The 68118-nt window shown below is 36.8% G+C and overlaps 4 protein-coding genes across 5 annotated transcripts in view; 2 read left to right on the forward strand and 2 right to left on the reverse strand.

Moving 5' to 3' along the window:
* Positions 1–801: 801 nt before the first annotated feature.
* LOC131974182 (ADP-ribosylation factor-binding protein GGA1-like) lies at positions 802–17888 on the reverse strand. 2 transcript variants are annotated; one of them, XM_059336383.1, is made up of 17 exons: positions 17830–17888; positions 16038–16122; positions 15621–15696; positions 15363–15461; positions 14382–14505; positions 12053–12153; positions 11781–11861; positions 10347–10484; positions 9262–9343; positions 8422–8536; positions 7129–7253; positions 6755–6807; positions 6423–6613; positions 4936–5180; positions 4656–4825; positions 3280–3390; positions 802–1338 (listed from the first exon to the last, which is right to left on the reverse strand). In XM_059336383.1, the coding sequence occupies exons 1-17, from the start codon at positions 17873–17875 to the stop codon at positions 1228–1230; spliced, it is 1953 nt and encodes a 650-aa protein (XP_059192366.1). In that variant the 5' UTR covers positions 17876–17888; the 3' UTR covers positions 802–1227. The 2 variants fall into 2 exon arrangements, with proteins under 2 accessions (XP_059192366.1, XP_059192375.1); XM_059336392.1 differs by lacking the exons at positions 6755–6807; positions 7129–7253; positions 8422–8536 and having other exon boundaries at positions 9197–9343.
* Positions 17889–19022: 1134 nt separating this feature from the next.
* On the forward strand, positions 19023–50656 carry micall1a (MICAL-like 1a). Its single transcript, XM_059355871.1, has 16 exons — positions 19023–20098; positions 26056–26104; positions 32891–33032; positions 34826–34926; positions 36104–36252; positions 38109–38689; positions 39463–39523; positions 39708–40138; positions 41794–42185; positions 43625–43759; positions 43852–43978; positions 45168–45258; positions 45634–45707; positions 46536–46650; positions 46733–46779; positions 48807–50656. The coding sequence occupies exons 1-16, from the start codon at positions 19953–19955 to the stop codon at positions 48935–48937; spliced, it is 2772 nt and encodes a 923-aa protein (XP_059211854.1). The 5' UTR covers positions 19023–19952; the 3' UTR covers positions 48938–50656.
* Positions 50657–50762: 106 nt separating this feature from the next.
* c1h22orf23 (chromosome 1 C22orf23 homolog) lies at positions 50763–56941 on the reverse strand. Its single transcript, XM_059328755.1, has 7 exons — positions 56709–56941; positions 54601–54701; positions 53892–53954; positions 53439–53612; positions 52390–52527; positions 52059–52159; positions 50763–50855 (listed from the first exon to the last, which is right to left on the reverse strand). Exons 1-7 carry the CDS (start codon positions 56717–56719, stop codon positions 50763–50765), a joined length of 681 nt encoding a protein of 226 aa, XP_059184738.1. The 5' UTR covers positions 56720–56941.
* Positions 56942–64447: 7506 nt separating this feature from the next.
* The window catches only part of klf1 (Kruppel like factor 1 (erythroid)), a 6171-nt gene continuing 2500 nt past the window's right edge, over positions 64448–68118 (forward strand). Inside the window, exons 1-2 of the mRNA XM_059355774.1 lie at positions 64448–64726; positions 68017–68118. The exon at positions 68017–68118 is cut by the window's right edge and continues 760 nt beyond it. Coding sequence (XP_059211757.1) covers positions 64652–64726; positions 68017–68118 — 177 coding nt within the window. The 5' untranslated portion in view covers positions 64448–64651. The remainder of the gene's footprint in view (positions 64727–68016) is intronic.

The raw sequence follows: 68118 nt of genomic DNA on the forward strand, positions 1-68118 counted from the left end.
TGCTAAAAAAAAAAATATCAAGGGAACGCTTTCATCTCATGTCAGATCTTGTATATACATTTTTCCCAACAGAAAATGTAGATTTTGACACCAAGATTGACCTTCTAAGTGGCTTGGAAGATATATTGGTTCTCATAGATTTTATATGGCTGCCATCTCCGATCCGCAATCTTGATGAAGTGGCCCCTACCAAAAATTGAAACCTATGGTGATAGAGAGCATGTGGAAAAAATGTGGTGCTTTTGTCCGGCGTGTCCCCTTTCTTCTTAAATCTGCATAAAAACTCCTCCAACCGTGGACTCTTACAGATAAAGGGAGTAACACGTCAATGATTTCAAAGTGTCACCACTTAGTTTCATCATGTCCTTTTGTAACTCAACTGGTTTGTGAAATAAGTTGGTTTAATCTAACTGAAATCCATTGCTGTTTTTCTAACTTGGACACTGATGTAGTGCTAAGAAAATTAGCAAATTCATCAGTTAATACAGAATTAATTTAAATTCTGATGATCAAGCTATCAGGTTAAAATACCAACTATTCCATGTAATAGGTTGAATACATTGTGTGTTTAGGCTGTTGGTCAGACTGTTAACATCACTGACTTCAAGTTAAACTAGAAAACATTTTGATGGACTGGAAGAAAATAATGTTTTGTTGCAAACGTTTTCTGAACACTGACAATAATCTGAACTCAGGCCATTTTTGCTGCCGTTGTCCAGACACTTTCTTTAAGGTGGAGCACTGGGTTTTGTAAAAAAAACAAAACAAAAAAACAACTGAAATAATGCGAGACACCAGCTGTTCCATGTAATTCACATGACCTCTTGGAGGATTATTAAACAGTATGTAAATGAGACAAATGCACACATTCGGTTTTTAAAAGGCTCAACTCGTTTTCCCCCAAAAGTCACTGCATTGAATCAAAGTTTCTGACAGTTTGCTTTATAGTTTTGCGCTGGAATGATTGTTGGAAGAAGAAAAAAAAGAAATAAAAGTAGCTATGAAACACAGGAACATGGAGATGATGGAATAAGGACATGAAGGCTGCGAAGGAAGGCACAAGGTCGAAGCTGGTTCCCACAGCCGCTCTCCTGTCGGTTTGATCACCAAACCAGAGTTTGAAAGTGTAAAGAGGCCGTGTGGCCTCGAGCCAGCGATGAGGGACAACTTCAACCTAAATCTAAAGGAAGCAGCAGAACAGATGACAGAAGGTCGGCGTCGCTCCCACTAAAGGTTCCCCCAGGTGTTGGGAGGCGGAAACTGGTCCACGTCGCCGGATTCATCGTGAGATTTGTCCCCCAGGTTGAACGTCAGCTTGTACCTCAAACGTACTTTTTCCTGAAACACAAGAAAAAAAAAAGTCAGTACAATGTCACCAGGACTGAGCGGGTTTGGATCCACAGTTTATACGATCAACTAGAAAGTTTATAAAGAAATTTTGAGTGTGCTCGACTCTGGCCCGTGACTCTCACCCATATATTATTAGATTACAATTTGAACTGTTTTCAAAATGGAAAAGAGGAGGATGTAATGTAATGTCATGTAAGAATATAAACCAGGTGTTGGTGTGTGTGTTTGTCTGTCTGAAAGTAGAGTGAAACTCGTCAGTTTGTGTCTACTACCTGTCAGTTAATGTGTAAAACTGATCAGTTTTACACACTGACAGTTTTCAGTTAGTGTGTGTGTGTGTGTGTGTTGGGGTGGGGTGGGGTGGGGGGGCAGGCTTTGGTAGCTAAGCAACCAGGGCCAGGTGGCAGCCACCAATCAGAGCAGGGCAATCAACTGAAATCAACTGCTCCTGTGAAGCCACTGACAGAGATTGAAAAACAGCAAGAACTTCTCCTCGAACAGAAAGCGTTTTTGGCAAGTTTTTTGGTGGTCCCTATTAGTGAACCGACTTCACTTTGAGCATCCTGAGTTCTTCCTGAACATCTACATATGTGTGTTTTGTGAAGAAAAATGAAGAAATTGTTTCTTTATCAGAAGAAACTGGTACCTCTGCTTTCCTCCACAAATGTTCCCGCCTTTTAACCATGGCGGTCTATGTGTCCTACGCCAAAACTATAACTGACAGCTTTACCAGACCAATGTGAGTGAGAAGACAAATTTCTGTAGGATGGTATCTGTTTGTGTCTACTACTCTTCAGTTAGTGTGTAAAACAGATCAATTTTACACACTGACAGTTTTCAGTTAGTGTGTTTGTGTGTGTTGGGAGGGGGGATGGGGGGCAGGCTTTGGTAGCTAAGCAACCAGGGCCAGGTGGCAGCCACCAATCAGAGCAGGGCAGTCAACTGAAATCCAGCCACTGACAGAGATCGAAAAACTTCAAAAAGATCTCCTCGAACAGAAAGCATTTTTGGCCAAGCCGTAGCATTGAAACGACTTCACTTTGAGAATCCTGAGTAGTTTTTTTTTTTTTTTTAGAGCGATCAGAAGAAACTGGTACCTCTGCTCCTCCAGAAATCTTCCCTCCTTTTTACCATGAACAAGCATTTTACCGTAGCATTGAAACGACTTCACTTTGAGAATCCCGAGTATTTTTTTTTTTTTTTAGAGTGATCATAAGAAACTGGTACCTCTGCTTTCCTCCAGAAATCTTCCCTCCTTTTTACCATGGCGGTCTATGAGGCTGAGGGTGGTGTTGGTGGATCATCTGTGCGTCCTACGCCCAAACTATAACTCTGACAGAAGAATAATTTTCCTACGTTTCTATGTATAATTTATTTCTGTAGAGTGGCATTTGCGGCCTTGAGCCCAGTTTCCAATTTATTTTTTGACAAATTTTTCTCTCCCTCTGCACTCTAACGATGATGTCATCAACTCTAGGATAACATAGGGTAACAATGGGGGGATTTTTTGGCATGTTTTCGCTGAATAATTTGAAAACTGTTTGCCGAAACCCTTAGAAAAGTCTTAGCACACTTGTCATGGCCGAACCGGTCGATTTGATACCTTTTTAGTGTATGTACGACCAAAGGTCTGGGAGGAGTAGTCTGGGAAGAAACGGAAGACTAAAATCTAGGATTAAGCCTGGTGAATAACATATAGTGTGCTTTCTCAAGCACACTCAAGTATGGATCTAGATTAGGGTCAAAAGTTTTGTACCTGAAAGCATAAAATGTGAAACTGAAATTTTGAATAAAAAAAAATAAAAAAAGATCTGAAAAGACAAAACATGCAACTAACTTTCTAAGAAAAACTACCAGTAGAAGCTGATATGTCAAACAATCATCCTGAAAGGAGGCGGTGGAGGGCTGGGGGTGGAGGGGTGGGGGTACCTTGTGAGGGTTTGCCAACAGCAGGATTTGTGTGACGGCAGCTGGAGGCAGGATGGGATTGAAAGCTGGGAGCTCAGTGCTAGAGGGAGGCTGCAGCTTCACTTTCATCACCTAGACAACAGAGTAGACACATCCACACAAAAACTCAGATTATATTTCAGTCAAAAGATATAAAAATCAAATCAAAAGATACTATATTTATCCCCGAGGGGAAATTCAGTTAGTCTGGTAACTGTTAGAGTTAGACAGCCTGATGGCTGTTGGAGCTAAGGATCTTTTGTGATCTTTTTGTGGAGAGGAGCCGTCCACTGCTGTTTTTTTGCTCCAAAAGGTTTTGTGTAGCGGATGATCCAGGTATTTCAAGATGGCCTCCAACATGTTAACAGGTCATCTCTCCACCACCTCCTCCAGTGTGTCCAACCTGGCTCCAACCACAGAACCAGCTCTTTAGACCACTCTGTCCACCTGGTAGTTGTCATGGATCGAGTACAGATCAGATTCCCGCCACAAACAAACTGCTCCAGAGTTTGTTTGGGAACTGGACTGAGACCACCTTCTCAAAGGGTCTCAGCGAGGTTGTTCTGAGTGCAACTACTGTGTTGACACCTGCTTAAATGATCAGCACCAAAGGGGAAAATGAACCAGAGTGTGATTTAACTGGCAGCAATCTCCGTGTCTGAGCATGGAGGCCAACCAGGAAGTGTCTTTAGCCTGCAATCCACCGAAAATTCCAGTAGGGGGTGCTAAGTTTGGCTGCAAAAAAAATCTGCCCATTCATTTCAGTGCAAAATTTGAAAACTTCTGATTTGATTTATTACCTCCAAAAATTTTTTCAGGACAACACTATGGTCTCAATCGCTAGTAAAACATCGTTATATAGATATAAAAAAGGACGTTTAGCGGTTTGGTCTCGTAACTTTGACCCTTTCACTGTATTTTCACTTAATGACAGTTTATTTTAACGTTTTGTTCAGTAAAAATGTCTTGTTCAGCATTTTGGACTAACAGACACTCCAAGGAGTCGCTGCTCAGTTTTCTGAGGTAAGAAAGATACATTTTGTTTTAGTTTTTTTGCTAGCCAAAACTAACATCCCAGTTAATGCTCCATGTAATGCTAACATGAATTAGCAGCAGCTTCTCTCAGTCAGGTTGAGGTGTAGAGAGGCTGTAGTCGGTGTCGTCAGATCCCTCTCCTCCGCCACAGTCCAAATATGGTCTGCTCCGCGTATCGGAAACAAGATGGCGACACAAGATGGCGACGAGTGTAACGCTGAACTCGAGGCTTCCAACGGGCCACAAACCAATGGATGACGTCACGGTGACTACGTCCATTATTTATGTACATTCTATGGTTGAAGTGAGGAGGGAGAACCTACCTTGGGGACGGCTGCCTGAAAGCGGATGTTGGTGACAGGAATGGGGGCGGAGGACAGCATGGAGATGATCACCACCAGCACATCAGGCCGTGATGGAGGACAGTCGCGGGCAAAGGTGAACAAAACCCGGAGACTGTGTTTGTCGAATACAGTCACTGGTAATAAGCTACCTGAAATAGATTTGCAGACACATAAAACAAAACGCACCGTGTGATGCAGAGGAACAAAAATGACCACAACTAGCATCAGTGTTTGGTTTGGTGTTTCCGTTCATGCTTACTGGGTTTGATTGCTTCCAGAGGCACAGAAACATCAGCAAGAGAGATGCTGTCGTAGGGGTCAGCAGCAGCTAACGAGCCTTTCTCAGCAGATGTGACACTGAGATTGGAGAGGAGGAGAGTGTCCGGCTGCTCTGGATGGAGGGACAGGCTGGACGTGGTTGCATTAGGAGTGGGTCTAGAGTTGGCGTTGGACTTGGTCTGCATATCTCGTAGGGTGACTCTGGATTGAGGTTGGAGTTTATCCCTGCAGGTAAAAGAACAGAAAACACAAAGTATGTGAAAAAATTATAAACACATAACTCCCCATAGAAAATGAATCACCCATCTTGACAGGAACATTAATAAAACTAGAAAATTTCTAAAGAAATTTCGAGTGTGCTTGACTCTGGCCCGTGACTCTCACCCATACATTATTAGATTACGACGTGAACTGTTTTCAAAATGACAAAGAGGAGGAAGTCATGTAAAATAATAAAGCAGGTGTGTGTGTGTGTCTATGTGTCTGTCTGACACTGTCAAAATAATGAGAAAAAAGTCAAAGTCACGAAAAAAATGCCGAAGTCACCAGAAAAAAGTCAATACGAGAAAAAAAGGCAAAATGACGAGAAAAAACTTGTCAGTTAGTGTAAACTGACAGTTTTCAGTTAGTCTGTGTGTGTTTTTTGGGCAAGCAACCAGGGCCAGGTGGCAGCCACCAATCAGAGCAGAGCAATCAACTGAAATCAATTGTTCCTGTGAAGCCACTGACAGAAATCGAGAAACAGCAAAAAGTGTTCCTCGAACAGAAAGCATTTCTGGCTAAACTGTGGCTCCCATGATTCCAACTTCACTTTGAGCATCCTGACTTATTCCTGAACGTCTACATATGTGTGATGTGAAGAAATTGTTTTTTTAGCGCAATCATAAGAAACTGGTACCTCTGCTTTCCTCCAGAAATGTTCCCGCCTTTTTACCATGGCGGTCTATGAGGCTGTGGGTGTGTGTTGGTGGCGCATCTGTGCGTCCTACACCAAAACTATAACTCTGACAGCTTTACCAGACTAATGTGAGAGAGAAGACAAATTTTTCTATGTTTCTATGGATACATTTTTTCTGTAGAGTGGTATCTGCAGCCTCGAGTGCAGTTTCCAAATTTATTTTTTGACAATTTTTTCTCTCCCTCTACACTCTAGCGATGACGTCACCCACTCTAGCCTCTCCATAGGGTAACATTGGGGGGATTTTTTGGCCTGTTTTTGCCGAATAATTTGAAAACCGTTTGCTGAAACCCTTAGAAAAGTCATAGCACACCTGTCATGGCTGAGCCAGTCGATTTGATACCTTTTTAGTGTATGTGCAACCAAAACTCTTGGAGGAGTAGTCGACCGAAAAAAGACACGGAAGAATAAATACGATTAAGCCCGGTGAATAGTATAAAGTGTGCTCTTTCAAGCACACTCAATAACTTTAAGGTTATTAACTACATATCTGCATTTTTTTAACTTACCATTTGACTTGCTGGCTCTCTGGTGGTAGGGACTGCTGTAACAATGTCTTCCCCAACATGTCCAGCTCTTCCATGGGTTTAGGAGGAGCAGCGGGGCCCCCTGCTGGTGGAGCCTGCGGTGTTTGGACCACAGCTGGTAGCAGCACTGCAGCAGGGACTGATGTAGTAGTCAATTCTGTCCCATCAGAGGACTGAGAGAACAGAGAGTTAGGATATGAGAAGATGTAAAATGGTTTGAAAATCAAATCAGAATCAGTATAAAAGCCTGTTTGTGTAGAATTTAATATTCTACAAATGAGGACTTTAATGTGAGCAGTACAGTATTATCTTACAACTTGCACCTGGAAAGTGTTGTGAGAGTCCAAGTTTTCCGTTACATTCAGTCCTAAGAAATCAGAGACAATAGAGGTCAATTTGCTGTCTTTATAACTAACATATTACAGTATAAATGCTGTTCAAAAACTCCTGGAAACAGCTTAAAAAAAACACCATGCTGCTGTTTGGCTTAATCGAAAAAGTGAACGTGTGTAGCTTTGTTGTGGTCGACCCAGATGTGTCTGAGGATGCTGTTTCAGACAGCCAACATGGAAATAAGGTTTAACTGTGCTGTGCAGACATTGCTGACTCGCCCTTTGTGGCTTGTTAAAAAGTTAAGCTTACTAATCTACCTCTGTGTTTACAAGCCAGATGAGTTTTTTGTGCTTACCCAGTGACATGAGCTCATCATCCAAGAGGCTGATGCCTACATTCTGAGTCAGGGTCTGGAGGCTGGAGGGCTCTGGGTTGGCTGATGCGTTGAGTCCCATCAGGTCTACAAGTGCTGAGCTGCTGCTGCTGCCTTTTGTGGACAGAGGAAAACCCAAACTGGGGTCTTAAAGTCTGCAGAAGTGTTTGAGGAATTTCTCAAAATTAATCAAGCTTATGCTTCCTATACATCAGAAGACTTTGAAAAGATTTGGAAAAAAAAAAGACTCCCGGAAAACTATCAGCTCACACCTTCCACAGAAAAATGTTTAATTGAATAATTATATTTATCAGCTCTATCAACTTTCATTTAGTTAATCATACATTAATCATTGATTATTTAGTACTTATTTATGTATACATTTATTTATACATTATAACTGGGTCTCCTTACTGTTCTCTTTACTAAGAAACAGCGCCCCCAAAAACCTAAATATATGACATCACTATATTTTTATTTAGGACTGTGCTTACTAGCATTATTGCATGGGTCTCAAACTCGCGGCCCACGGGCCAATTGCAGCCCTCGTGATGATATTTTGTGGCCCCCACCTTGATACGAAAGTTTAATGTGAGTTTTATATGAATGGCATTTTGCCGTGTTGTGTGTGGAAGGTCCCTTTAATTACTTTTTTTGTTAATTTTGTGTCTTTTTTTTGTTAATTTTGTATCTTTTTTTTTTAAATAATTGTCTTTTTTAAATAATTTTGTGTCTTTTTTGGTAATTCTGTGTCTTTTTAAAAATAATGTAGTGTTTTTTCAGTCATTTTGTGCCTTTTTTTTTGTTGTTGTAATTTTGTGTCTTTTTTGGTCATTTTGTGTCTTTTTAATAATTTAGTTTTTTTTCTGTCATTTTGTGTCTTTTTTTGGTTATTTTGATACTGCCTTCAGCAGCACCCAAATAATTTGAGTTTGAGACCCCTGCATTATTGTGATGTTACTTTTTCACTTTTTCCTGTCGAAGTGGTTTCCCCCGCTCACCTATTGGTTGTTAATTGTGTTACGTCACTGTGACTTACGATCATATCAAACACATTTGATATGATCCAAACCCAAGACTAGGAAAAGACTGATATGAAACAGAGCAGATTACTACCTTAAACTTAACCATGGAGATGACGGGAGCGCTGTGACTCCAGTAAAACTCCTAGATTTACTAAAGACTTTCAGCTTTTAGTCTGGGACTGTGAATATCTTTTGGGGTAAGCTCAGCATTAATAAACACTGCAGGACGTCAGATCACACACACATGTACCTACCTGATTGTGGAGGCGTGGTGATGTCATCCTTTGACACATCCTCTCCCTTCACTAGCTGTCTGTACAGGTTGATGACCTGCGTCAGGCTGTCGTTGGCCTGCAGGATTTCCGCTGGAAGCAGAAAGAAAAGGCTCATTAGCATCACCATGATTTGTTTAAATATTATGCTTTGGAATGAGCCTGATTGCAAAAAATGGGTATGGGTTAAAAAAGTGAATTAAAGGGATAGTTTGGATTTAATATTTTTTAGAAGTGGGATTATTATGCATGTATTCATGTCAACAACACAAATAAACCAACCAACCAACCAACCAATTAAGGGAGTATTAAATCAGCCATTCCTGTGTTCTGCAGAGTAAAATTACTACTTTTGTCAATGGAGTCTGATGGCTTTGTGAAGAGCATAAATAATGGCTAATTCAGCTGATCTTGTGAAAAGTTAAACAGGGTTTTCTGATGGAAACATAAAGCAGTAAAAAACATTCTTAATGTAGCATACACTTAAATGTATTAATATAAATACAGTCATGTAAAAAATAAAGGTACATTGTTTGGACAAATATAATGATAACAACAAAAAATAGCTCATATCTAGACATTTTCCATGGTTTTATTGATAATAACCAAAATCATTATTAAGAAATGGAAAAACCATGGAAAATGTCTAATTTCAGCTCTTAAATTAAACTCTTATGAGCTATTTTTGTTGTTATCATTATATTTGTCCAAACAAATGTACCAGGTTTAGTTGTACCAGGCATTAAAATGAACAAGAAACTTTTCTCTGCCTGATACAATATGAGATACTGTCAAAGTGAGGAGGTGAGCAGCCTTACCTAAGGCTTCATCACTGTCCTCTGTATCACTTGCTAATCGGAATAATGTAGGCCTCATCTTTTCACAGCGCTGGTAAAGATCCTGTGAAAAGACACATGTTAAAAACACTAAAACCAAATAATTCATACAAAAAACAAAAAATGATGTGAGCATTGGTCCAAAGTTTTTCTTTTGTGAATGTTGAATTTGTGTACATGTCCTTTACTATCAGTGCTCAATAAAAAAAAAAAGTAAAAAAAAAAAATGTGTGTGTATACACACTCACACAGGATTTCACCACTGTTAGTTTCTTTTTTATTTTATTTACAATAATCTAATCCGTTTTATGTTGTTATTATTACTCTCTTTTTTTCTTATTTTATTGCTGTGTATTTTTTTATTTTGTATTTTTATTTGACACATTCTATTTAAAAGTTGGGCTGAAATAAAACAATTATAAAAAATACAAATAAAAAATACACCTATGGTCCAGCAGCCATCACTGGACACAGACATGTGTGGTTGCTGTAGAAACAGATAGTTTTTTTTGTTTGTTTTATGTGAGTTACAATTTGGAGAAGACTCAAAACATTCTTGCTTCTTTTAGTTAAAATATACAGGATTTTAGCACTGTTAACCAAGTTTCTTTTTTATATATTTATTTTCTTTTTTTCTCATTGTGTTTTTATTTGACTGATTTTATTTAATTATTGAGCTGAAATAAAACAAAAACAATTGAAAAAATAAAAAATAAATGAGAAAACAACACTCAAGTCAGTGCCTAGAGGTTAGGAATTGGGCTTGTAACTGGAGAGTTGCCGGTTCGAATCCCGGTACTGACAGGTCTAGGACTGAAGTGCCCTTGAGCAAGGCACCTAACCCCCCTGCACAGCTCCCCGGGCGTAGTAATGTGCTGCCCACTGCTCCTTGCATGGTGTGTAAAAAAGGATGGGTTAAATGCAGAGGTTGAATTTCCCCATTGTGGGATTAATAAAGTAATCTTCTTCTTCTTCTTCTTCTTCTCTTCTAAAACCACACCTGAAGCGAGTGATACAAGTAGAATTACAAGACTGTAGCTGCAGTAGTTTTAATGTGCTGCGCTAACCTTAATGAGCTCCTGGTTGCTGTGGGAGCAGCTCTCCTTGCTGTAGCCCTCCAGCAGCTGGCTCAGCAGGCTGACACTCTCCTTCACCTCCTGGATGGCGTTCAATCGCTTTGATACCTTCTCAACACGCTTCTGGTCCTGGAAAAAAAAGACAGACAGGATCTCTCAGTGCCCTGGATTAGGGCTGGGCGATATATTGATATAAAAATATATCAATATATTTTTAAATGTGATATGGAATAGACCACATCACATATATCAATATAGTTAAAAAGAAAAGAAAATGTATTTCTTTATATATAAATGCTGCCCTTACTAGGGTTTGTCACACAAACCACACAGATTATTTTGAGTAATTAACTTTATGGAGTCTTGGGCTATTTTGTCCATTTTTTAATCCTTTTCATGTCTTTTCGTGTCTTTTTTGGTGATTTTGTGTCTTTTTTGGTGATTGTGTCTTTTTTGTGTGATTTTTTGTGTCTTCTGTGTTTTTTTGTTGTCATTCTGTCTTCTCATTGTGTGTCTTTTTTTGGTCATTTTGTGTCTTTTTTGGTCATTTTGTGTCTTTTTGTTTATTTTAATTATTGATATATTTTTAAATGTGATATGGAATTAGACCATATCGCATATATCAATATAGTTCAATTTTTTTTCTTTCTTTTATATATAAATGCTGCCCTTACTAGGGTTTGTCATATTTAGTTATTTTGTAATGTTTGTTATTCTTTCCTCATATAAATATATTTATTTCAGAAAAAGATTGGCGTATTTTATTTCATCTGCTATTTTTATTTAAGATATTTTTTTTATTTAAATGTGCACTTTATGGAGCTTTATTTTATTTTATTTTTAAAGTACTCCTGTTGTTATTCAGTATTTATGTTCACTTAAATAAACGGTTTCAATAAAACTACTTATGACATGTCATATTTGACTTTGACTGAACATTTGCTCTCACTTTGCGATAAAAACATCAGGATATATATCGTATATCGATATTCAGCCTAAATATATTGGGATATGACTTTTTCTTCCATATCGCCCAGCCCTACCCTGGATCAAAATTGTAGCATTTTTGCAGAAATTAATTTCCTGTTATTATGACAAAGGAGATAATAACAACTTCACAGTTTAAAACTACTCTTTATCACAATGGATTTGAATATATGTGAAGGTTGAGTACATTTTTTAAACCCTACAAAACATGGATATACTTAGATAATATACTTAAATAAGTATAAACATTGATTATTGAAAGGATAGTCAGCTTTCCACATCTGTTAAGTAATAATCACAGAAATTAGTTGGCTATTCGGGTGCCTTAATGTTATCATGCTACATAATACGGTGTGTCTCTCTTGTATAACTGGTGGAAAAACTGACACACATGCATGTGGGTCACACTGTACAGCACACTTGGCAAATATGACTCACCTCCTGGACCATTTCCTTAATGAGCTTGTTTGCTGCTCTTAGATCTTCTGGGTGAGTGCTGTTCAATAAGCGAGACAGCATCTACAAAAACAGGATAGGACAGAAGAGGGAGAGGAAAGAAAAGAGGAAGAGAACTTTGTGAAGTGTTGGTCCATTCCCAGGAGCTTCTCTTCCCTCAGAAAGGATTTGATGGCTCGAGAATATTTCTATAAATACTTTTGAAACCTATTCAAAGTGATTGCCGCCTTTTCACCATCACTCGTGTGTCATACCTTGGACTTCTCCTCATCCTCAAAGATGACATTTTTGGCTCTGGGTGGAGGAGGGGGGAGGGGCTTGTCATCAGGAAGAACAGGATCCAGCTTGACAATGCCTGGAAGAGAACAAGGACACCTATTAACCTCACATGTCAACAGCTGAGCCAGATCTGCTTCATCTACGTCACTGGTTTCCAACTAGGGGTACTTGCACCCAATAACACTTTGGCCGCTTTCAGACTGCCAGCCAAAATCTGATTTTTAGCCCATCCAGATTGGAAGTGGATGGCTCTTTTGAAGTCTGAACAATCACAAATCACATGAAATCCGATTTTTACGAACCGGATCAAAACCACCTTTGGGAGGTAGTTTCAGATCGCATTTGGACAGACGCGTCTCAGTTTGAACCTCCAAACACTCAGATCGGTTTTGACTGTCCGTGATGTCACTCTACGCGGCACGCGCAGCATGGAGACGAGGTGTCCACCGCCAGCCACGCCCGACTCATGCGGGCCAGACGGAGACGGGGCGTCCATCCGCCCGGTTTCTCCCCTGGTGCGTCTGAGATGTTCTGCACCTCTACTGGACAGTGATAAGGCCAATATACTGAGGTGACCTGCCTCCATCATGTTGTTTGTTGTTGTTCTTGTCGCTGTCGCAATTATATGACGTCAGACGCCGTTACGACGTCAGACGCTCTGATGCCGTTACTATGGCAACCTGTCAAATCAGTCAATAATGTGGCCCAGTCTGAACAGAGCCATATCCAATTTGGACACTTGCTAAAAACAGTGTGGACAGTCAGCCCTAAAAATCGGATTTGAGTAGGAATCTGATTTGAATCAGATTCGCCTGCAGTCTGAACGCAGCCTTTGAATTTCTGAGCACCTTTTTAACACTCAATGACACTGTATAATAGTTTAAACTGGTTCTTTGCGGGAATAATAGAAATTCTCAGCTCTAAGTTGTTTGATATACTATGGTTGACTAATAAAAAAATAAGTAAATAAATAATAATAATAATAATAATAATAATAAATATTTATTTGACATTAAGTGGCTATATATAGAGATACAATTTCTTATTTTGAAGTGTTGAGTATCAGGGGAGAGGCCTAGATAAGTATTTTATACTTCAGTCTACTCCCTTTTTTTTCTAACCAAAATGATATAAGGAAGTGCTTAGTGAAAATTAAGTAAACTGGTTCTTATTTCTATCTTATTATTAAGAGTTTAATTTAAGAGCTGATATCTAGACATTTAACATGGTTTTCTTGATAAAAACCAAAATCATTATCAAGAAAACCATGGAAAATGTCTAGATATCAGCTCTTAAATTAAACTCTCATGAGCTATTTTTGTTGTTATCATTAGAATTGTCCAAACAAATGTACCTTTAGTTGTACCAGGCATTAAAATGAAAAATGTATTGAAGAAAACAAGGGTGGTCTAATATTGTTTCCATGACTGTAGTTGGCTCGAAGTGATAAATAGATAGAAGTCAAAAGTCATGGCTATACTGTTGAAATAGTTAGTCTAAATTAATTTTACCTGATTAGCCTAATAGCTAAAATGAATGGATAATTGATTGAAACACTTAGCCTCAGTCAAAGTAGTAGGAGCAACTTTGAACAACTCCTGACCAAACCAACCTAAATATTGATTGTTCAACTGTATGACAAAAATAAAAATAAATAAATAAAATTTAAAAAAAAGAGTCTCCCCCCCATCTGTACTCTTATTTCTATTATGTATTATTTTATTATTTATTTTACTTATGTAGTATCGTGTCGTTTTTTTATTTTATTTTTTTATTTTTTATTTTTTTATTGAGTATTTAAGTTTCCTTCTTTTGTTTGTGATTTATATTTACTATTTGTGTTTTCCATGGTTTGGGGCATATGTTCGGAGTCCCAGTAGTTATATGTATGTGTTATGTCTGAAAATAACTAAAGATAGTGTTGGAAAAAAAAAAAAAAAAAAAAAAAAAAAAGAGTCTCATAACCCGACATGAGTGTTATTATACTGCAGTAATTTGGGCCAACTATTGAACTTTGGTTGGAACTATATTTTAAGATCACATCAGATTCAACTAAGCGTGACTAGGGACATTTGTCCCGTGCACCAACATGAAAAGCAGAACTGATACCGCCTCAACAAAACACTATTTGTTAATACAAGAAAAATATCAGGAACCAAAAAGCACATTTTCAGTGATATACGAGAAATAAGAACCATTGTATGGAACAATACACATCATTTTGCAACAGTGAAAGGAATGAGAAACCTCAAGCTAAAGAAACGGGTTCTTTATCTCGTTTTCTTCTTGTTCTGGAGCGCTCACCCTGTTTTTTCAGCATCTGATAAGCGTCTGCTATCTTGGTCTCTTCAGGCATCCTCACCGTCCAGCTGTACATTACTTCTAACACTTTGTTCTTCACTGGCTCTGGAGCCCGGGCTCCCAAATACTGCAGAGAGGAGGGGTTGTTGGTGAAGAAATGTGCTTTAACAACAACTAGATAAATACACCCACTGTTCTAATGCTTTTTAACTATTTCCATACATTTTTCTACAGGCACAAAAGGCTGCTTTGACCAGTTGACAAAGCTGGATATATACACACACACAGGTGCATCTCAATACATTAGAATATGATGGAAAAGTCCATTTCCAGTAGTTCAAGCCAAACAGCCCCAACCAAGTATTGAGTCATATAGATGGACATACTTTTCAGAGGCCAACATTTCCATATTAAACATACTTTTTAAAACTTTTTTTAAGACATTGGATTTTAGGTCTTCATTTAATGTAAGTCATAATCATTATAATTAAAAGATAATAAATTAAGACATGAAATGTTTCATTCTGTCTGTAATGGATCTATATAATGTGTTATTTACACTTTTTGAATTGAATTACTGACATAAATACATTTTCTATGATGTTCTAATTTATTGAGATGCACCTGTAGAAGGCAGAAAATTAGAAAAGACAATGTGTTGAATTATTAAGTACATGAAAGTTCATGTTGTGTAAAATAACTCTTGTAAATAAATCAATCCTGAGTGAAACATAATGTAAAAAAAAAACTTTCCCAATCTTTCGACAACTAAAAAAAGTGCAGAAATTAAAAGCCAGACATGCAATGTTTCATTCAATGTGTAATGGATCTATATGATGTGTATGTTCACTTTTTAAATTGAATTACTGACATAAATACCATTTTCTATGATGTTCTAGTTAACTGAGATGCATCTGTATAACTATTATGGATGTACAGTTGAAGCCAAATTATTATGAAAACATAAAAGATGTGGATCATTACCTTGGGGGACACCACTTTGATGAGCTCATTGAGAAAGCGAAACTTTCCCACTTCAGTGTGAAATCGCTTTCCACAATTCTTCATGCACGTCTCAAGAACCTGGGAAAAGTTGAAAGTTTGTTTGCTTTTCTTTCTTTTTTTCCACCTTTGTACAGGCAAGTCTCCACAAAAAAATGCGGTAACGATAACAGATTTTTTTTTAAAGGGTAACTGGCTTCTAGTGTGGCTTTCAGCAGACCTTCACACTTGTTAGCTTACCAAAAGCGCTTGCATAGCCTCCCACTCCTGGGGAGACTGGATCTTGTGGGCCAGAAGTCTGGTTGCCAGCTGGGGACTGATAAAAACAAAATATAACCTTTAATTCACTTTCACAGAATAATGCAAGACATGAATCTGAAATATGCTACAAAAAACTGCACAAACGTGCACCAATGATTTGGCAAAATGTAAAGCAAAACATCCTTGACATAAAAAAAAGCCTCATACTGGTCAGGCATGTTTCAGGTAATTAGATATTGTAGTTAATAGGATGTTTTCTACTGAGCTGTATAACCTGAGAGACTGGATTGGACAGACTTAGATCAACAGCTGACATAGCACCGATTTGTTTCTGCATCTTGTATGTGCTGATTAACTCAACAAATTCTTCGAAATAGTGTGATATCTCCATCTCACCCTTCTGGTTCATTGTTGAGCTGATCACAGAATCCCTTGATATTGTCCCAGTCTGTCTCCTTATTTAAGGGGTTGGTGGCTTTGTCTGCGTAAAAGGAAAATACATTAGATACTACATAATGCACCTTTTTTATATCCAAACTTTAACTGCTGCCATGACATTTAGCAAAAAACAAGATGTTCTTTATGGATGTACGGCGTCTGTCAAGCCTCTTTTTTTTGCAATCAAATGTTTTTATTCAGAATAATCACACAGGATGGCAGAGCACCATCACATGATGATCACAACAATATGTTGAGACAAAAGGAGGTGTCTCAGGACCAAAAAACACAGAGAGAAATATTAGTAATCCAAAAATATTAGTAAACCTGTTTCTTTGTGTGTCTGTGTAAAAGGAAAATACATTAGAGACATATTGCGCCTTTTCTATACCCAAACAAACAAACATAACGTATGTCAGATTGTTCTGTATGGAGTCTGTCAAACCTCTTAGTGTCACCAGCCTTTCACACAGTATCTATTAATACTGGGATTTTATAGCAGAAAAGTTGAGTTAAGGGGTAACTACTCCGATTTGAAAATTCATACATGTTACTCCTATAGTAGACATTCCAAAAATATTAGTAAACATGAATAGATCTCTCCCTCATTGAAAAAACCTGATGAGTTTATCAAGTATAAAATCTGGAACTGTCCACAAAAGCTCCCATTTCTAGTCTAGGAAGCAGCTCCAGACATGACAGTTTAATTAGTATTTGTGAACATGAGCTATTATGTCTTAAGTGTAAGTGTAAGTCTCAAATGTGTGACTGTCAAGTATAAAGTCTGGAGCTGATTCATAGACAAGAAATTGGAGCTTTTGTGGACAGTCTCAGATTTTTTACTTGATAGTCACAAATTTGAGACGTACTTGAGACATAATAGCTGTTCACAAATACTAATTAAACTGTCATGAGCCATGGAAATAACATATAAACAACTATACAAGATACAAAAAAATCTTTCCTTCCACATGCCATCACACTGTACAATAACAAATAATAACCTGGTTCATTACATACTGTCTATGCACTTTATGTGTTTTTTATGCACACTGTTCATTGCACCTTATTTGTTTCATAGCACCAACATTTTTATACTGTATATTCATATTTATTCTGCACTGGAATTCCATTCTACTCCTTCTTTAGACACTTTATATTTTATTGTATTTTTTATTGTATTTTTATATTTTATTGCTTGAAGTATGCCTAGGTTGTTCTTATTTAATTTTGTTGTTATTGTCTCTGTGTGTAATGCTGCTGCTACACTGTAATTTCCCAGCTTGGGATAAATAAAGTATATCTATCTATCTATCTATCTATAAGTGTTGTTCTGTCATGGTTCCTGGTTTCGGGTTAGTTCTCTTGGTCCGTGAGGAACCAGTCCGTAGCTAACTAGCTGTTTGATTTTGTTAGCATTGTGCTGGACATTAGTAGGGTCTTTTAATTGAAATGTCATGTTTGTGAAGCATCTCTATGCCCAAACTGTCAACAGTTAACACAACGAGAGCTCAAAATCTGAGCGCGTGACAGCAGAGGTGATTCATTATGATCTGACTGAGTTGGTTCCTTATCGACAGCTGAGCACTTTTTTGATTAGATGACATTAAAATAATGTCCCTCGGGACAGTTATTATGTCCGACAGCGGGAAATTCAAAATGTAAATATGTCTCCGTGTCCCTTAACAGCGCTTCGGCTATTGCTTACTGTCCCAAAGTTGATCAGAAATTGAACAGTATAATGACTTACTGATGCGAGACTGCAGGCTAGCCTCATCCGGAGGCGCCGCCGCCATCTTTCGGGAATTCCAAACAAGTGACAACTCTCGCGTGATTTTTGTAACATCTCGCGATGATTCAGCAGCGGCTCTTTGGCGCCCCTGCCAGGCCGTGGAGGGAAACGACAACGTGACATTGAGTAGGGTAGACCATAGATATGTATAAGAAATATATTATATATTATTATATTTTATATATATATCTATGGGGTAGACAGCAGGCAAGAAGCCAACGCTTGAAGACATCGCTAAAGAAACATCTGACATGATTAATATCATCATGATTATGGGAAAATATCATATTCATACATGTAAATGGATAAATCAAAGACCTTCACTGATATGTTTCAAAAACGAACTTAAAATATTTTACTCCTCTCTATTAGTTTTAGCTGAAAAATATGGACCAATAAAAAAACTTTGCAATGATTTATCAAAGTTTTTTGATGATTGGATGGATGAAGTGTCAAGGTCTTAAATGACGTGATGAGGTATTTTTGGGCACCTTTTCATGGGGTCGGAATGTGTGTGGTGTGGTGAGAGGGATTATCTCAGCGCTGAAGAGGATTTTTTTATTTTTTTTTTATTGTATTTTATTGTATTTTTATATTTTATTGCTTGAAGTATGCCTAGGTTGTTCTTTTTATTTAATTGTGCTGTTATTTTCTCTGTGTGTAATGCTGCTGCTACACTGTAATTTCCCAGCTTGGGATAAATAAAGTATATCTATCTATCTATCTATCTATCTATCTATCTATCTATCTATCTATCTATCTATCTATCTATCTATCTATCTATCTATCTGTCTGTATTGTTGCCTGTACTTATTACTTATCTTATTTTCTAATGTCATAGTTTATTTTTATACTTTTATATCTCTATTGGAGTTTGTATTCATGTCCACTTGACCTACTGAGATGATAGTTTTGTTGTTTATTTAACTCTTTGCCTTGCAGAATGTTGTATTTGTTTTTGTTCTTTGTATTTTTTGGGGGGAATGCATAGTGGAGATTCTTGATTGATCTTGTAATTATAGTATTGTGCAATAAAGTTGGAAAAAAAAAAAAAAAAAAAAAAAAAAGAAGAAGCCAACGCTTCAATCAATGCAGCTACGATGGCTTGGCGCCGGTGCTGGGCAGCTTTGATCACCATTAATTGCCTCGGGTGTATTTTTTACAGCGCGGTTTAATTCACTGACGCAGAGAGGGCGTCCTGGCTGAGCTGCGCGGTGTGGCACACTTTGTATGCAGCGTTATAACAGCCGTTGCAGTGACTGCACCAACAGAGAAAAACCCGTGTTGTGTGGTCCACCTCAAGAAGGGGGAGTATCACCTCTGCTGACTCGACTGAAACTGCACTATCGCCTAAAACGAGGGAAGATAATCTTCACAGAGCCAGCGCCCTCAAAAAAAAAAGAGCCTGTTAACTGTAACATGAGCTAGCAGCAGGCTAAAGGACCGTAGCTACCTTTTTTTTTTTGGACATTTTTCAAGGCTTTATTGATAGTGAGACAGATAGAAAGGGGGTGACAGAGGGGAGGACACGCGGCCAAGGGAGCTCAGGCTGGATTCGAACCCGGCTCCACCGCAGCGAGGACTGTAGCCTCTGCACGCGGGGCGCCTGTGTAACCCACTACACTACGGACCACCCCCAGGACCGTAGCTACCTAACGGCTGAGTTAGCCGAGTTCGCTACGTTAAGAACTTTGTTGTCGTCATCAACTCCGGATATCAGCTGTTGTTTTTAACCCGGTGGTTCTGGTCAAAGTACCACAGTAGATGTAGTAACTTGTAGTAACTCGGTGTGGTAGATAAAGCGCGGGGCATAATGCATTCAGTAGTTGCAAAAGTTAGGTAACATCTAGCTAGCTAGCCTGCAAGCCATGCTAGTTCTGGTTAACGTGACTCACTGGCTGTGGATGAATGTATCGTATCGCATCATCGGGTGTTGTCTGGCTGGATTTCGCCCCTTTAGCGAAGCGCTACTGATGACGCGTTTATGACCAGAGAAAAAGGACTTTTTGTTGTCTTTCGTCACGTCTGGGACAAAGAAACCTTTGGCTTTTATTTGACAAGAATACTTGGATTTTATTGATATGATGGGGTCTCTGAAAGCTCTCCAGGAGTGGTGTCGGATACAGTGTGAACATTACAACGATGTGGAAGTAAAGGACATGTCCACGTCCTTTCGGGACGGTTTGGCGTTTTGTGCCATAATACATCGTTACAGACCGGAGCTGATGTAAGTAAACCCACGTCACATTGACGCTAACTAACGTGATTAAGCTGTTGGCAGTTACAAATGACAAACCGTTTACAACGGTTCAAGTTAACGGTAAACTGCATAGCAACTGTCTCCAGGGAAGGGTGGACATATGTCTTGTCTTTGAAATTATTTTCAAGTGATGTAATAGTTTAAATGTTGGTCGGTTAAGGCAGTAGTTCTCAACCTTGGGGTCGGGACCCCAATTGGGGTCGCGAGATGATTTCTGAGGGTCACCAAATCATTTTGGAAGTCAGCTCTGTCTCCACTGTGTTAAAGTGTTCATGTGTTAATGTGTTTTAGTCTTTTTGGTCACTTAATGTCTTTTTTTGTTCATTTTGTGTCTTTTTAGGTCATTTTGTGTCTTTTTTTTTTATCATTTTGTGGTCAATTTGTGTCTTTTTAGGTCATTTTGTGTCTTTTTTTAGTCATTTTGTGTCTTTTTAGGTCATTTTGTGTCTTTTTTTAGTCATTTTGTGTCTTTTTTGGTCATTTTGTGTCTTTTTTTAGTCATTTTGTGTCTTTTTTGGTCATTTTTGTGTCTTTTTTTGATCATTTTGTGGTCAATTTGTGTCTTTTTTGTCATTTTGTGTCTTTTTTTAGTCATTTTGTGTCTTTTTTGGTCATTTTGTGTCTTTTTTTAGTCATTTTGTGTCTTTTTTGGTCTTTTTTTTTTTTTTAAGCATTGTGTGGTCAATTTGTGTCTTTTTTGATCATTTTGTTAACTTTTTTTGGTCATTTTGTTTCTTTTTTGGGTGATCTGAACTGTGTGTGTGTAAGATTGTGTTCAGTGAGTGGGGGTCACGGACAACATGCATGTTAAATTGGGGGTTGCGACTCAAAAAGGTTGAGAACTACTGGGTTAAGGGTACAATTGCACCAGAAACCCAGTGAACTCTGCTTAACTCTGAGATTAATTCTTAAATAGTTTCTAAAAGGACTGGGATTATGAAAGGCTCCTGCTAAAGATTAAAGTTCTTTTTGATTAAATTTTAAGTAGAAGGCTACCCAATTTAAAACACAAAATTAACTGAACATGATATTACTAGTGGTTAGATACTTGTAAAACACATGCCATATATGATCACTTAATTATCAACAATGGTAGTTATGATTATGTGTTTGTGGGTGTTGAATTATTGCCAAAAACACCAGTAGAAATAATTTGATGAACTTTATGAACTGTAGAGTAAGAGGCCAGTGTGCTGTAATTAACTCGCACTGACAAGCCATGCCCTGTCTATAACAACACACCCCTCCTCTCTGCATTTTACACCTACACACACACATTACAGAAGCTACCACAAAACACAACCGCAGTATCACTGTGACTAAAATGACTTATAAGGAGGAGGAAGTGCCTTTAGTTAGCCTCTGGTCTTTAGTAGAGACCAGAAACAGATCATGTTTTTTTTTCATTTATTAATTGTAAGTTGGATCATAAAAAGATCACATGGAATAGCCTAAATTTGTGTTATTTAGTGAAATTAATAGTTCAGAGATACAGTAGTTCAGGTGGATTTTACTGTGTTTCACACTTTTTTAGAGTCCGAAACTTATAAATGCCTGAGGACAGACCATTTTCTATGCATTTGGTGTAAGCTGAAGTTTTGTCAAACAGCAATATTAGGCAATCTTGGCCTTATTATTAAGTGTCTGTGGGATTTAATAACGTAATCGTGATCCAAAAGGCATCCAGGAATTAAGCAAAACCAAGCAAGTAAACCAAGCAAGACCCACAGTCTAAGCCTTTGAAAATACCTCATATAGACTCTCTATTTATTTATAACCTAAAAGCATGCTATATTGTGACATATATTGTTTTTCGAAATATGATGTGATAAGATTTTTGGCCATAGCACTTTGATGCAGACATGTGACTCAAGTCATTTGGTCCAAGTCACAAGTCATTTTGTGTCATGCACAAATTACTTTGGTCAAGTTTAGTAAAGTGACAACATGAAACAGAATTACTCAACAGATAACAGCCATAATGCAGCATTAAATGACACATGAACATTTTTAAATGAGATCAATGTGAAACATAACTTTAAGATTGGTTTTCAATGTAACTGTGGTTTGAAGAAATGTAATGTTATAAACGCCTATGTTTAATTATGTTGATTGGTGACATCAAGTGTTGTCAGATTAACATTAGTTGGCTACAAAGTTGTGAGAGAACAGAATGTGTCTGGCTAATGTTATCTAACATCAGCCCTCACTGACTCTGATCTGAATCGGTATTCAAATGATGAACAACTTTGATGTTGTAACAGCTGTTTCCCAGACACGAACAACGTTAGGCATTTTGAATATTTGATATTAATATTTCTGAACAATTTGAGTGATCATGACTTGAGCCAAGTCAAGAGTCTTAAACTCAAGTTGTTTTTTCCCTCTCAAGTCAAGTTGCAAATCATCAAAACAGTGACTTGTTGACTCAAGTCCAAGTCACAGTTTGTTTGTTTGTTTGTTAGATAGATAGATAGATAGATAGATAGATAGATAGATAGATAGATAGATATACTTTATTTATCCCAAGCTGGGAAATTACAGCGTAGCAGCAGCATTACACACAGAGACAATGACAACACAATTAAATAAAAAGAACAACCTAGGCATACTTCAAGCAATAAAATATAAAATACAATAAAAAATAAAGTGTCTAAAGAAGGAGTAGAATAGAATTCCAGTGCAGAATAAATATGAATATACAGTATAAAAATGTTGGTGCTATGAAACAAATAAGGTGCAATGAACAGTGTGCATAAAAAACACAAAGTGCATAGACAGTATGTAATGAACCAGACTATTATTTGTTATTGTACAGTGTGATGGCAGGAAAGATTTTTTGTATCTGTCCCAAACATGTTACAAACATGTTTCTAGATCTTGTGTATCAGGACAGGTGAACCTGATTTGAAATGTTCCCGTTGTTTGCAGTGTGATAGTAAATATAAACATGAACTCTGAAACCCCTCATATGACTCACATTAGACATGTCTGTAGAGAAATACCAGCCCTGTGTAGCATAAAGTAGCTCTGTATAGCTCAGTGGGAAGTGCATGCTGTTGACAGCATCAGATTAGTGGTTTGACTCCTTCAGAAGGAAGTCAATGATCCTTGTTGTTGTAGGAGGATTGTGTAAAAGCAGCCAGCAAATGGCATGTTATGTCCCTCCTTTGTCCCGGAGGGGAAAATGTGGTGTGATGGAATTATTTTGGACAATAAGCGTCTTGCTCATGCTGCTAACCTCTCAGCTTGTCCAGGCTTTTATGACAAAATTGGTCTATGCTTGAATGGTGGTAGAGCAAACGTTCACTGGACCAGTCAGTGAAGGACAAGTCAGTGAAGTGGAATAAAGTTGCAGAAAAGCTCAAAGTAAGAGAGTGGACAAATCCTAAACATCCAGCTTTCCAGCTCTGCCTCTTCAATTTGTGTCCCAGCATGCCTCCCTGTGTAGCCGCAGTGGCCCAACGGAACTCGCTGTGATCCAGACAGACAGTCCGTCAGGCTAATCTGCGTCTGAGACCTCCGCCTGTCAAACTGGATTTAGCTCTAATGCTGGGCCAGGCCATTGTAGCGCTGCCCTGCACTGCAGCCAATGTATTCTCATCAAAATACATCTCACCGACGCAGAGGAGGGTCGTTAGTACGGCGAATGGACTCATCTCAGTTTCAGCCAAGGCCGACTGACACTCAGCCCACTGGAGAGAGAAATCATCCATGGCCTAGTTCACCAAAGTGCATGGGACAGTCAACTCAAAACTGCATTTGAATTCAATTTTTTTTGCGTATGCAGTAGGGTTGTCACTAATCTTTTCAACTCGATACCGATACCACAAGGATAAAAACAAAGACGCCAAAATAGAAACAGAAATATTTTTATTAACAAGAAAAATGCAACATGTAAAAATTAACTGAAACACAGGTTAAATATTTATAATAAAAAACAGTTGTGCAAAAAGAAACTGCAACTATGATAACAAGCTTCAGGTCTGAGGTAGTGCAATAAATAAATAAATACAATAAACAATAACAATTAGAACAATATTTTGAGGTTGTATGCTGTGCACGGGGGGTATCGATACTTTTGAAAATGAGTATGGTATCCGGATACAACGTTTTAGTGTCGATACTTTTTTGAGTATCGATACTTTTGACAACCCTAGTATGCAGCAGTGCAACACAGTGGACTTTTTAGTTTTTGTATGTCCTCTGCTCTGAAATATATCATCACAATGCACTTATTTTGCCTAACCTGCTCCACTACTATAACCACTGATTATTCCTTATATAAGTTTAGTTTTGGTCGTCACGAAAACACCAACTTCAAATCCTGTCTGCTCCCGCACAAGCATATCCGTCTGATTGAACCAGATTAAGCAGATAAACTGGTTCACCCAGGTTTTGATCATGTGGATTTTAAATGCCTAACACACACACACACATGCACACACCGCTCCTCAGCATTCCTACTTCCCAAAATAAACCTTGGAGCGAGACTCTGAGTCACAGTGGATTAGGTTCGCAATTCAGATCACACACTGCACCTCATCGTCCACGTCTGTGTCGACTCGCACCGTCTGCTTCACGACTGTCAAAAAATGTGTTAATTATTTTAAGGTGCTGCAGCCTTATTTTAGCTGTGTTGGGAGATGTGACACAGTGGGCGTGTTTTGACATGGTCTTGGTATTAGAGCTACTGTGTGTTTGTGACCATGGGAACTAGATTAGAGAGAACAGAGGTCACTTTGTGTGGCTCCAACACGGAGCTCATTCACAGGGTTTTTCCTTCTTGAGAGTTCCACATGGTCTCCACAAGCTCTCACCGGGGTCACAGTGTTTTTTCCGCCACACTGTTGTCTTACCACTACACACTTGTGTCTGCATACATTTACTTATGCACACAGCCACACTTTCATCCCAGAACACCTCAGACATTTTCCAGTTTTACTGCAGGATGTTTACTGGTGGGAGTCTGGCTTTGGTTCCTCGCTGCAGGCGTTTCAAAGCACAGCCCTGTAATTATCAGACCATCACTCCTGTCCTGCAGGAGTTCTTTCCTTTTGTACTGGCACGTCTTCGCACCATGCATCATTTATGTGTGGTTTGGGACCAATTGTCAGCTTCAGTTGCTGGAAAAGCTTTAACTGCTCACTGTTCCTGCCTGTCATGCTGTCAAGCCAATAATATCTGTGACTGTAAATGGGAAAAGCACTCAAAGAAGATTTTATTATTAAGGAGCCAGATGTGAGCTCCTTAAATCCTTAAATATGTTCATGTTTGTGTCTCTTAGAATGGCTTTTCCGATAGGATATATACTTAACAAGTGACCTCATTTGACCCTGTTTATATACGACTGCAGTCACAAGTTGACCCCTTGTTATCAGCGTTCAGAAACTACAGTCTGCATATACAGTCATGGAAAAAATTATTAGACCACCCTTTTTATTTAATTTCTTGTTAATTTTAATGCCTGGTACAACTAAAGGTACATTTGTTTGGACAGATATAATGATAGCTCATAAGCGTTTAATTTAAGAGTTGATATCTAGACATTTTACATGGTTTTCTTGATACTGATTTTGGTTATTATCAAGAAAACCATGGAAAATGTCTAGATATCAACTCTGCATCATTCATGTGTGGTTTGGGACCAATTGTCAGCTTCAGTTGCTGGAAAAGCTTTAACTGCTCACTGTTCCTGCCTGTCATGCTGTCAAGCCAATAATAGCTTTTAATGGTTCACAAGTTATGGAAATGGATCTGAACGCTAAATAAAGTACTGTTCTATATCAGAGTGCTGATGTAAAAGGAGATGTCATCATTTGCAGTTGTTGCAGAGCCTAGGACTGTACACTGACTGCCTGCATACTCAGCCTTATCTCAAATGTTTCAAATATTCACATTTTCTTCCTGTCTTGTCATTCCAGAGACTTTGGATCACTGTCGAAAGAGAATGTCTACGAGAACAACCGACTGGTGAGTCAGTGTTACAGCTGTATACTTTGAGCTTCAAACCTTGTAAAACATGCAAGTGGCTACTAGATTTGCTTCACTCACCAGCCCCTCAAAAATGCAAAGGTCATTTGATGAATGGCTGCTAGATGTTTGGAATCCAGCAGCCACAGTGGCAGGTGGACGGAAAAGTTTATTTCCGAACCTGGTTCAAACAGTCCTTTGATCTTGTGTTGCATGATGCTTTCAGTGAACTGCTGCCAACTTTCCATTGGCAACTGGTTTGAGAAATGGCAACCACTTTTTAAAAAACAGGGACAGAAAGGCAGAAAAACATTTGTTGCATATGTGATATTTATATATTGCTGTTACAGTCTGAACCAGAACTAGATAATCCTGCGCATGTGTTGCATGTGTGCATTTAAACAGTAAAATAGTCGGAGCTACCACTCAATTGGTGGCTGAAGCTACCATGCAAGCTGCCACCTGCTCATCAGTAAAACATTCTCAATTAAGTATGTTGCCCATACTTTGACATGTAGACAGTAGGGCTGGGCGATATGGACCAAAAGTCATATCCCGGTATATTTAGGCTGAATATCGATTTACGATATATATCCCAATATTTGTTTATCACAAAGTGAGAGCAAATGTACAGTCAAAGTCCAAGCCAAATATGACATGTCACAAGTAGTTTTTTTTTTACTTTTTATTTAAGTGAACATAAATATTGTATAACAACTGGAGTATCTTTTTTTAAAAAAAATCAATGCTCCACAAACTGCACATTTAAATAAAAAAAAAATCTTAAATTAAAATAGCCTATGAAATAAAATAGGCCAATCTTTTTCTGTAATAAATATATTAATATGAGAAAGAATAACGAACATTACAAAATAACTTAATATGATAAACCCTAGTAAGGGCAGCATTTATATATAAAAAGAAAAAAAAATTGAACTATATCGATATATGTGATATGGTCTAATTCCATATCACATTTAAAAATATATCAATAATTAAAATAAACAAAAAGACACAAAATGACCAAAAAAAGACACAAAAAGACACAAAATGACAAAAAAAGACACACAATGAGAAGACAGAATGACAAAAAAATCCACAGAAGACACAAAAAATCACCAAAAAAGACACAAAATGACCTACAAAATAGACAAAATAGCCCAAGACTCCATAGAGTTAATTACTCAAAATAATCTGTGTGGTTTCAGGATTTGCATCTGTCACTGCGTGTGATTATGTCATCCAAAAACTGATTCAGCCTTACTATTGCATGCGGTCATGCTGGGTGTGACTTCAGTGTGTTTGGCTGTGTATCTGTGTGTGAGTCCAGTGCTACTTAATCCTGATGGAGCCTGACGAGGGAAAAAAGAGGGAGAGGGAGGAAGCCAGAGCATTAAATGTCGTAAAAAAACTCTTGACATAAGCCACGCAGAGACCATGTAAAGAGGATTTTAAGTTCAAAAGTGCTGAATTTGCAGCTTTAAAGTCAGCGGATAGAACGTTTTTTTTTCTCCCGTTGGGTTTTTCCACGTCGTCTGTAAGCCAACAGAACGTTGAGGGGCGAAATGGGAGTCTCCTCATTTCCAGTGTGAGCTCAGCTCTGGCAGCTCTCTGCAGCTGTTTACATACTTTTTTATCCAGCAGCTTTCAGGGAGTGAAGCAGTTGGTGGCAGCACCAGGAACAAACTCTCAGTGTGCTGGCTGTCATTCTAAGTAAATCAAGTTATTCACTGTATCCATAAGGCCTAAGCCTGAGTGAGTAATCTGTGACTGTAAATGGGAAAAGCACTTAAAGAAGATTTTATTATTAAGGAGCCAGATGTGAGCTCCTTAAATCCTTAAATATGTTCATGTTTGTGTCTCTCTTAGAATGACTTTTCCAATAAGATACATTAACAAGTGACCTCATTTGACCCTGTTTATATACAGTACAGGCCAAAAGTTTGGACACACACCTTCTCATTCAATGCGTTTTCTTTATTTTCATGACTATTTACATTGTAGATTCTCACTGAAGGCATCAAAACTATGAATGAACACATGTGGAATTATGTACTTAACAAAAAAGTGTGAAATAACTGAAAACATGTCTTGTATTTTAGATTCCTCAAAGTAGCCACCCTTTGCTTACTAGAATATAAGACATGTTTTCAGTTATTTCACACTTTTTTGTTAAGTACATAATTCCACATGTGTTCATTAATAGTTTTGAAGAATCTACAATGTAAATAGTCATGAAAATAACCCCTTGACCCCATATTGACCCCTTGTTATCAGCGTTCAGAAACTACAGTCTGCATATACAGTCATGGAAAACATTATTAGACAACCCTTTTTATTCAATTTCTTGTTCATTTTAATGCCTGGTACAACTAAAGGTACATTTGTTTGGACAATTCTAATAATAACAACAAAAATAGCTCATAAGCGTTTAAATTAAGAGTTGATATCTAGACATTTTACATGATTTTCTTGATAATGATTTTGGTTATTACCAAGAAAACCATGTAAAATGTCTAGATATCAGCTCTTAAATTCAACTCTTATGAGATTTTTTTTGTTTGTTTTTATATTTGTCCAAACAAATGTACCTGTAGTTGTACCAGGCATTAACATGAACAAGAAAATGAAGAAAACAAAGATGTTCTAATATTTTTTTCCATCACTGTATATATACTTCAACACACATCACTGCTAATTCTCAAATACCACTGAATACATTATGTAAGTAGCAAAAAATAAAATGACCGTAAGTGGTGGTTTCATTTCCCTCCACTTGGTCACATACTGTCACTCACCCACCTGCTCACTATCACACACACACACACACACACACACATTCTTGTACTTCTATCTTTGTGAGGGCCCTCATTGTAATAGTGAATTCCCCTGCAAGGTTATAATAGTTTTGGATTTTTCATTAGTTTTAGTTTTGGTTTCATTGTAATTTTTTGTTTTCAAATTCAGTTAGTTTTAATTTGTTTTTAGAGTGAGTTTGCAAGTTTTAGTTTAGTATTTATTTTTTTGAAATGCTTCAGTTTTAGTTTATTTTTTATTGCCTTATCCATCTTCATTATGTATGAAAAAAGTTGACAACGACAATAATTTTAGTTAGTTAGTTAGTTGTGTAGTTAACCACACAATATAGTTTCAGTTAATTATCATTATCATGTAACCTGAACGCTTAAAAGTCTGAAATCTCCAAAAAGCCTTTAAAGAAGTGAGGACTGGCCGAAATGTCCTCACTTTGCAAAAATGTCCTCACTCTGTTGGTTAAAAACGTGTTCTGGTCCTCACTATGTAGGAAGTACAAGAACACACACACACACACACACTCTCTCTCTCTCTCTCTCTCCCTCTCTCTCTCTCTCTCTCTCTCTCTTTTTATCACTCACGTTAAAAAGTAATTGGGCAATTTATTGAATTTTTGTTTTTGCATGATGTGTAACATATCTACATTGTGAAAGTTTTTTATTTAGTAATTGCAACATACACATAAAGGTTACATTCATTTATAGACTTCAATAATAACTTTCCTGCTGGGTGGCTTACGTTAGCTAACAGCTGTTACAAGCAGATAACAACACAAACAGTAGAAAATAAAGTCGTGAGCAGACTTACAGACATATTTAATGTGCACGTCCACACTCTCTTTGTTGAGCATCTGCCACTGATGGCCCGTAGCCATAGAGATAACCTGTTTTTTAAATATGCATAATAGCAGCCCTGCAGGTGGTGCAAGTCTTTTATTATTCCTGCTTAACTGTCTTTGATTAAAGTCATGAATGTCCCTCCTTTAAAACAAAGTCTCATCTTCACCGGTAACACCTATTTACCAAAGGATCACATCTGCAATTGAGGTAAATTGAGATGCGTGGCTGGTTTGACCTGCTTTACTGTGCCCTTTAGGAGGGAACATGACTCACAGGCACATCCTGATTTGGCCAAATTACAAAGATATTTCAGTTTATAGTACATCATATAGTACATCACATACTCATGAACATGGTACAGCTCATAGCAAAAATAGAGAGCTTGAATACATATTTTATTTGACCCGTTATAACATATACAGTACAGGCCAAAAGTTTGGACACACCTTCTCATTCAATGAGAAGGTGTGATGATGAGAATTATTTTCATGACTATTGACATTGTAAATTCATCACATGTGGAATTATGTACTTAACAAAAAAGTGTGAAATAACTGAAAACATGTCTTATATTCTAGTAAGCAAAGGGTGGTTACTTTGAGGAATCTAAAATACAAGACATGTTTTCAGTTATTTCACACTTTTTTTGTTAAGTACATAATTCCATATGTGTTCATTCATAGTTTTGATGCCTTCAGTGAGAATCTACAATGTAAATAGTCATGAAAATAAAGAAAAACGCATTGAATGAGAAGGTGTGTCCAAACTTTTGGCCTGTACTGTAAAATCTAAAGTCACTATTTAATATGAATTTATAATCTATTTCTAAAAAAATTAAGGTATTTTCTGACATGTTTAGATACTGTCACCAACAAAATTCATTACCGTAATACATTTTTAAATTAAAAAAAAACAACGAAAGTGTTTTTTTTTCTTGCTCAAGGGTAGCTGGTATCACCAAAATGTTTTATTAATTTTATTAAAATATGCACATATTTTAATGTAAACGATTCTATCATTACTGTAACATTTTAACCATTTTTTCTCCTCAATTTTCATTCAGATTTTGTTCTTTATACATTGTTAAAAACATTATGTTTGATTATATGCTGTTAAATTATACATTGTTAAACAAATGTGTATTTATTTTTATAAAGTTTGTTAAATATTTATTGTATATGTAATAATAATAAGTGTGGGGAAACCATGACAATTTTTATCTGGACGCATTACTGTAATGAATTTGTGAATCAAAAATATAGAAAATATTATTTTAACACAAAACAATGAATTGTGCCTCATTATGGCTATATTGTTCATTCATATTAAAGTAAGTTTAATAAAGTATGTCCTTATAATCTTCACAGACATAACTTAGACTGGCCTATTGGTATTTTCAACAGGGACCGCTAGTTAGACAGCTGCTTGGCATGATGCTGTGAAGTGAATCGGTAATATTAACGTTATCAGTGTTTAAAGCATGCATTTATTTTCAATACATTACAGGAAAGTAAATTGCATGAACAAGAAGGATTGAACAGTTTTAGCTGTAAACCAGATAATATCTGTAGAGTGCATTAAAATGCATTTTGATTAATTTGGGTTTAGTTCCACATTGACAGTGTTTCACATTTTCTGGCTGGATTATTCAGTGTTGTGTGACTGCCAGCGATTGTATCCGTGCCGTTATGTAACTTTACCCCGTGTCTCATTTCTTTATTGGAATTTTTCATTACACTGATGGTCGTCCTCAAAGGACAAAGACATTACATTATCATCAACTGACTGATGTTTTGGCAGCAGAGGGAGATTATGCTGTGTGCTGGTTGCTGGGCTAAGGAAACATCTTTTTTTTTTGCACACATGCAACAAAGACACTATTGTGCCCTTAGCTTCTGCATGTTTAAAGAGACACATTCCTTGATTTCTGTGAAAACCCAGATAAAGTGTTGAATTAAACATTTTCATAGTATGAAGTAATTCATCCTGCCCAACAAAACCTACTTCTTCATTTATCCCTCGTAGTATGAAGCCATGTGGATAGTTTAAGTTTTATTTGCAGGAGTTTGAGATATCAGTCTCAGTACAATGAAGGTAAATGAAAAACATTTGTGCTGCTCCAAGCATTGAAAAGTAATATTTGAAACCCATCAGCAGTGCATCTTTCCATAAACACTGCCTGTTACTAAGAGGGATCCACAACCATCATTGTTAACACCATCAAAATAGTCCCAAAACAAAAAACGAAATCATACTCAAATGTGACAACGAGTTGAAATATAAATAAAATAATTTTTTCATTTTTTTTTTTTTCATTTTATTAATTCTTCTTTTCGAACCGAAAAAAAAAATAAACAACATAAACTAAAACAGCGTAGGCTAGATGCATATACATATTCATACACATACTCACATTGACACCATTAAACAGATGTACATAAACATATAAACATTTACACACATACAGTATATAAAGCCCTATACATATACATGCATCTAAGTAATAAGATAGAAATAAGAACCAGTTAACTTAATATTCAATATGCATTTCCTTATATCATTTTGGTTAGAAAAAAAGGAGTAGGCTAAAGTATAAAATACTTATCTAGGCCTCTCCCCTGATACTCAACACTTCAAAAATAAGAAATTGTATCTCTATATATAGCCACTTAATGTCAAATAAATATGTATTATTATTATTATTATTATCATTATTTATTTACTCATTTTCTTATTAGTCAACCATAGTATATCAAACAACTTAGATCTGAGAATTTCTATTACTCCCGCAACGAAAACAAACGAACAAAAAAACAACAACAAACAAATCAAAACACTGAAGGCAGAACGTCCTCATCCAGCTTGCGAGCTGTACTTTTTTAGCATATCATTTTTCATAAGCCTTTTTAACTTAACAATTGTTGTGCATGATTTCCTTTCATCACTGCAGTTATTTCATATTCTCACTCCTTTACTCAAGGTTGGTTTGCTTAAGTTTGATTTTTGATCCTAAAATGTCATAGTTCACCCAGTTAAAGTAAATAAATGACAGTTTGCAGAATGATCAGATCACAGCATTGGTTGTAATCACAGTGATTTATCTGCTTCCCTCTATTTCTCTGCTTCATCGTAGGCGTTTGAAGTGGCAGAGACACAGCTGGGGATTCCAGCCCTGTTGGACCCAGAGGACATGGTGTCCATGAAAGTGCCTGACCGGCTCAGCATCATTACATACGTCTCCCAGTACTACAACTTCTTCAACAACAAGTCTCAAGGTTGGTGCTGTAAATTCACCTAAATTCACTTGTAATCCACTTGTAAGCAATGTGAATATCAAAGATGTAAAGAGCGCCTTTGAACACATCTGTAGTGCATGGTGTGAACTAAATGCATGGTGCAACGGTGCAAGTCCATGGGTGCACAGATGAGCATAAGTACATTTGACGCCTACACAACGTGGGCGCTGGGTGTGAAAATGAAAGTTGTGCTGCTCTGTGTGCTGCTTTGACCCAGGTGTAAGATAGGGCCTGTAATAGCCGTGTTTCAAATACAGTCGAATCCCCGGAATGAGGCGAGTCTCACTCGCCAAAATGCCCCTAATTTGAATATGAGCCGTCCCGAGCGGTCGTTTGACCGTAGTTTTTTTTGGTCCGGTCGAAGAGCAGGGCCGTTTTTCTCCCCTGAAAAAAGCCTGGTTGCTGATGAGATAAAACGCTAAGCAAGATGTGATGTAGTACTCGACACCACAAAAACACGAACCATTTGTAAAAGCCGGTGAAGTAGCAAGTAGTCATAAGTGACAATAAACATAAGCCCCTATTTTATAGTGTGGTCCAGCAAATCCCTGCTATATTGCTGGAAAGATCTGTGCCAGCTCTTCGCCTTAGGGCGTTCATAGTGATGCCTCAAAGGCAAAGTGATTTTCTGCCCTTTCATAGTGCAGTCTGGGGTCGCGGAACGAGGTGCACAGAAGCACAGTGCTAATAGGCTAACAGTTAGCTCTGTAGCAGTACAGTGTGTATGTGCTGCTGCTGCAGAAGGTGTTCACACGATCTCTGTTTGTTTACAACAAGCACCGGACACTTTGTGTGCAGTAAGCATGTCCTTTGTTTATGAGCAGCGGAGATGCTGTGCATAATTAGCCATGCTGGTTTGTTCATGATCAGCGGCTAGGCTGTGCACAGTTAGGCATGCTGGTTTGTTTATGATTAGCGGCTACACTGTGCACAGTTAGCCATGCTGGTTTGTTTATGATCAGTGGTGGACATTGTGCACAGTTAGAGAAGGTGGCCACAGTTGCCTTTTTTTGTAAGGGGGACATGCTGAGTGAGCGTCCATTTGAGAGGGCGTGGCCTGAGACTTTTCCCAGTGGCCACTCTTTCACTCTTTCCCCTAATGGAAACACGACTAATGATTTGAAGTGAATTTTTTTCTGATCATTTTGCCCATATTTTTTTTACAGATAACACGGTCGACACTAATGGTAACCAGGTTGCTATTGGCAACAGCTTAGATAAATAGTTGGGATCAGTTCTTGGCCTTTGGATGCTATCAGTAACCACCATTTTTTAAAATATGAAAAAATAAAGACTCCAAAACATACACCCCAAAATAAATACATTTTTCATGTTTGTTTAAAAATTGCTGTTACAGTCAGAACCGTACTGGTATTTTAGATAGCAGGAATAAAGGGCGGACACATTGACTGATAACATTTAAGAGTCAAATTCTGTGAACTAGAAATAATTTTGCTTCGTTACTGTAATGAACCTTTTATTCTTTAATGTCACATTGTCGTTATTAAGCTGATGTATAACTCTATATTGTCTTGATAACTCAAAATGTAAGGGGGGTAAAAATGGCAATACATTACACATTTACAGTGGCTGCAACCAAAATCTGATGCCTGATTGTCACCCTGTTAACCAAATAAAAATGTAGTGTTGAGCCCTACTTATTGACAATCTGCAGTAATGTGTGTCTCATCCAATCCTAATGTCAGAGCCATAAAAAGAACTTACTTATATAATTTGTTTACATTATTAACTAATTGCTTCCTTTTCCATAGCAAACCCCCCCTGCATGAAGAGGCTGAGTTCTGTCGGTCTCAATGAGCCAGCCCAGAAAAGGCCCCCGACCCCTTTGGAAGACAAAGTGGTTGAGTCTGAGGTAAGACTTGGCACCAGGAGAAACAGGAATTAGCCTGTACATGTGGATGATGTTGGTATTGCTATTCTAGGCCACACATATACACATAATACTGCATCACTGAACTACATTGTTTCTGCATGATTCTCTACTGGAGCTGCATGTTAACTGGTATTCTTTAAGGAATAAATTGTTCAGGGTGTCCTTTTAAGAAGTGGATAATGACACTGAGCCTGCACCTATTCTTTGGTAGTATATTGGTGTGTATCTGAAGCCTTGAAGTGTAATCCTGCATGTGCTATTTGGGGGTATTAGATCACCACATCTGTGCAATACAAATCCCATCCTGCCATTGCAGCACAACAATGTACACCTAAGTATTTTATAATTACTTCTTCCTCGTGTGGGCTTTGTGTTGCACAGCAGGGGAAAATCTAAGCAACAGAGGTAGCGTCAGTCTATAAAGATAGCCTCTGTATCCTGTCTCTCTTTTCTTTCGCATGCCTTCAACTTCTTTCCTCCATCGCCATACTTCCATATACTGGCAACCTCCCTCTCAACTTCCACCCCACCTCCCCCACCCTCTTCAGATGGAAATCCATTCCACTCCCTCCTCTTCCTGCTCTTCTTCCTCCTCACATCTGATCCCCCCTCCACTCTCTGGTCCTGAGCCTAGGCAGTAGGATGGGGGGGTGGGGGTGGGCTAGGAGGTGAAAGCAAAAACGGTTAGGTTAGTCTTTTTTTTTTTTTTTTAACCGTCTCTTGTACAAAAAAATACTAACAGTATCCTAACACTGTGTGCCAAGTTTTGGAATGCGCTGCTGCTAACCCTCTTTTTTACTTAACACGAAAAAAACAAATATATCAATCCTAAATATCAAATATAACCAAAATACGTGACTCCCAGAGCCACTAACCCAAGCTGTTTGGATTTGGATTTTTTTACTAATCCGAACTTTTTTATGACATTTTTCTGTCAATCAAATGATGTTTTAAACTAAAGAAATGCAGTAATGAACCACATGAATCAACGAGCAGTAACTGAGTAGCTGTAGCTCGCTAAACCAAATGAACAATCCACATCCTCAAATCCTGACTCCGTGTTTGATCTCCCCCTCCCCCATTACTCTCCATCTCCCCCCCTTCCCCTGACGTCTCCTCCCTCTCCCCTCCTCGCGAACAACGTTTGCACTACTAGCCGAGCCAGGCGGCGCAGACGGGTGTAGAAGCGGGTGCAGCGGCCAGGCGCAGCACGCTCAGCAGCACCTGCGCCCTCTGCCAGAAACACGTCCACCTGGTGCAGAGGTTTCTGGTGGACGGCAAGCTCTACCATCGCAACTGCTTCAGGTAAATACGGCAGCTACGCCTCCATGTGTCTTATACAAACTTATTTTAGCCATGAGAGTAACCATTTTCTTCTTTTTAATTCCTTCAAGTGATAATCCTTAAGATTTTAGTCCTGTTTGACTTGGTTTACTCCTGTGGCTACTCTGCCCTACAAAGTCTAACTGCAGTAAACTGAGAAAAACTGCTTTAAAGTTTAACGTTTTTTAACTGGCCAGCCAAATGGGTTCAGATTCAGATTCAGATTCAGATTTGACTTTATTAATCCTACAGCGGGGAAATTAAAAAAAAAAAAAAAAAAAATCTTTGTTACAGCTGACCACAAAAATTTCACACAAAATTATTTCCCTTTTAGATAAAGATAAAAAATAAAAAATAAACAATCTAATAGAAAAATACATTTAACAATATACAATATACTATATACAACTTAGTGCAAATTAAGTGAAGAAATGTGCAGAGTGCAAAATGTGCAGAAAAGAAAGAAAGAAAGAAAACTATAACAGGTTCAGGTTGTGCTGGTTATAGGTAGGTAAGTGATATAACACTTATTTCTACATGTATTGATGATGTAATTTTTATGCTCAAAATCATGACTGTTTATTTGACCTTTGACCCCAAAAATGTAGTTACTACACTCTGGTTTTGCATTACTGTAAAAGGTTCTAATAGTAAAGCAAAACCAGTGTGCAGAGTGCAGTAACTACAATGTTGTTGTCTTCTTTAAGCTTTTATATTTGGTTTTCAGTGAGTAAACATTTTTTAAATTGATTGTCTTTAAAAGTGTTTAACAACTCTATTCAAATATTTGTGTATTTAAGACTTAATATATAAAGTAATGTTGTATTTTAGTCTTAATATAATTTAATCTCACTTTTTTTTTTACTGAATCACTATCTAGATGATAATTTCCCTATCAAATTTTGTAGTTACTGCAGTTTTTATATTGTTATTTCTCTGAATTAAAGCGAAATTTAAATCTAAAAATTTGTCACAAGATAAAACAAGACATCAAGGAGTTCATATTTAGTTATAACTAATTTTCACCAAAAATGTAGTTACTGCAGCTAGGCTTTGTCGGGCCGTACTGGTGGTATCAAGTGTGATATAGTTCACACTAGCTGGACAAACTCACATTGTTTAAATATAGAAGTCAAGACAATAATTGACCTTTTACCATAATGCCATGAGAAACACTGCCCATGTTTCACTAGTGAATGCAACAGGAAGAGATGTTTGGTTTGTATTATTAGCAAGTTAAAGTAAGCAATTTGCATGAAATCAGATCCATAGTAATGCTTTTAGAGGAGAAATGATTTCAGGCTTCATGCAGCTTTTTAAGAGTAAAATTCAAGCATTTTTCATGCACTCTGAATGCACCTAAATCCAATATTTCCAGACTCTCAAAGCCTTTATCGTCACATCTAAATTGTTGTTTTAAATATAGAATTTAGAGAATCCCTTCATACCCACAGCAATCAATGTACATTGTCATTTTGATTATTTAATGCTTGCTAATTTCCATAGTAAGGGATTAACACATGAAAAAAAAAGTTCCTTTTTTAAGCAAATATAACGACGGGCTCATCCCATATCATCATATCAACAGATTTGTCATTTACACAAGTGATTGTGTAGCTTCGATGCCAGATTATGTTGAAAATAAAGCATTTGAAGCAGCATGTTCAAATTCAAACTTACTCCTAACATAACCGTCAAAATAAAGCATTTTTTAAAAGACTTGGTACAAACCCTGTACTTTATTTACAGTTAGTCTTTGTGCATATTAGTAGTTATTAATCTTTTGTAGTTTTATAACTCATCAGTGTTCCTGTCGTCCTGTGTCTTTGCTGTCTCAGGTGCACAGAGTGTCACAGCACTTTGCTTCCTGGATCCTACAAACTAGGAAGTGACTCTGGGGCCTTGGTCTGCACGCATCACCTCGCAAGGCATGCTTTAGCCAATCAGAACGGCCGGCCAGATCTCTGTAAGAAACCAGTGATAGCTCAGTCTGCCAGGATCGGCCGAAGCACAACTCCTCACAGCTCGCCCTCTGAGAGGGAGCGGGCAAACACTCCTTCTCCTGTACGCCAAACAAACGATACTGACACGCCTTCCAGTGACTCCGCCACAGTCGCTGCTGTTACAATAAACTCAGTCGACTCTGTGGAGGAAAGAGCCGAGGAGACGGAGGAGGCGCCGCGTTCTTCTTCTCCTCCCAACCCTTTCGACGAGAGCGACGAAGAGGAGGAAGAAGTGGAGAAAGAGGAGGATACACCAGCCAAACTAACGACCAATGGGGACCTCCCTTCTACACCTGTCAGTCAAGAAGGTGCCAGTCGGCCAGTACCGGCCCCCCGGCGGGTCTCTGAGCCCACCCCTCCTCCTCGTCCCGCACCTCGGGTTCGGCTAACCCGACCGACAGACGACCTTACAGTCGGTGAGAGCTTACTGTAGATTATTAATGATTATATACTCAACAAAAATATAAACGCCCCATGTCAAATATTGATGCCACATGGAGTTAACAACTCTCAGTGAACATAGGCTGACTTTTACTTGTACAATAAGATTATTTTTCTTGATTTGAGTAACGTTTTTAATCTCTCTGTCAGTGAGCATTTGCTCAGTGATGCAGTGATTTCACTCAGTACATGGCTGTGGCATCTCCAGACGGTGATCAGACAGAATGAGTAGACACTCCTTATACTGGGGATGATAAAAGGCCACCCCAAAATGCCAAATTTTGTCATAAGTCATAATGCCTCAGATGTCTCAGGTATCTCAGGATAGGCCGTTTGAGAGTTCGTATTCGCCGGATATGTCGCCCATAGAGCATCTTTGGGACCAGTGCAGTGCCCGTAGGAAGTATGTATTCGTATAGTGTTTTTACTGTTTTCAATGGATCAAACTGATGTGGAAGAAAGGGCTTAAATCTCAGTTTACCATGCTAATTGTAGGATAGCACATTAATGAAAGTACATTAACATGAACCCAATTAGCTGATATACTCTATTGCATGTAAGTATCTCATATCAAATGACACCATGCAACATGAATGTCATCATTAGTCATTAACAAAAATGAATTTTGATTCGCTTCATATATTGCATAACACTAATGTAAATTTGACATGGGCCGTTGGTATTTTTGTTCAGTGTAGATGAAAGTAGAAACTGCTGATATTCATCATCATTTCTGTTGAAACGACAGGTGAACGCCGGAAGCCTCCGACTCCTCCCAAACCTCGAGAAAGATCACAGTCTCCTGGAAGGTAGCTGAACTCCTTAAGTGCCTCTTTTTCTGTCCACCATTTCATCCGTCATCAGTCTTTCTCTGTCTCAGTTCCTAATGACATCTTGTTACAGCATGTTTGCCCCTCCACGCCTCCATTTTGCTGTATCTTGTTGTCTCCCCCTGTGTGACCCCTCCATTCCTGTCTGTGTCTCACCGTCCAGCCTGTCCAGTGGCACCCATAAACCCAAAGACCCACCTTGGCTCGCCCTGGTCCAATCAGAACCCAGGAAGAAGAAAGCCCCTCCCCCTCCCCCCGCCGGCCTGGCAACCCCTCCCAACACAGGCTCTCTGTCCTCTCTCAAAGGGGAGGGCTCCAGACCCAGCACGCCCCCTCCGCCCGCCAACCCCTTCGAGGATGACGACGATGATGAAAACGAAGAGGTAGAGGAAGAAGAGGCGAGCGAAGGGGGGGCTATTCCACCCACGGTCGTGGCGAGCCACCCATGGTACAGCATCACTCAGGCGGCTGACGCCACAAGTGCAGACACTCCCCCGAGCGGAGGAAGCTCGTCGCGCTCCGCCAGCCCCGGGAGCGCCAAGAGCAAGAAGCGGCCGGCTCCTCGGGCGCCACAGACGCCCGCAGGCCTGCAAGGTCAGTTTGATCAGCCACTTTGTGATTTATCAACCTCGCTGTTTTTCATTCAGGCAGGAATGAAATGTAAAGACAAGACTTTATAGTTTACTCTAGTTATCTATGGAAGAAAGATCTTGTCTTTATTCAAGAGCGTAGATTTTCAGTTTGAGAGCATGATTTTATTCCTTTTCAGTGAAACAGCTCCTTCTCGTGCTCACATTTTGTGCTCACACTCAGATTTCTGCTGCCTTCTTTCAAAATTTATTATTAAAATTATATTTTAATAATATAAAATTTGAAAAAAATCTAAGATAACTGTTTTTAGGATTATTTAAGATTAATTATACATAAATATGCTGGCGTCTTAAATAGATGATGATTCAAATAGCCTGCTAATATGGTAAATTGGTTTATTTTAAGAGAGAAGCAGTTTTACAAACAGACAATATACTACACGCCCCTACGGAGCGCTAAAAATGGGCGAAGGAACGCACCCAAGGCGCTGCATCCGTCATTTGATTGGTCCACACTCTAGCTGTCTCCCTATTGGCTGGTGAAACACAACGTTATCAGGTCAGGGGAGGGACATCTACAGTCTGAGCAATTACCTCAACCTGAGAGGACGAGTTTGCTCGAGTGTGAGCGCAAAAGTTTTGAGAGCGCAGACTTTAGATTTGAGCGTGTGGACTTTAGATCTGATCACAGGACATATTTGAGTGCGAGCTAAATGTTTTTGTCCAAGAAGACGAAATGTGAGCACAAGCATGTGATTTTTGAGTTCAAGCAAACATTTTTGAAAGAAAGCAGCAGAAATCTGAGTGGGAGCACAAAATGTGAGCATAAGAAGAATAAATGTGAGCACGAGAAGGAGCTGTTTCACTGAAAAGGAATAAAATCATGCTCTCAAACTGAAAATCTACGCTCTATAATAAAGATAGGATATTTCTTCCATAGATATCCTGAATTTCCCCATGGGGATCAATAAAGGAATATCTTATATCACTTCACCAGTAAGGCGGGTTTCACATGAAGGACCTGGATCTGGGTACACTTAAAACTAAAGCCCGATTCTAACCTCTAGGCCATGGACTGCTCACTTTACAGTACATTTTAGATTTATGATTGATTTTTATTTTGTTGAACGTTCTTTATTCATTCATTCATTTATTTATTTATTTATTCATACAGACTAAAAATATCATATTTTCTATATATTTTTCAGTATTGTGTAATATCGTCAAGACTATCATTATCGCAAAAATACCCTGAAATATTGTGATAATCTTTTAGGGCCATATGGCCCACCCCTAAGAGACAGCAGCAGTTACACAAATGCAGCTGTCACAGCCTCATAAGTAACTTTCTCCTTAGTGAATAATAACTATGAGACAAAACGCACCTTTCAACATTAATCTACATGTAAATGTATCCCAAACAGTGTATTTCATGGGGATTTAAACACCCTCAAATTTAAAATGTAAGTTTGAAATTCAATACTGTTGAACTGGAACAAAGAGGAGAACAGAAGAGAGAGGGAGAGAAAGAGAGTGGGATGTTTGATACAGATGCTCATTGTTTTCTGTTCTCTTTCCCAACCCCCCTCTACATTTACATCTCTCTCAACTCCTGTTTCGTTTTTGCTCTTTGGTTTTTACTAAACCTTTCCTCTTCAGTTCACTCTCAGCCCTCCTCTTGCTCTCCCTCTCCAGCTCTCAGCACAGAGAGTCTGTCCTCCGGCTCGGACCACAGCTCCTCCCACCACCCCCCTCTGGGTGGCGGTGCCAGCAGCGACCAGGAACACGCCTTCACCAAAAGCGTCTCTGAGCCTTCCATCTGTTCGCCGTGCGACTCCGCCGCTTCTCCTTCCTCCTCCTCTTCCACAGAGCGTCTGCCCCACCCGTCTCTGAGCCCCTCCCAGTCTCCTGCACCGTCTAATGCCAGCTCAGCTCCAGCCACCCCACAGACCAGTCGCAGCTATGGGACCAAAGGGCCCGGAGCCCCGCCACCACGACCCGCGACCACGCCCAGCCCGTTGGCCTCAGGGGCCCCACAAGCACACAACAAGGTGACAGGTCCACCTCCAAATAAAGCAAAAGGAGTCAAAACACTTTGCACTTTATAAATTCGTGTATCATTTGTTTCCTTTCCATTTTCAATTGGCAATCAGAAATCAAATAATGAAAAATTGACTGGTTATTTTGTTATTTGTTTTTTATCATAAGACAAAAAACGAAAAAAAATGCTTGTTTTTCATATTTCAATATTAGGCTCCGATCAAAAATACGAAATGGAAAAACGGGCACAAGGACTGAATTTGATTTTAATATTTAATTGGTCTGATTTACGTGACCCGGAAGTTTGTAATGTAATTTTTTACTGTACAGTCTATAGCCAAAGGCGTTTTATTAAAAAAATCCACAGTGAACAGTTCTGTGAATATCATGCAATTAACCTTCTTTCCATATTTCTGGTAGGCTATTTTGGACTGGTTGTGTAACACTTTATTCTGAAAACTGAAAACCGCACGTCGACACAACAAACACAGCACGACGCAATTTAATTATTTCACGTGGTGTGTTCATGTAAAGTTAACACTTCATCTCCTCTCTGTTGGTAAGAGTTTCATACTGAAAAAAAGTGAGAAAGAATGACAGTAAACCGTTTATCCTTCATGTCAGCTCGCTCTGAGCAGTTTCAATGAATTTACCATAAATATCACAATATGGGCGCACTACATTATGTAGGGTCGGCTGGTTTGACTACAGAGAAGCGCATGACGGCTCACTAGACCACAGTCAAACTTCTGGGTCACGTAAACCAGACCAATTAAATATTCAAATCAAATTCAGTCCTGGTGCCCATTTTTCCATTTCGTATTTTTGATCTGAGCCTAATATTGAAATATGAAAAAACAAGCATTTTTTTTTTCATTTTTTTGTTTTTCCTCACTTTTTTTCAGTATAAAACTCTTACAAACAGAGAGGAGATGAAGTATAAACTTTACATCAACACACCATGTGAAATAATTAAATTGCGTCGCGCCGAAAATGTATTTGTTGTGTCGACGTGCGGTTTTCAGAATAAAGTGTTACACAACCAGTCCAAAATAGCCTACCAGAAATATGGAAAGAAGGTTAATTGCATGAGATTCACAGAACTGTTCACTGTGGATTTTTTTTCATAAAACGCCTTTGGATATAGACTGTACAGTAAAATATTACATTACAAACTTCCGGGTCAGGTAAACCAGACCAATTAAATATTAAAATCAAATTCAGTCCTTGTGCCCATTTTTCCATTTCGTATTTTTGATCTGAGCCTAATATTGAAATATGAAAAAACAAGTATTTTTTTTTTTTCATTTTTTGTGTTATAATAAAAAACAAATAACAAAATAACCAGTCAATTTTTCATTATTTGATTTTTGATTGCCAATTGAAAATGGAAAGAACGAATGATACACAGATTATTATATCCCAGCTTTATTCCTTTTTCTCGTTGTAGCGGATCTGTAAGGAGAACCCGTTCAACAGGAAAGCTTCTCCCTCTCCTGCTAAATCCAAAACCAAACCACCAAAAGGCCCTCGTCCCGCCAGACCCCCGGCCCCCGGCCACGGCTTCCCTCTTATCAAACGCAAGGTAGGATTACTGCTCCTATTGCATTGAAAAAAACATTATAGAAAGAATAAAGAAGCACTCAATCAATCCCTCTCCTCCAAACATCCTTCCAGGTGCAGTCAGACCAGTACATCCCAGTAGAGGACATTCACGGGGAGATGGGTCAGCTGGAGAAGCATCTGGATGAGCTGGAGCAGAGGGGAGTGGAGCTGGAGAAGAAGCTGAGAGACAACCCCAACGGTAATGACTCTCACTAGTTCTGAGTTTCTGAGTTTCTTGAGTTTAATCAGCTGAAGACCAGTACAGACTTTGGAACTCTCTGTGGACTCTTTTAAATATCACCTTAAGACCTATCTGTTTAGACAGGCATTTGGATGACCCCATGCATTGTACATATTATACATATGTATATATTATACATTGTATATATTATTTTGCCCCATCTTATATATTTCTTTTTATCTTCTGTAAAGCACATTTTTAGATTTTATTTGGGAAAGGTGCTGTATAAATAAACTTACTTACTTACTTACTTACTTACATACTGAGTTACTTACTTACTTACTTACTTACATACTGAGTTACTTACTTACTTACTTACATACTGAGTTACTTACTTACTTACTTACTTACATACTGAGTTACTTACTTACTTACTTACATACTGAGTTACTTACTTACTTACTTACTTACATACTGAGTTACTTACTTACTTACTTACATACTGAGTTACTTACTTACTTACTTACATACTGAGTTACTTACTTACTTACTTACATACTGAGTTACTTACTTACTTACATACTGAGTTACTTACTTACTTACTTACATACTGAGTGACTTACTTACTTACATACTGAGTTACTTACTTACTTACATACTGAGTTACTTACTTACTTACTTACATACTGAGTGACTTACTTACATACATACTGAGTTACTTACTTACTTACATACTGAGTTACTTACTTACTTACTTACATACTGAGTGACTTACTTACTTACATACTGAGTTACTTACTTACTTACTTACATACTGAGTGACTTACTTACTTACATACTGAGTTACTTACTTACTTACTTACTTACATACTGACTTACTTACTTACTTACTTACTTACTTACATACTGAGTGACTTACTTACTTACATACTGAGTTACTTACTTACTTAATTACTTACATACTGAGTTACTTACTTTCTTACTTACTTACTTACTTACATACTGAGTTACTTACTTACTTTCTTACTTACTTACTTACTTACGTACTTACTTACTTGATGTGAAACTGTTCTTTCATGCAGTGTGTTAAAGTTCGTTTCACTGTATCCCAAATTGAAAAAAATGATCACAGTGAGAAAAAAAAGCCAAGTTCCTTAGAGTTTACTAGAATAACCACACATAAACAATTTATCTCTTGTGTTTTCAGATGAGGATGAGGAGCACCTGTTGGTGGACTGGTTCACTCTCATCCATGAGAAACACCTTTTAGTGCGACGTGAAGCTGAGCTGGTCTACACGTAAGTATCAAACCGCAGCAAGAGGCAGTTTTTACAATCATAAGCCTTCATCTCATAAACACATATCTCTGTGAGCTGGGTAATCGCTGGTCGGAGGAGGTTTTCAGGAATACTTGACCCAGATTTTTTATAATTGTAGTAAATTTATTCAGTATAGCTTATCAGCCAAGTTCCTGTGCTTGATTTTTTTTTTTATTGTTTAAAAATCAATCAAAAAACAAGCATAGCTAGATGATGTTTCACCATCGCTGCTCTTTTCTAATTTAGATTAATATTTTAGATGAAGACTTTTCTTAAGGAAGTGTAATAAAAAGTAAAGTTTTAAATAGATGTTCACCACTATGTAACTTCCTGTGTAAATGTTGCTCACTGCAGAGCGAAACAGCAGAACCTGGAAGAGAGGCAAGCTGACGTGGAGTATGAGCTGAGGTGTCTTCTCAACAAACCAGGTGTGTTTGGGCTTTATGAGAACTTGTAGGCAGATTTATTGCCTGACTGTGCTTGTGTGTCATGCTTGAGTCATAAATGACTGCCTCCTGTACATCTACATAGAGATTATATTAACCCATTTAAGCCAGGAAAGCATTACCGCATTTCTATCATTAAAACCGGGGGCGCTGTGGCGTTATTCTACCATTAAGGCCGAGAAAGCGGATACCTCGTTTTGTAGTATTTGTAGTTTTTTCCACCTTTTTCGGTCTCTTGGCAAATGAAATGCATCAGAATACATGTGGGAGTGTCACAATGCATCATGGGACTTTTCCAGAACTTTGAAATCATCAAAATGACCAAAAAAAAGATACGAAATGACTAAAAAAATACACAAAATGACCAAGAAAAAATACACAAAATGACCAAAAATAGACACAAAAAGACACAAAATGACAAAAAAAAGACCAAATGAGAATACATGTGGAAGTGTTGCAATGCATCATGGGACTTTTCCAGAACTGAAATCATGGCGGAAGACGACTATAGCGGAGGGAGCTCAGATATAACAGCTATAAGCTCTCAAATACTTTTTGAATTTCATTTCTATCTGCTACAGAGGCTGAAAAATCTATTATTTAGTAGGAAGCGTTGACACTTCTGCTGAATTTTCAGAAAAACTTCAGGTTTTAGGGGCTTATTTTAAAATTGCCCAGAGGTTTTCCAGGCATTTTTCCAGGCGTTTTAAGCCTAAATGGGTTAAAGAGGCATCACCAGTAGTAAATGCACACAGATCAACAAATGCATCTCCAAATTAAACCAGTCGTGGTCGTCCCTTCCTTCCTCAGAGAAAGACTGGACGGAGGAGGACAAGAATCGGGAGCAGGAGCTGATGGCGGAGCTGGTTACCATCATTGAGCAACGCAACCAAATAGTCAACAACATGGACCAGGACAGGCAGAGGTAAGCAATGACTGGCAGTTCACTGTTTATCTCTGCATTGATACTCCGCAAGTCCTGCAATCTAACAGTCGTTCTGTCACAGGGAAGAAGAGGAGGATAAACTTATGGAAGCCATGCTGAAGAAAAAAGGTAGGATGATGAGGAAGCTCCATCTGTAGCAGAGTGGGATTGTATGAGGAACTTATGTATAGATGGTGTTACGTCCACCAGCTCTTAAAGGGGTAAAAGGAGATAACATAAAACAGATGTAATGGATTTAACAGAGGTGTTTTTCATAAGAAATAAAATAGCAGCAAGATATATTTACAAACAAAGGACTCTTCAGGCTAAAGATTTAACAAAATAAATAACAACAAAAAACAGGGTCAGTTTAACTGTTGCACAGAAACTAAAGAACAACCACAACTAATCACAATATACAATACAACGAAGCCGAGCACAGGCGAAGGTTTGGGCGACGGTTCACATCAAATCCAGCAGCCTTGACTGAAGCTCCAGCCAGACTTTTGAAACTTGTTGACGACTAATTGCTGAACCCGATTGGCTCCTGTGGTCGCCGGAAGCTCCAATCCTCCTTCACCAGCAGCCTGAGGGAAGGGAGCAAACACACACACGCACACGTGCGCACAGACACACGCACAACAACAAACTATACAGCTGGGGCTGTAACAGATGGTTTGGAGAAGCAGGCAGGAGTGCAGACGCAAAAGCTAAGTAACATACTGCTGTGGACAGCATCGTATTTTAGCCACCTAACAAGGCCTGCCTAAAAAAACATCTGCATGTTTAGTTTACGTGTACACAATATTTAGAATATTTTCACTGCTTTACCTTGCACCCACACAGCCCTTTCTGACGTGAAGCAGAAGCCGTTTTATCCATCTATGCGCTCTTCAAAAACATTTTACCTTGCAAAACATAGGATTTGCTTGTCATTTACTGCCCCGATTGGTTAGTTTGTGTGACTTTGGTAAATCTGAACAAACCTTAAAGTCACAAAATAACACAAAAAAACCAAACTGATGAAGCCAGCAGTAGACCAGCAACTCTTGTGTTCTGCGAGGTAAAATGACGTTGATGTTTTTGTCAAAGAAGCCAGGTGGCTTTGAAGAGAGCATAGACAGCAGCTCCAGTGTCAGAAAGAGCTGTCTGATGCCAAACTAAAGCAGAAACAATATTCTAAATATAGCGTACACATGATGTGCTTTTTTTTTTGCTGGGCCTTTTTCCATCTCAGCATCTTACCATGTTTTATTTTGAATGAACAATTAATGTACTATTGGACAGACGGAAGCTTGTAGTTTTGAGGTTTTCTTACAGATCCAACATGGCTGCAGCAGACACGAAGCTCTTTGGATCTAGCTGTAGACAGTGTTCTAGATAGTTTAGAGCCAAAGTTTATTGTAAAAGAAGAACAACGTTTGACTTTACACTCCTTTTTCACCACGAAAAAGGATGTGTTAGCCTTGTTTCAGACAGGATATGGCAAAAGCCGAATCTACCAACTAGCCCCGCTACCGCTCACTGCTGTAATCTTGCAGAAAGCGAGAACTGGAGAAGCAAAGCAGCATGCAACACTCTCTCACACACACACACACACACACACACACACACACTAACACTGCCGGTAGACTGTGAGCAGCCAGAGCCAGAACATGCTGCGGAAAAACGTTGCAGAAGCAGAATTGAGCATTTTAGTCTCAAAGTAGAGATGGGCTAGTCTGGCTATGTAAACATCAATTTCTGTCGCTCTACATACGTCATCTGGTATAACTGATACGATTGGCTAAGAGCTACGTAGACGCTTATGACAGACATTCATAGCAGCCAATAAACGGCTCTGGATGATCGTAAACCACGCCTCCTCTACGGAAAAATGAATAGGTGGTATTCATGATATAGTCTTGTGTTAGCCAGGCTAGTGTTTATCAGTGTATGAATGAATTCCTGATGGTGGCAGTCCATTTATTGTTATCCATCTACTGCAGGTAACACACTGTCTCTGGATGAGTACCTCATACAACCCCACGTCAATAAATCCCAACCGTCCCTTTTAGACATAAAACGTAACTGTGACATCTCACCATTTCATCTCTCTTAAAAGTCTTAATTATTTCTGTATTTATTTGAATCTTTTCACGTTTCTGTCTTATCAGACTTCCATAAGGAACCGGAGGTCGACCAGCCGAAGAAAAAAGGGGCAAAGTTCAAACCCATTAAGGTGCTCAAGCGTCTGAGCCATAAAGCAGAACCAGGGAAGAGCCCCCGCAAGGAGAAAGCACCGTAGAAAGACAAATAGACAAATTCTCCTCCAAGAGGATACGAGACTGTTTTAACAAGACTAAGGCAGATAAAAAAAAGAATATGGGGAAAGAAAAGCATCGAACCAAGAACATAAGACGAGGTCTCCTTTAACTGTGTCCTTAATGACTTGGAAGTGCGACTCAGATTCCACTCCCTGCTCACATCTTACTTGATGCTTGTCCAAAAAAGTTTCTGTAGTGACTATTTTCAGTTGCCTTTGTGTGTTTTTAAAGAGACAGTTCAACAACTCAGCTGACATGTTTGTCAGCTCTCTGACCGCTCAAGCTAGTGAAATGTACAGGGGGTTTCTAGATTACTGCGCTGATGTGTTGTTGCTTCATTATCCATGCACTGCACAGCATATGTCCTCTATAGGCCTTTATCAAGGGGCAGCAAAGGTGTCACTCAACAGTTCGCTTTGAATGACGGCAGATTGATGCAAGCTGAGCCCTGATATCTGAGTTTTTAATCTGTTTTAACTAGGGTTGTCACCATACTAAAATGTTCAACTTGATGCCGATACTCAGGAAATTATTCGATACTCGGACAAGGATAAAAACAAAGACCCCAAAATTTAACAGAAATATTTTTATTAACAAGAAAAAAACAAAAGCACAGCTTAAATATTTATAATAAAAAACAGTTGTGCAAAAAGAAACTGCAACTATGATAACAAGCTTCAGATACTCGATACTTTTGAAAATGAGTATCGTATCCGGATACAACGTTTTAGTATCGATACTTTTTTGAGTATCGACACTTTTGACAACCCTAGTTTTAACTGACTCACTCATTGTATAGCTGTCTCCTCTGCTCCTCAATTCCAAAGGTCAGATATCTGAGATTTCATGTCTGGTTTGAGCCTGTGGTACGAGTGAAAGTAAAACTTTTTTTTTAATAAGATGAGCTCTGCTTTAAATCTTGCAACATCTACCCTTGAAATGCTCGATCGACAATGGATACCTAAGCTCTTCTAGCTGCTATGTTATGATTGTCTGTGGTTTCCTTGTTTTTAAGTTTCCTCTGTGATAGTTTTGCGATGGTGTCGTTTGTGTAAATGCATATCATCACAGAAAAGGACAAACATAGATACAGTATTAACAGGTGTTTGACTGGAAAGACTCAAAGATGGTCAGATAGATTTAGAAAATTAGAAGTCTGGAGGTGAGCATTGTAGAAAGCATTCAACTGCAGAATGTTTATTAATATAAAAAGGTCACACATGCAATAATGAATATTAGAAAAAAGCAGATATACAGTATTTTAACAACTGTAGAGAAAAGCACCAGCTTATAACAGTTTTAACCAGTGGGGGAAACCTGAATATGCAATCATTAATTTATATTTTACTATGCCTTTCTGTATGTTTCCATGTTTTGCCTTAAAGGTGTAAAAAAATGTGTTCATATTGTTTGTACGAGTGCCATTTATTTAATTGGATATGTGGATGGGCGTCATGTGTTTGAGCTAATGTAAATGTCGATATGTTTACTCATTCTGTTCCTGTTCTGTCAGATTGTCTATTTGTTTCCATTTTAAGTCTCTGTTGTGTTTCTGCTCTGTGCCTGTCTTCCTGTCCAGCTGAACCTTAAGGGCTTCTGTAGCGCCACATTTCTATCTGCTATCATTGTCCTAAAAACAGCAGCAGGATTCTAAAAAATACTGACACTGGAAGGCAGAGGAATAAAATAACTTAATGCAAGACGTTCATGTCTCAAGTTTAATTCTGTCGACCCATTCATACTATGACTTTATGTTCTTTGCACCTGATTTCCAGGTTTGTGGCAGTGACTCTTCTCTCCTTCGTCTCACTGAGCTCCGTCTGTGAGCTCGTCTCTCTCAGATGTCTGATCCTTCTTGAGACCGCGGGTCTTCTCCAACACACGCAGTTCTCGCATCCTCTGTTATTGGAGACGTGACAAAACAAATCGTGACAATTTAAGAGAGAGAGTAAATAACTTGTTTTCTGTTTTAATGCAGTCTGGTGTTAATGCCAGTTAACCCCCAAGCCTCACTAGGTTAATTTTTGCCTTTTAAATTTTTCTGTCATTTTAGCTGTTAGAAGAAGAAGAAGATTACTTTATTAATCCCACAATGGGGAAATTCAACTTCTGCATTTAACCCATCCTTTTTTTACACACAAGTGAACACACCATGCAAGGAGCAGTGGGCAGCACATTACTGGGGAGCTGTGCAGGGGGGTTAGGTGCCTTGCTCAAGGGCACTTCAGTCCTAGACCTGTCAGTACCGGGATTCGAACCGGCAACTATTACAAGACAGTTACAAGCCCGAATCCTAACCTCTAGGCCACGGACTGCCTTGCCTTAACATATGTTAATTCATATGAAATACATTTTAACCCTCTGGAGTCCATGAAAGCACCTGCACATTACTTCTTCATGACATGAAGACATAAAAATGCAACATTGAGTCTTGTCATCAGCTTCCCTCTAAAGTTCTGTTGTATCAGGCTAGTTTTTACTATTTTCCATCAGATTGAGAGATTTTTTTCACATTTGCCTTAGGAGGCAAATACAACCCTGATGCAACCCTGATTCCAAATAGAGTAGGAATGTTGTATAAAATGTATTCGAAAAACAGAATGCAATAATTTGTAAATCTTTTGTGACATATAGTCAATGGATAACTAAAAAGAATAGTAAGCGTTAGTTTTTGTAAATATACACACATTGATGCATTCAGGTTTTATTGATGTTTTACACAGTGTCCCAACTGTTTTAGAATTGGGGTGTATGCTATTTTTCTGGTTTCCACTAAAGTTATTATTGCTGTATTATGAAGCACTGCAGTGTTTGATGAAGTGTTGCTAATCATTGACATATGACAGGCTGAAAAATAGTGAAAGTGGAAAACAATATTAATCTATAAGTTTATAGCTGACATTTTTGTCTTTCACGTCAGAGCAACTTTTTTTTAAGACTCTTTTAAAGAACATCACACTAAATAAAGATAACAAAAGGAAATTATGATAACAAGAATGATGTTAAAACACCCTGTTACCAAAATAGTTTTCCAACCCCAGGACAGCAATATACAGAGTAGAACAGAGCCAATATGTATGTGTGTATAATATGTTTGTATACCTGAGATATCTCAGCGTTGATGATGTGGAAGTACTGCTGCTGCTGACCCAGAGAAGACATATCTGCCAGAAACTGTCTTCTCTCCTCGATCTCATCCAGAACTACAAAACAAACAAGTTATTTATAGACGTATCCAAGGCCCTCTGGGTATATTTAGTCTAGCAGAGTAGCACAAAGCACAATCTAATTTAGGCTGTAATAAATAAAAACAGACCGATCCCAATTCTAATGTTTTTTGTTCAGGTTGTAAAGGGAACATTTCCTCTTTGTTACAGAAGTTTGTGTAACTCTTGTACATGATGTGTTTGTGTGTGTGTGCAGTCAGCCTCACCCTGCTGATACGGGTCTTTCTGCTCCGCCACATCTGGGCTCCGACATCCAGGAACATTTTTGGATGATGCAGCTGTGGGCTCTTCTTCTCCTGTTTCCATTATATTCTGTAGCCTCCTCTTCTCTTTTTCTAAGTCTCCTAGGAAATTGAGAAAAATGCAGAAAATAAAACAAAAAAGGTCAACCAAATTCAGTGATGAGTGACATTCAGTATCATGCAATTGTTTGCTGTACTGCCCTGCAAAGTCTAACTGCAGTAACTAGGCAAAGGGTCAAACTGAGAAAAAATGGCATTAAAGTTTTTTAATGTTCACTAATTTTCACTAGCCAGCCAAATGGGTTATTGGTAGTTCACTGATATGACACTTATTTCTACATGTATTGATGATGTTATTTTTATGCTAAAAAATCATGATGACTTATTTGACCTTTGAACCCAAAAATGTAGTTACTGCACTCTTAATTCTAATTCTTAATTCTAATAGTAATGCAGTAACTAGAATGTTGTTGTCTTCCTTCAGCTTCTATATTTTGTTTTCAGTGAATAAACATTTTCAAATTGATTTTGTTATAAATGTATTTAAAAGTGTTTAACAACTTTTTTTTTTAAAGATGTATTTTAGACTTAGTATTACAAAGTAATGCTATATTTAAATATAATTTTATCTCACTTTTTTACTTAATCACTATCTAGATAATAATTCCCCAGTCAAAAAAACGTATCATTTCTATTATTCTTGTCTTCACTATTCAACACAATGAAGAAATACAAGGCTACACTGTATCACAGTCAAAGTGAAGTTACTGCACTCTGCTTTGGTTTTGAGTTGGATTTTGTAGTTACTGCAATTTTTAAATCATAATTTCTCTGAAATAAAGCAAAATTGAAGTCTTAAACCTGTCACAAGATAAAACAGACATCAAGGAGTTAATTTTTAGTTATAACTCAATTTCAACCAAAAACTTAGTTACTGCAGTTAGACTTTGTAGGGCAGAATACAGGCCTGTTAAAATGCAGAATTAATAATGGTGTCAGCTGCACAGACATACTTGTGGGACGAGGACGGAACTTTTCTCTGACATAACTGTCCCCAGAGCGACAAGATTCAGCGCTGCGTCTCTGAGACGTTCCTGGAAGACTTTTCTGGACAGATTTACTGGTTTTAGGCTGAGGGGGGGAAGCTGATGGTGTGCGGTCAAGGGACAGTGGTAAAGGAGCTCCATCTGTGGGGGTTAAGTAAAGAAATAAAAGTAAAAGTTTTATAATGTGGTAGTACAAAATGTATTAATGCTAAATGTTTAAAAAAAAACACCAGAGTGGCCTTATTATCATATTAGTCACAATATAATGAACTTGCTGAATCTGCAATAACATATCTGGTGAACATTTTATCATATAAAATATTTACAATGTATCTCTTTTCTTTATGTCTGTGTATACTACAGTACAAATCATCACCATATTGTATTTCCCAACCTCTCATCCAAAGGTCTCCAACTTACTCTCAAGGCATTCGTTGATCTGTTTTCTCTGGCGGTGGGTGAGTTTTGATTCCTGTATCATCACTGAACCCCAGGAAAGAGAATGATTCAACATTTAAAGCACAAAATACACAATATGTGTGCATGTACACTACCGGTCAAAAGTTTTAGAACACACCAACTTTTCCAATTTTTTATTGATGCAGTTTAATGTCTCAGTGTACTCTGAAATGAATGCACATTTGCAACATTTAAAATTCTTTATTGAGCATGATAGTGTTTTGAAAGTAAAAAAAAGATTCAAAATCACATTTTATGTTGGACTAAAGAACTAAAAAAAGACACAAAATGACAAAAAAAGAAACAAAATGACCAAAAAAAAGACACAAAATGACTTACAAAGACATGAAAATAATTCAAAAATGGACAAAATAGCCCAAGACTCCATAGAGTTAAGTTGTTAACCCATTTCTTGTTCCCTGAAAAAGGCCTACTTGTATAATTCTGAAATGTACATTATTTTTCAGTTTTGGTTAAGCTTTGGTTAAGTTTTATTCACCTCTGGCAGTTCACCACTTACCTTTGTACCCTTTCAAGCTGTTCATTTGACTTGAACTGCTTGAATTTCAATAAAAAACTGGAAAAATTGGGGTGTTCTAAAACTTTTGACCGGTAGTGTATGTTTCCACATCCACACCAGAATATCAACAAGTCCATCATCCCATCTCACATCTCATCATATTCTGGGTCTCCTTGCTGTACTGAGTAGCTCTGGGGTTGTTCCATAGTCCTCCAGCAGCTCTACTCTGTGACGACGACTCCATCTGCAACCTCAAAAACACACACAAATGCATTGTCAGGGGCTTAATTCAGCATGATCTCAGTTATATTGGAAGCTGCAGCCAGTGATTTAATTTGGCAACTTGAACACATCTCTAGTAATGGAGACAGGCTGTGGTGATGACGTCATTCAAAGAGAAATCCTGGAACTCAAGGGGTGGTCCACACTATGACATCATTCATGTGCAATATACGCACTGTGTCAATTTCAAGGTTTGCTGATATAAGTGAAATGTGCACTTTCTGTGAAGATGAGCCAGAGACAATACATATATTTACATTTACATTTACATTTATTTTATACTTGCCCATTGTCATCTATATTTTGGAGGGATATGGAAAACTTCATACTTGATAAGACTGGACAGACCATCATTTTTTAACCCCAAAAATATTATCTCAAAATTTGAATCTAATGACAAAAAAGTATCCTTTATAACAAATCTTATGCTTCTGATGGGAAAGTTTCACATCCACAAGATGAAGTTTTCCAAATCCCTCCCTAACTTCAACGTTTTCACAAGAGAATTTAAATGTTGTATAGAAACTTTAGAGTTGACGTCAAATAAAAAATGTGAACGCACTCTGCTACACTTTAAAAATGTATTTTCAGAAGCCCCAGAATAATATAGGAGAAGCACCTTATACCCTATGTGCCTTATGTTATTTTATTTTTATATACTGTATTTGATTTACTATAACTGACATTTTTCTTTGTATATCTTGTTTATATACTGAATGCCTGTATTTCTTTCATTCTTAAATAAAGATCTAAAAAAAAATAATAAAAAAAATGTATCTTCTACTCAGGGATACATTGCAGGACCGTAACTTTCTGTCCCATTTAACGTAATATTCTATTCTTGTTTGAGTATTGTTATGTAACGTTAGTATTATGGGTTTTTTTTTATCTTACACTGTTTAGAAAAATGTACACATATTTTTTCATATAACGTTACTTTATTGTACATGTTTTAAAAAACATTTTGGTAACACTTTACTTGAAGGTATCGTCATAATAGTGACATGATACTGTCATAACTGTGACATGACACCATCATAAACGTGTCATAAACATTATGTCAATGTCATAAACGTTTATAACTGCTGTCATTAAGTGTCATTCGGTTTTTGTCATGACAAGTTGACATTCCTTGGGTTGTCTTGATTATGACAACTTGACTTTAATCAAAGTGACATTACCACAAAATGTCTTTGTCATGGCAACTTGACATAAACAAAATATTAATAATATAATGATATAATGATTATTATAATTAGATGTGCAAGGTTACAGACCAATTCTAGCACTTGGTCATAGATGTTTGACAGAATACTGACAAGACACCCAAAACTGCTAGAATTGGTCTGTAACCTTGCACATCTAATTATAATAATCATTATGCCAACTTGCCATAAACACAAATATAGAAACATATTTTGTTTATGTCAAGTTGCCATGACAAAGACATTTTGTGGTAATGTCACTTTGATTAAAGTCAAGTTGTCATAATCAAGACAACCCAAGGAATGTCAACTTGTCATGACAAAAACCGAATGACACTTAATGACAGCAGTCATAAACGTTTATGACATTGACATAATGTTTATGACACGTTTATGATGGTGTCATGTCACAGTTATGACAGTATCATGTCACTATTATGACGATACCTTCAAGTAAAGTGTTACCAAAATGTTTTTATCTATAAATGAGCTCCAGGGGCATTTCATTGTACTTGTACATTGACAACACATGTATCTTAAAGCTAAGCTAACGTTATATTAATATAGCTTAAACTGGATATGGGAAGCAAGATTAGCATTAACGTTAGCACAATGTAGCTTAGCTAAATGTAGCTAAATGTAGCTTAGCTAAATTGTGTTTACCGTTAGATCAACAAGCTTTCTGCTAGGTTGAATGTCAGGAGGGTGAGAAGTTGACTTCAAATGAAAGATGAAAGGATATAAGACAATAAAAAACTAGAAGATACTTACTCAAACACCATATGTGTTATTACAAATCCTCCGTAAACACTTAGCTCATAGCTAACGCTATTTCCCTTGTCAACAGCAGCGTCTTCCTGTTGCTTAGCAACCAAGTGACTAAAAACACTGTTGTGCTAGAGCAGCAGAGTTTATCTCCCAACTTTTCAACTATTTTATGTTTTAGTTGTTAATTTGTTTAGTTTACATGTAATATTTACATGTATTTAGTATGTATGTACACCCATTTAGAAAGTTAATTCTGGCAGTGGGAATTAATTGGATCCTCCTTGTTTTTTCTTTTTACCCTTTTTGTGTATGTTTGGGTCTTGAATATTTCATTATGTAAAGAGGAGAGGTACAACTCTTTTTTCTTTATTTTTTTCTTTATTTATTTTTTTCCCACATATTTCTTATCTGTAGTAATTAACTAAATTGCTTGTGTAATTACTGTTATTTTTACTATTTATTTATATTCGTTATATTTAAAAAAAATATTACTATTATTATTATTATTATTATTATTATTTATTTATTATTATTATGTTTTTATTTTTTATTTTTTATTTTTTATTTTTATTATTATTATTATTATTATTATTATTATGATTATTATGATTATTATTTTTTTTTATATATGACTGATTCCAGCAAAGGGAGGGGGAGGGAGTAAGCCAGAGGGGTGAGGGAGGTATGGGGGGAAGGGGGGTGGGAAGGTAGTTCAGATTCTTGTTTGTTGTTCTTCTCACATGCTGCCCACAGTGGTTTTTGATATGCTGTACAGTTGGATGTGGGGTGGGATGTGGCTGTGTGTGGTTTGAAAGGAGAAGAAAATAATAAAAATTTGATCACAAAAAAAATTTGTTTAGTTTTTTTGGAACACATATTTATTCATAATTATGTACACTGAATTATGTACTACTCAACTGCTTTGTCAGGTAATAAAAACAGAAGAATTACTCACAGTTGGGCAAACAAACACAAAATGACCAATCATGACATCATGTGCCTCCACACAGGGTTTTGGCTAGAAAAGACCCACATAGAGAGTAAATAAATACATAAACATGTCTGAATGGAAACAGATGTTAGTTTTGGGCACATTTACAATGACATCATTACAGCCCATTGGTTTAAAATGACTTTAAATAAAGTTTTGCTGTTATTTTTTTCCTATAGAGTACACTCCAATTAACCTGAACAGGTTTCATTGTTGCACTTATATATTATAAAATAAGAATATCTGTCTGTTTCTTTTTATAGCATTCTTTGTTCCTTTTTCTTTTTCTTTTTTAAAGCTGTAGCTGTAGGCACATTACCAATATGTGTCCACTAGATGGAGACAAAGGCAGATTGGTTTGTTTCTGTTGATACTTCCATCAGTTAATGTTCATTAAAAATATTCAAACATTTAAATTGAATATTTAAAATATAATAATAATAAATAAAGATAATAAACAATAAAGTTGAATAAAAAAAACCCAACTTTAAAGCCATGCTCTAAACTAGATATATCAATAAAGTGATATTTTTGGTCAGATGATAACAGATGAAACAAAAAAAACAAAATGCTATATCAATACTACTGTAATTTAACTGTGACTGTAACTGTGTAAGTGTTCACTGCTCACAGGGATGATTAGAAATTCATATCACATAATCAAGCCTGAATTGAATACCAAAAGAAAGATATATATATATGTAATATATATATATAATGTATGTAAATATATATGCAGTGGCGGTTCTACACAGGGGCCTACAGGGGCCACTGACACAGTGAAGAAGCCCTTGGCCCCTGCTGTGGCCCCTGTGTCAAATTAATTATAAAATGATCAATTTGTAAAGATGAGAGACGGAACAATTTTTACCTATTTTTTGTTCAAACAATATCTCATTGTACACAAAATGAACCCAGAATGTGTACATTGTATAATAGTTTAATTGTCCAATAAAAACGTGTGTATATATATATAAAAAGATAATTCTCACTGTGCTGCACTCGCAAAATAAAAAAAGTAATTGTGCACAAAACTGAGAAATGCCATTGTAGTACAAAAATAGTTGTTATTGTTGGTAAGTCTAATTTTTTCAATCAATGTATTTGTATCTTTCCAAATATATTTAAATTATATTTTTTAAATAAGCTAAAATAAAGGTTTTGAATGATTAAATATCATCTTTGCTGTTTTTAATGTGCCCCTCTGATTAAATACTGGCCCCTGCTTGGCCCCCACAGTAAAACTGGTCTAGAACCGCCACTGTATATATGTATATAGGGTATGACTACATACTGAGCTCTTCTTTTAACCTTTTTTCCTCTTAAAACATCACAGTCACGCATAGTTTGTCTCAGGACTTGGAAGTGAAGTGTTTTGTGTGTGTTTGAGGCTACCTCAGTTTTCAGCCTGCACTGTCGTCACTGTGAGGGAAAGAGAGTGTTTATCAGTGGGGGGCTCGTCATCAGGGACCAGCAGCAGTCAGGGGTCCATTATCTGTGAGGAGACAGCAGCCTGCCTCTGACACGTGTCAACAGATATACAGCAGCCAGAACATAATCACCTTTTACAAACAGGTCTTCTCAGAAGTCAGAGGCGCATGTCCTCACTGGAAAGACAGAGAGAGCCACATGTATATATCTATATGTGTGTGTTAAAACTATAACAGGTATTAGCTCAACAAAGAGGATGGCTTATTAATTGTAGACTCAAAACTGAATCTTGTTTGTGAGATTTACCAACCTGCTTATCTGTTTACTATTATTTACTACTAATGTGTATTTGCATCATGTATTCATGCTGAATATCTGTAAGGAGCTCTAATAAAAAATGATAGAATATTTGACTGTAATATCTTGTGTGATGTGATAATAATAATATTAATTATAATAATAATAATAATAACAACAACGTCATTTATATAGCACCTTTTAAAAACAGCAGTTTACAAAGTGCTTGGACAGAGAGCAGTTAATCACAACAAGAATGATGCCATGAGACTAAAAACAATTCTTACATTAAAAGAAAAACAATAAGAGACAGACAAGAACAATCACAAGACATTCTCAGAAAGTAAAATAACAGAAAATAAAGTAGCAAGGAGTACTATAGTTATATAAAGGAGTAAAAAAGTAAAAAAGTGAAGAAGTATCCCTATAGATGTTCTACACCTTTGTATTTGTTTTGTTTAAATTTTGTTTGTATTTTTTTTATTTTCATCTAGCTATGTAATTTAAGTAAAGTATAGTTACTTATAGGTTTAAGAGGGAGGGTCGCGTATAAGCCCTTTGAGCTTTTTGATCTTTCCTGCATTTTCTTTTACTGTTTCTTGTACTGTTATTTCCTAACGATTGTATGTTTTTTAAGTGCAAACAACAATAAAAAAAAAAAAGTAAAAAAAAAGTGAAAAGGAGTGGTGAGATAGAAAGCATTACATAACAGCAAGTCTATAAAACTGGGTTTTAAGAAGTGATTTAAAAGAAGTTACTGATGTGATGGCACATTATATCTTCACAAGCATGTTATTATAAATGTTATTCTAATAATGTTATTGTTATTATTATAAATGGTCCAGGCATGTTAACATGAAATGTGCACATGCTTCACTCTAACTGTGCACTTGGTGCCAAAGCGTGCTGTATTAGATAGTGGCCAGACATCTGATAGTGAGTTAACTTGTGAATGAAAAATAACATAGAGAGCCCTGCACTAGTCTGCAGTGTTAGGGGGTCATTTGGGAGCACTTTCTTTTATATATAAACCTTGTAGTTTTGTATTGGTTTGACTAATGGTTCAATGTAATTAAAATTTAGATTTTTCTTTAATAATTAATTTAATTTTATTATTATGTCATTATTTTATTTTATTTTTTTGTTGTTTATTATTTGTTGTAATGTTTATTAATGTAATGTAATGCACTTTGAGTTGCATTTATATGTATGAAAAGCGCTATATAAATAAAGTTTGATTGATTGATTGATTGATTGATTACTTGTAATACATAATTAATAGCTATGTTACATACTGCTGAATAGTTCAACTATAATAATAATAATAGATTTTTCAATTTAATAGTTGTTTATTTTTTGTATTAATAATCTAAAACTGCAACATACACAATAACGACAAATAAATGTAGTGGAGTTTACTTTTTTCTAGAAAGTAGCAGAAAATGGAACTAATTTTATGTGCAGTACGTGAGTAAATGTACTTAATGCATCAACACTGACGTCAAATGTCCCATACTTTGTTTATTTTATTTATTTCATTTTAAATACAATTTTCAACATCGTTGACACATTTACAATTCTACAATGTCATTTAGCACAGCGATGTCCAGGCGTAGGTGCTATCAGGCTGTGCAGGACAGTGCAAATATTACTTTTTTCCCTCCTTTTTTCCCCTCGGTGTAGGTTATGTGTGAAGGTGTTCAGTAAAGAGCTGCTCTTTAGCAGTGGTGAAAACAGTATTCAGATCCCTTACTTAAGTAAAAGTACTAATACCACAATGTGAAATAACTCCACTAGAAGTAAAAGTCCTGCATTCAAAACTTACTGAAGTAAAAGTACTGAAGTATCAGCATCAAAATGTACTTAAAGTATAAAAAGTAAAAGTACTTGTTGCTAATTTTAACTACTTAATATACTTTTATGTGGTTTAATTAATACAAATGTATTATGTTTTATGTTAAATCTCGACCTGAAAAGTAACTAAAGCTATTGGCTAAATGTGGTGGAGTAAAAAGTCCAATATTTGACTCTCAATGTAGTGGAGTAGAAGTATAAAGTCACATAAAATGGAAATACTCAAGTAAAGTACACATACCTCAAAACTGTACTTAAGTACAGTACTTGAGTAAATGTACTTAGTTACTTTCCACCACTGGTCTTTAGTCTCTTCTTAGAGCTTGAGAGGGACTCAGCAGATCAGATGGAGTTTGTATGTTGGTTCCTCCTCCGAGGGACGACAGTTCAGTTCAGTTCAGTTCAGTTCAGGTCCAATCAAGTGTCTGAGTGAAAATGTGGCAGACATCTTTGTCACATAAAGTTGCATTTGAATTTAGAGGAATTATAACTGCACTACACCTGAATTGTGATCGGTTTTCTATGTTTTTTATCTGTATTTTGTCCTATATTATTCAATCCAATCCCAATCCAATCCCCCTTTATTTGTATAGCACATTTAAACAACACAAACGTTTCCAAAGTGCTGTACATAAAATCAACAATAAAACAAACAATTCCATACACCAATCAGCAATAAATAATAAGTGTATCAATCTAAAAGGATGCCATGAATAAAACAATACAATCAAACAGATAAACATAGTAAAATTAAATAAAAGACGTAGTTAAAAGTAGTAAAATAAATAAAAGACACAGAGGACCACAAAACTCCCACAGTGTTAAAAAGCCAAGGAATAAAAATTATTCACTTATTAAGTTTAAGATGAATTACTTTATCAATCCCATAATGGGGGAAATTCAGCCTCTGCATTTTACCCATCCTTTTTTTTTTTTTACACACAAGTGAACACACCAGGGGAGCTGCGTTTATTTGTATTTTGTCCTATTAGGTGCCTTGATCAAGGACCTGCGGTTACAAGCCTGATTCCTAACATCTTCATTTCCCCCTAATGTAAAGCACTTTAGATTTACCTCATTGTTTGAAATGTGCGCTATGAATAAATTTTCCTTTCCTCACTTTTCACATGTTCCATATTTGTGTTTATTACTAGAGTAGATATGGCCTACACTGCAAAAACCAACTGACAAAAAATAAGAAATAAATAACTAGAATTAAGCAAATACATGCTCGAAACAAGTAAAATTATCTGCCAGTGCAGTAAGTATTTTTTTCTTTGTAAGAATTCTTTAAATAAGTAAAAAAAATATCTAACTGGAAAACCAATGATATGTTGAAATAAGTCCAAATATACTTATTTTGAGCAATTGTGGCTTGAATAAGCCAGTAATACTTGAAACGAGCATGTTTTGGTGGTGGAAAATGCTTTTGAAATAACATTCAAACTACATGCAACTAAAACTCTCAACTGGAGCCAATATTTTAGGTAAAAACTCACCATATTCAACAGTTGGATAGCTTGAACAGCATGAAAAAGCTCACAATGTCAATCATAAAAAGAAGTCTTTAAACAATAAGATAACTAAATAAGCACATAATAATAATAATACTAATCATTCAATAAGCACATGAAGCTATTGCCAGTAGGTAAATTATACGGTAACACTTTACAATAACCATCATTTATGAATAGTAAACAGTTTATTGATGTTTAATCATAATTTATAAACCATATATAGGCCATTTAAAATGGTAAATACATATTTTTTATTAATGTTTAACTAACTAAATCATTTATAAATGGCAAATAGATGGTATATTAATGTACGTTTATAGTTACTTTACCATTAAGAAACCAACACATTATAATGAATAGCTTATTAATAGTTTTAGTTGCACTCACTATAACATTTTTAACACAATATTAAGTATATTAATGATTTTGAAATGACTCATATACCTTTAAGAAATTGGTTGAAAACATTTAAAGATTAAATATGTGTAGCACTTTGTAAATGGTTATTAATTGGTCTATAAACCATCTATAAACATTACTTAGTTGGTTATTGTGAAGTGTTACCAATTATACTCAAAACAATATAATTAAGATACTAATGCTAGATATAAGAAGAAAATACTTGGTAAGCTTCATGTTTTTTGCAGTGTACAGAGGCAATTGTTATTTACATCTTATTTAAAAATTGAAAAATATTGCTTGAATTACAGCTATAGGCTTGATTTAAAATGACTTTATTACATAAATGTTCATAATAATTTCTGATCAACAAGCTAAACTACAGATCAACTAAAAGATCAACTCCTGTACCTTTTCCTTTATAAAAATGTATAAAAGTAGCTTAGTCAGAGTCAAGTTTCAGCATAGGTTGAAGCTTTATTTATCTTTAAAGATGTTTTTGACAATCTTAAGTAATGAAACTGATTCAGTAAAGCATTCTGGGCTTTGTTCTTAGCAATAACATCACATTAATATTTAAATATTGGCTGAAGAATGATGCATTTTGAGGTAAAAATGACAGCTCACCAAATTTTTGACAGTATATGGAGGTCTTTTATGGTGTTCTTAGAGGGGAGGTAAGCATTGGAGGCATGTTATCCCTGTATGTAAACCATCGACAAATGAAATAACCATGTATTTATCATACGTCTGTTTGTTTGCTCTTTTTATTTTTATTTATTTGTAATGCTTTCCTCTAAAGGAGTAGACAGATTATTTTTTATCTTTGTTTTGGACTGTGCAAATTACTCATGCTACTGCCCTGTGATACTCACATTGACGATAAGCCTTATTGTGATTGTTTTGTTTTGCACCTGTATTATACAGTATCTTGTTGTAGTGTGATTATTCTGAAAATTAATAAACACACTTGTTTAAAAAAAAAATGACAGCTCGGTGCTCATTGAGCAAGTTTTTTCAGACTTGAATCCCACAGAACAGGAAGACAGAGAGTTGTGGTGAGATAGTGGACGTTCTTAGTGATTGTAAATGAATAATTACAAGGGAGAAAGAAAAAAAGGGGTCCAAGAAAAAGTCACTGACACATACGCTCCACCTCCTAACGGTCCAAACCTGCATGAAAAAGAGAGATTTGAAGTTAGACTTGCAGCTGACAGAGATAGACAAGAGAGAGGAGGGAGAGATAGCAGCGGAGGAATGGAGAGCAAGAAGCAGCTTTAACAACCTGTTTCTGAGGCCTTTAGCTCCGAGCGGACTGTAACTGGGATGAGAGGCTTTGACTTTCTGTTAGCTGAGTTTAAGAGGGTCATGTAAAAAATATTAAAACCATAAAAAAAGAGAGAGAAACTTTACTGTTGTTGCTCCCGCTGACGGTCGGCGTCATATCAAAGTGCTTGATGGCTGTTACTCAGGCTGTTCTCCCCTCCTTCAGCTCCTTCTCCAGCCTCGCTCAGCCCACTGACAATATGAAAGTAAGTGTCCCTTCTGATTCCTACAAAATGAAATACTGAAATATTGAAAATTAATAGCGCCTAGAACTAACAATTCCACAGTATGTAGCCAGGATTGGGTAGTATTCAGGATTATGTAATCAGATTACAAAATAAGTAACTGTAATCAGTCCAAAATTACTTTAAAAAAGAAAGAAATTGCATTATTATCAACAGTTAAAGGTAAAAGGGTTTTTGTCAAATGAGGAATTTGCTAACATTATGTATATTAAATAGTATTAAATACTTCCAAATGTTTTTTTTTACACTGCATATGTGTATATATCTTTATCTTATATTTACATTTAGTAATTTAGCAGACGAAGAAAAGAAAAAAGAAAACAATCAAGGTATAGTGCAGTAAGAGCCGTTAGTGCAGCAATAAGTGCAATTCTTTAAGGAGTAGAATTATCGTGTGGTGCTAGGAATTATCTTTGTGTTCCTTGAAGTTTCTGAAATACAGCCAATTTCTTATCTTTCTATATTTTATACATATTTTTTTACAAAAATGTCATGAATTATACACATATAAAAAAGACTTGATATGAGAAAAGGTAACAAAGGAAATATAAAGGGAAAAAAAACTTACTTTACTTTACTTTTTTATTTTTTTTGCTGAAAATTCAAAATTGAAGTTACTGGCATAAATGGACTAGTGATGGGGGACAAAATCTATAATAATCTTCGTCAAGTGTCAAAGAAAAAAGTATCGTTAAGGTCAACAGGATCTTATCTGAAGCTTCAGCAGACAAATCAAGTTGGTAAGTTAGAGAATTCCCGCTCTGTTTCCACGGACAGTAAAAAGATTTCAACACAAAGAAGGAGTTAGGAAAATTTGGAAGGTAAACACTTGTTGATTAAGTTATTAACACAGACAACTGATATTAGTTAGTTAGATATTATTATCTCATATTAGCAGTGGTGGAATGTAAATAAGTACATTTACTCAAATACTGTACTTAAGTACAATTTTGAGGTACTTGCACTTTTCTTGAGTTTTTCCATTTTATGTAACTTTATACTTCTATTTCACTACATTTTGAGGCAAATATTGTTCTTTTTACTCCACTACATTTAGCTGACAGCTTTAGTTACATTTTGGGTCAATATTTAACATGAAAAACATGATCAAATTAAAGAGATTAGACATTTGTTTTTTAAATTATACCTCATAACAGTATATTAGGTAGTTAAAATGAGACCTGTCTCCACACAATTAAAATGCTGCTTACATAAATGCATCAATACAAATAATGTAATAATATATTTAGAATATATAAAACAATCTGAGTGGGTCCATTCTGCATAACGAGTATTTTTACTTTCGATACTTTAAGTACATTTTGATGCTGATACTATTGTACTTTTACTTCATTAAGTTTTGAATGCAGGACTTTTACTTGTAGTGGAGTAATTTCACAGTGTGGTATTAGTACTATTACTTAAGTAAGAGATCTGAGTACTTTTTCCAACACTGCATATTAATCTCAGCTGATCTCTCAACAGTCAGTATAAAATAAAGGATCTATTACAGCAACCAATAATGTTTTTTGCTTTTTCTTTTTTTATCAGCCAGGGGTTTTATTTGTATTACTTATAGTAAATAAACAAGCAAGCAAAAAAAAGATTAAATTAAATTAGATTAGAAGACAGCATCTTTAGAAATGAATTTCTAAAAATGACCAATCATCTTATAAAAGTAATTTAAATATTTAAAGTATACCAAACTTAATAGTGTCCAATTTACCTGTGGAAGTTGGATTAGCTTCACACAAAAAATGATGTATATATATATATATATATATATTAGATGAGATTAGATTAGATTCAACTTTATTGTCATTGAACAGAGTACAAGTACTAGGACAACAAAATGTAGTTTAGCATCTAACCAGAAGTGCAGAGTAGTAAAGTGCAAGGTATATATATATATATATATATATATATATATCCCACCAGACCTTTTGTGTATTTGTTAGTTTTGATTCCCACTGGGTTGTTTTGTTTGAAAATGTTGTAATAAATCATTGTTTTGCACCACTCCTGACTCCTGGTAATTATGTTAGGTCCCCTTTAGTGGGAGCCTTTGGTAGGGGATCGTAACAGCAAAATTCAGACAAAAAAATGGTTAAACAAGTTCCTTATATAATGTTTTTTTAAATTTAAAATGTTATGTATTATACCCTGTTGAAACTACTGAATCTACACATGTGTATTAAATAAATTACATTAAAATTAATTTTAAAAACTCTCTTTTTCACTTTGCCTACGGGCAACAAACCCCAAAAACTTAAAAAAAGAAAAAAAAAGAATTGTAACATTTCTTCAGATTATGTTTATGTTGTCTATTTTAAGACAAAAAACACTCCAAACATTTTTTTTACTAACTGGCATCATAATGCGTACCATTGAGGGTTAAATGCAATATCAATGTGCAGGAATCTCCTCTTTACGACATGTTTTCTTGGTGATCCAATCCAATCCAATCCACTTTATTTATATAGCACAATTTTAACAAACACAAGGTTTCCAAAGTGCTGCACAAACAATAAATACATAACACAATACAAAGAGATGTAGTAAACAATAGAACAATAAGATGCAATAAGATAAAATAAAATAAAAATGGGATAAAAATAAATAAAATAAAATGTAAAATGTACTGCCCGCACAAAATGAAATATGCATGAATACAATAAAAAAAATAAAAAAAATCATAAAATCAACATAAAATCAACACTCTACGTGGTGTTAAAAGCCAACGAGAAGAGGTGGGTTTTAAGAAGAGATTTAACCCCTTAACGCCTGAATTTATATAGCTGTATATAAAAAAATGTTTTATGTGTGTTTTTGCCTTTAAGTAGATGGTAAATAATGTTGAGATTATTAATTTCACTTTTGCGCAAAAAATAAATAGAAATTTTGGTATGTTGCAAATTTGCGACAACAGGCATAATGGTCAATAATAGGATAACAATAACACAGTAATATAACAGTGAAAAAACAATGTTTTATTTATTCACCCTCGTTTATTTATATAAACCTGCAACAGCAGGTATTCAACCGGCATTGGGGGAATGCAGACGCTATCTCGGCTGGTTGACTGAGTCAAACGGTTTGTCGCATATTTGCGACAGCAGGCGTTAAGGGGTTAAAATGAGACAGTGAGGAGGCCTGTCTGATGTGCAGCGGCAATTCATTCCAAAGTTTTGGAGCTGCGATGGCAAAAGCTCGTTGATGGTTGATCATCACTTGTCAATGCTCTCCTGCAGGTGTGGAAGTCTGAGGGCGACTCTCTCCCTCTGGACTCTCTCAGCCACAAACTGTCCCCCAGCAGCTCGGAGCAGCTGCAGGCCTCTCAACAAATGGCCGAG

Source organism: Centropristis striata, chromosome 1 (assembly GCF_030273125.1).
Source record: "Centropristis striata isolate RG_2023a ecotype Rhode Island chromosome 1, C.striata_1.0, whole genome shotgun sequence".
In the NCBI taxonomy this organism is placed as follows: domain Eukaryota; kingdom Metazoa; phylum Chordata; class Actinopteri; order Perciformes; family Serranidae; genus Centropristis; species Centropristis striata.

Excerpts from the sequence above, each read along its gene's own strand:
- micall1a (XM_059355871.1), top strand. The coding sequence starts at position 19,953 with ATGATGGGGTCTCTGAAAGCTCTCCAGGAGTGGTGTCGGATACAGTGT. Across the intron at positions 33,033-34,825 it reads CTTCAACAACAAGTCTCAAG|CAAACCCCCCCTGCATGAAG; the intron begins GTTGGTGCTGTA and ends CCTTTTCCATAG. Across the intron at positions 43,979-45,167 it reads GCTGAGAGACAACCCCAACG|ATGAGGATGAGGAGCACCTG; the intron begins GTAATGACTCTC and ends TTGTGTTTTCAG.
- LOC131974182 (XM_059336383.1), bottom strand. The coding sequence starts at position 17,875 with ATGGCGGCGGCGCCTCCGGATGAGGCTAGCCTGCAGTCTCGCATCA. Across the intron at positions 12,154-14,381 it reads TCAGATGCTGAAAAAACAGG|GCATTGTCAAGCTGGATCCT; the intron begins GTGAGCGCTCCA and ends GTTCTCTTCCAG. Across the intron at positions 8,537-9,261 it reads GGACAGTGATGAAGCCTTAG|CGGAAATCCTGCAGGCCAAC; the intron begins GTAAGGCTGCTC and ends TTCTGCTTCCAG.
- c1h22orf23 (XM_059328755.1), bottom strand. Across the intron at positions 53,613-53,891 it reads GATCAACGAATGCCTTGAGA|ATGGAGCTCCTTTACCACTG; the intron begins GTAAGTTGGAGA and ends TAACCCCCACAG. Across the intron at positions 50,856-52,058 it reads TCAACGCTGAGATATCTCAG|AGGATGCGAGAACTGCGTGT; the intron begins GTATACAAACAT and ends CTCCAATAACAG.